The sequence below is a fragment of the Stomoxys calcitrans genome, chromosome 3 (assembly GCF_963082655.1).
Source record: "Stomoxys calcitrans chromosome 3, idStoCalc2.1, whole genome shotgun sequence".
Taxonomy (NCBI): Eukaryota; Metazoa; Arthropoda; class Insecta; order Diptera; family Muscidae; genus Stomoxys; species Stomoxys calcitrans.
In genome coordinates, this window is record NC_081554.1 from 139,740,525 (window position 1) to 139,811,071 (window position 70,547).

At 42.6% G+C, this 70,547-nt stretch overlaps 12 protein-coding genes across 12 annotated transcripts; 4 read left to right on the plus strand and 8 right to left on the minus strand.

The window, feature by feature from the left end:
- The first annotated feature begins 6,173 nt into the window (after positions 1-6,173).
- Positions 6,174-6,488, plus strand: LOC131996275 (histone H4). The gene has a single exon (XM_059365810.1). It carries the CDS (start codon positions 6,177-6,179, stop codon positions 6,486-6,488), a length of 312 nt encoding a protein of 103 aa, XP_059221793.1. The 5' UTR covers positions 6,174-6,176.
- A 2,975-nt stretch (positions 6,489-9,463) lies between these two features.
- On the minus strand, positions 9,464-10,132 carry LOC131996257 (histone H1-like; the record flags this gene model as incomplete). The annotated part of the gene is made up of 1 exon (XM_059365770.1): positions 9,464-10,132. A coding segment is annotated over exon 1 (669 nt), but the record flags the coding sequence as incomplete, so codon positions are not given.
- A 10,190-nt stretch (positions 10,133-20,322) lies between these two features.
- On the plus strand, positions 20,323-20,670 carry LOC131996266 (histone H4). Its single transcript, XM_059365792.1, has one exon. The coding sequence runs from the start codon at positions 20,326-20,328 to the stop codon at positions 20,635-20,637; it is 312 nt and encodes a 103-aa protein (XP_059221775.1). The 5' UTR covers positions 20,323-20,325; the 3' UTR covers positions 20,638-20,670.
- A 2,924-nt stretch (positions 20,671-23,594) lies between these two features.
- LOC131996259 (histone H1-like) lies at positions 23,595-24,263 on the minus strand (the record flags this gene model as incomplete). The annotated part of the gene is made up of 1 exon (XM_059365774.1): positions 23,595-24,263. A coding segment is annotated over exon 1 (669 nt), but the record flags the coding sequence as incomplete, so codon positions are not given.
- Positions 24,264-31,355: 7,092 nt separating this feature from the next.
- Positions 31,356-31,766, minus strand: LOC131995529 (histone H3-like). Its single transcript, XM_059364229.1, has one exon. It carries the CDS (start codon positions 31,764-31,766, stop codon positions 31,356-31,358), a length of 411 nt encoding a protein of 136 aa, XP_059220212.1.
- Positions 31,767-32,089: 323 nt separating this feature from the next.
- LOC131996254 (histone H4) lies at positions 32,090-32,472 on the plus strand. The gene has a single exon (XM_059365768.1). The coding sequence runs from the start codon at positions 32,093-32,095 to the stop codon at positions 32,402-32,404; it is 312 nt and encodes a 103-aa protein (XP_059221751.1). The 5' UTR covers positions 32,090-32,092; the 3' UTR covers positions 32,405-32,472.
- A 10,532-nt stretch (positions 32,473-43,004) lies between these two features.
- Positions 43,005-43,415, minus strand: LOC131995686 (histone H3-like). The gene has a single exon (XM_059364572.1). It carries the CDS (start codon positions 43,413-43,415, stop codon positions 43,005-43,007), a length of 411 nt encoding a protein of 136 aa, XP_059220555.1.
- Positions 43,416-49,166: 5,751 nt separating this feature from the next.
- On the plus strand, positions 49,167-49,502 carry LOC131996269 (histone H4). The gene has a single exon (XM_059365801.1). The coding sequence runs from the start codon at positions 49,191-49,193 to the stop codon at positions 49,500-49,502; it is 312 nt and encodes a 103-aa protein (XP_059221784.1). The 5' UTR covers positions 49,167-49,190.
- A 1,331-nt stretch (positions 49,503-50,833) lies between these two features.
- LOC131996164 (uncharacterized) lies at positions 50,834-56,173 on the minus strand. Its single transcript, XM_059365617.1, has 2 exons — positions 55,198-56,173; positions 50,834-50,883 (listed from the first exon to the last, which is right to left on the minus strand). Exons 1-2 carry the CDS (start codon positions 56,171-56,173, stop codon positions 50,861-50,863), a joined length of 999 nt encoding a protein of 332 aa, XP_059221600.1. The 3' UTR covers positions 50,834-50,860.
- Positions 56,174-61,802: 5,629 nt separating this feature from the next.
- On the minus strand, positions 61,803-63,906 carry LOC131996165 (histone H1-like). The gene is made up of 2 exons (XM_059365618.1): positions 63,238-63,906; positions 61,803-61,814 (listed from the first exon to the last, which is right to left on the minus strand). Exons 1-2 carry the CDS (start codon positions 63,904-63,906, stop codon positions 61,803-61,805), a joined length of 681 nt encoding a protein of 226 aa, XP_059221601.1.
- Positions 63,907-65,579: 1,673 nt separating this feature from the next.
- Positions 65,580-66,248, minus strand: LOC131996258 (histone H1-like; the record flags this gene model as incomplete). The annotated part of the gene is made up of 1 exon (XM_059365771.1): positions 65,580-66,248. A coding segment is annotated over exon 1 (669 nt), but the record flags the coding sequence as incomplete, so codon positions are not given.
- Positions 66,249-67,822: 1,574 nt separating this feature from the next.
- On the minus strand, positions 67,823-68,233 carry LOC131995687 (histone H3-like). Its single transcript, XM_059364574.1, has one exon. The coding sequence runs from the start codon at positions 68,231-68,233 to the stop codon at positions 67,823-67,825; it is 411 nt and encodes a 136-aa protein (XP_059220557.1).
- Positions 68,234-70,547: the final 2,314 nt, after the last annotated feature.

Genomic DNA, 70,547 nt, shown 5'->3' on the forward strand with positions numbered 1-70,547 from the left:
GTTGATGGAGTCCCGGATATTGCGCTCAAGAGAGCCGGCAATGTGATTTTCACTTTTCTGTGCGTCTTGTTTAACCACTGCCTGAATTTGGGGTATTTTCCTCCCGCCTGGAAGACCGCTGTAGTTGTTCCGATACCGAAACCGGGGTCTGATCGGCGAGATCGCTCTGGCTATAGGCCTGTTTCTCTTCTGTCGACGTTTGGGAGACTCTTTGAGTCGTTCATTTTGAGGAGGATTGCCAGGGTCGTTGAGGACAGAGGTATTCTGCCGGATGGTCAGTTTGGTTTCAGGCCGGACCATTCCACCACACACGCTTTAGGCGTTTTCACGAGCTACGTGACTAGGGGATTTGATAGGAAGTACGGGACGATTGCGGTAGGCCTTGATATTTCCAAGGCCTTTGATTCCGTTTGGCACGACGGCCTGCTTTTTAAGCTTAGGGGCCTTGGATTTGGCAGACAGGTGTGTAGGGTGGTCGCAAGCTTTCTCCACGGTCGGAGTTTTTGTGTAAGGGTAGGTGAGCAATCTTCTTCAGATCGGCCAGTTCGATCTGGCGTCCCCCAAGGCTCCATCCTCGGGCCGATGTTGTACAATTTGTTTGTCCATGACATTCCAGCCCCTCCTTCAGGTGGCATGCTGCTGGCGTACGCGGATGACGTCATGTTGGCCTTCTCTGGCCCCAGGGCTTCTATTGTTAACAGGAATGTTAACATGTTTTTGGGTGAGTTGTGTGGTTATTTCACTAGATGGAGGCTTAGGCTAAACCCGGCGAAATGCTCCGCTATGGTTTTTAGGGGCAGGACTGGCACCACTTACCCTAATTTTCGACGATACGTTCCCGTGGTCCGCATCGGGGTCGATAACGTGGCAGTTACTGGCACGATTAAGTATCTGGGGGTCGTTTTTGACTCCAGACTGGAATTCCGCAATCACGTTGATTACGCGCTGGACAGAGCGAGGAGGGTCTATTTCGGCTATCACCGCCTGTTTCGGATGAGAAGGGGTCTATCGTCGGCCGTGAAGCTCTTGATTTATCGTCAAGTGATCAGACCGGTGGTTTCATATGCCTTTCCGATATGGTTCGGCATATCTTCGGCGCAGATGGAGAGGGTCAGGGCTTGGGAGAGGCGGGCTTTGCGCTCGTGCTTGGGGCTGCGGACGATAGTTAGGAGGGATGGTTCGGTTAGTCGCCCTTCGTGCAGGGCGATATATGATGGAGCGGGGACTCCCCGTATCGACGTATGGATGGTGCGGGGCGCCATTGGATTTCTGGGACGATGCGGCGATGTGGGCAATGGGATGGTGTCTGACCATCTCTCCTCCAATGATGACAGGAATGTACTCCTAAACAGAACGTACTTTTCACCGGCTGCACTGCCTAGACTGAATGAGGAAAACCTCTTATATGATGGTGAAGTCCTTCTATTTTACCATAGAAGACATAACAGTTTTGATTTTCAGGACACAGTGTACGACACAACTCAGTGATCCCTGCCTTGTACATATTGTAAATAGTTATTTAGAATTACTCTAGAATTAAGATTATATTTATTCTTTCCGTATATAGTTATTTAGGTTTAAGATTTAGATTTAAGTAACACACCCCTATTTTTGGTTCTATGAAATATTTCTTTTTTGTAACTCGAGGTTAATTTTGATTTTGATTTTTGACGGAATTTGAAGTCACGGTCAAGAGCCGGCTACCGCATAATAACTTGAAGTTGTCGTACGAGGGAATTTTTTAAGTACTTTGTAAAATTTATAGATTCAATTAGATATTAGCAAAATCTCTGTAAATGAATTTGAATTTTGGAAAAAATAAACGGCTATATGAAACGCCATCAAACACACAAAATCGTGAACAGTGTTAAAAGTGTTTGTGTGACTTAAAAAAAAAAACCAAGTGAAAATGCCTCCAAAAGCCAGTGGTAAAGCAGCAAAGAAGGCCGGCAAAGCCCAAAAGAACATCACTAAGGGTGACAAGACCAAGAGACGCACCAAGCGTAAGGAGAGTTATGCTATCTACATTTACAAAGTGTTGAAGCAAGTCCATCCCGATACTGGTATCTCCTCAAAGGCCATGAGCATCATGAACAGTTTCGTCAACGATATCTTTGAACGTATCGCCGCCGAAGCCTCCCGTTTGGCTCACTACAACAAGCGTTCCACCATCACCAGTCGGGAAATCCAAACTGCCGTCCGTCTATTATTGCCCGGTGAGTTGGCTAAGCACGCTGTCAGTGAAGGTACCAAAGCCGTTACTAAGTACACCAGCTCCAAGTAAATGGCATACTTATTTCGTCGTACAATATTTTCCCTACAACATTAAAGGCCCTTTTCAGGGCCACAAAATAAATTAAAAAAGAGACTTAATTCGTTATTCAACTAACATTAATTTATATTTACAAATTTAAAGAAAAAATATATCTACCACTCACCCTCACATTGCCCTTATTACTTTTTTAAAATAAAATATGTATACTACCCATACTCTAATATTGCCCTCCTTGCTTAGCACCATCTACATCTACAGTAATATGATCAACACATATTGCTCTTATCCTCAAACACTCGGTATGCAACGTTGTATTGATGTTCGAGTATATGTGAGCGTGTGTGTTGATACTAAATTTTTTAGGGATGTATACTAGTATGTTAGCGTGAAATGGTGTAGAGATGTATATGTGGACTTATGCGTTTGTACGCGAGATCTATGGGTAGGTATGCTCGTAAAGAATGAAATAGGTATGCTAAGTGCGATTTTTGAAGGGAATATTGTACGCCACTCTCTTATTGGTTAGGTATGCTAAATGAGATTTTCTTTAACATTAAGTGATTTTCATAATTCTTAGTAATTGCTTTGGTTTATGACCCTAAGTGAAACAGTTAATCCAGTTGCGGAAAAAATCCCATTTAACATGTGATTACTTAAATTTCCTTAAAGGGTAATTTATTCCCATATTAGGTAACAATGGTATTAAAAGATTTCAACAGATGTTTTACAGCTACGAAAAGGGCTGTGATTAGCTTTTCCCTTAAAATTAACATAGTATTTATTAGGTAATTAAAAAATTGTTTGAGTTAAATTTGGTCTCTTTTTATTTAAAAAATTTTTTGTAGCCCTGAAAAGGGCTGTTAGATATACTGCTTTCGAATATCGAAAATAATCATTTTGACATGATAAGTAATTTTGCATGGAAAAATTACTTCTTAGCGGCGGTCTTCTTGGCAGCTGGCTTCTTTGCTGCGGCAGCCTTTTTGGGCTTGGCAGCGGTGGTTTTTGCCTTGGGTGCCTTTGGTTTAGTGGCTGATGCTTTGGCGGCTGTTTTTGCGGGTTTAGTTTTAACTGTACCTGTCTTTTTGGCAGTTTTAGCCTTGGCCTTTTCGGTCTTCTTCTTCTCGGCGGTCTTTTTAGCAGCGGAAGGCTTCTTTGCAGCGGCTTTCTTTTCACCGGCTGCCTTTTTGGGTGCTGCTGCCTTCTTTTTCTTATCACCGGCTGGGGCCTTCTTCTTCTTTTCAGCGCTCTTTGCTTTAGGTTCCTTCGAGGCAGATGGGGACAATTTGAATGAACCGGAGGCACCCTTATCTTTAGTTTGGATCAATTTTCCACTAGCAACAGCGCTCTTCAAGTACTTCTTGATGAATGGGGCCAATTTTACAGCATCAACTTTGTATGTGCTGGCCAAGTATTTCTTGATGGCAGGCAATGAGGAACCACCACGTTCTTTCAATGTTTTGATGGCAGCATCGACCATTTGTTGGGTTGGTGGATGGCTTGGGGCAGCAGAGGGTTTCTTTGCCTTGGCAGCGGCTTTCTTAGGTGCCTTTTTCTCAACAGCGGCGACTGGAGATGCGGTGGCTTCAACAACGGCGGCGTCAGACATGATTTCACTTATATTTTTCTTTTTAAACACACTTTAACACTTTGTAAATATACACTCACTACTGGTGTACGCTGATTGGTTGAAAATATGGTTTCAACCTTTAGACTAGTGATGGCTGGGTACATCGAAATTATGAGAAGTACATAGAAGTCAACTACGAAATTTTGCGAAACGTTGTGTGGAAGCGAATAAAAATTTTTACAAAAGTTTTCACAGAATTATTCGTTTTACGATGAGATAGTAACAATTTCATTTTATTTTTTATACAATTCTTCTAGTAGAGATATCCAGCTAATCATTAAAGAAAATCCGAGTTAATTATCTTTAAGCGTTACCGAGTTATAAGGGTTTGAGTTGAAAGTTTATAAAAATGTTATGATAAAATTGTAACTAAATTATAAAAATTTTCCAATTTTTATTGAAAATTGGTTTTTATAAAAATTTAGTATGGAATCTTGATATGTTTTCTTGAAAGAAGTGTAAAAAAAAGTGAAAATTTGGATGATTTTCATAGTGAAATAATCGATTTTATTATGTAGTCTATGACAGTTGAATTCACCATATTGGCGTATTTTCCATGAATAAAAGTTTTTCTGCAAATTAATTTGAAAGCTCTAATGTAAAAATGTTTTAGGAAAATTTTATCATAAAATATTATAGAAATGATAGATTTCTATTAAAATGTTACATAATTTGTAAAAAGTGTACGTTTGTTACGAAAAGTCTAAAATATTACGATGCTATGTTATACCAACGTCGTTGGCTATGCAAAATGTGCGGTGAGCTCTATTGCATTTATTATAAAATATTTTTTTCTATATAAAGTTGACTTGAAACTAAATAAAAAATTTAAAAATGTAAATTCTAAACAATGTATTGTTGCAATCACAAATTTAAAAAAATATATAATTTTTTTTTTGGAAATTAAACACAAATTCAAAAATGCCCTTGTCTAAGCAAGCAAATGTAGAACAGTTGCATACCGAACGAAATCTATTTCCCTTTAATAATTTAAAATATTAAAATACTATTTTATTCTTTTTAAAACAGTTTTTAGAATAGCAAAAAATATCATTTGTTTGAAAATAATAAAAAATACAGAAAAAATTTATATTCAATGTATCTAAATTATCTATTTAAAGTTAAAATTCTCTCGAATGTATTGGCCTGCCTGTTTTTATCTTCATTCATTCTTGTTATGTAGCTACTACGAAAAATCAAATTTTGCAAAAAGAATAACAGCAAATATACTGTTGCTAATAGAAAATAAAAATTTTCAATTTAACATAAAAAGTAAATTAAATAATTTTTTTTTAAAAAAAGTTTTTGATTTCGCTCCATGTTTTGAAACCCAATATTACCAAAAGTAAAACGCATAGAAAAGAAAAAAATTTTTTTAATATAAATAGTGTATTTTTCCATCCCCAAAAAAAGACTATATTTATTTATTTTAATAAAAATAAAAAGGTGTAAGTTTTGAATAAATTTTTTTCTGTAAAAAAAAATTGTTTTTGTAAAAAAAAGTTGGCTTTTAAAATGTCAATAATTTAAGCACGTTCTCCACGAATACGTCTGGCCAATTGGATATCCTTGGGCATGATGGTGACACGCTTGGCATGGATGGCACACAAGTTGGTATCTTCGAAGAGACCGACCAAGTAGGCTTCGCTAGCTTCTTGCAAGGCCATGACAGCAGAGCTCTGGAAACGCAAGTCAGTCTTGAAATCTTGGGCAATTTCACGAACCAAACGTTGGAAAGGCAATTTGCGGATCAACAACTCAGTACTCTTCTGGTAGCGACGGATTTCACGCAAAGCAACGGTACCAGGGCGGAAACGATGTGGCTTCTTAACACCACCGGTGGCTGGTGCGCTCTTACGAGCAGCTTTGGTAGCCAATTGCTTACGAGGGGCTTTGCCACCAGTAGATTTACGGGCAGTTTGCTTAGTACGAGCCATTTTTCACTAGAGGTTTTTAGTTCACTTCACGATATGCACACAAACACTGTTAACACTGTAATAGTTGCCTTACGGAGCGATTCCCGATATTTATAGAAAAAATTTGGCGGGCTACAGTTTCCAATAAGGGTGTGTGCTGCGTATATGCTTCAACATTTGTATCTGTACACACGAAGTGTATACGAACAACCCCGAAGATAGATCGAAGCGTATGTGTATGTAGTAAATTCAGAGCGGATTTTGTATAAATATGAGGTATCGCAGCATGGTAAGTATTAGTTCTTGTGCATAACTTGTGAAGTGAATTTAATTTAAAAAGTGAAAAAGTGAAAAAATGACTGGTCGTGGTAAAGGTGGCAAAGGCTTGGGAAAAGGTGGCGCTAAACGTCATCGTAAAGTGTTGCGTGATAACATCCAAGGTATCACCAAGCCTGCAATCAGACGTTTGGCTCGTCGTGGCGGTGTAAAGCGTATCTCTGGATTGATTTACGAAGAAACCCGTGGTGTCCTGAAGGTGTTTTTGGAAAACGTTATTCGTGATGCTGTCACCTACACTGAACACGCTAAGCGTAAAACCGTCACCGCTATGGATGTCGTCTACGCTTTGAAGAGACAAGGCCGCACTTTGTACGGTTTCGGCGGTTAAACATTATCTTGACGCTATTTTGGAGAAAATTTTAAGAACTTTAAAACTAAAACAATCGGTCCTTTTCAGGACCACAAAACATATTTAAAAAGAGATATATCTTGTTATAAATTTTTACTAAAAAAAAATACATAAAATTTATTTGAAAATAAATATTACCATTTTTCAATTTGCCGTCGGCCAAAATGTAGCTTCTATAATATACATACATACATGACGAAACTAAAACCGACGCCATTAGAACAATACGATGAAACGATGGTATACAACACTAAAAAGCATACATACACACAGATACCAAAATGCACGCATATACTACCATTAAATGTTTCCTTTGCTTGGAGCTGCTAACTTTGTCACAAATGTACAAAGAGGGACGATCGTAGATACTTCGTTTCGATGTTTTGTTATTACATATGCCAATTTTTTTCAGCATCAGAAAATGAACAATGATTACCATGTGATATTCAAATGTAAAATAAATAGTTTTTACAGTACCCTAATGGTAACATTGATCCTATTAAATGCCGATAATCTTGAGTAGGGTCGATAAAACTAAATTCTTATTATGTTAATGTATGCAAATAGGCGAAATGTTGATGCATGATAATTGATAACTGATAATTATGACATGTATATTAAAAGACCTGCAATAGTCGATAAGATGTAAACATATTTGAAAATGTTTACCTATAAACAATAGATGGCAGATTTTTTTGTATTTACGCCTAAAACAGGATTGTTTAAGGAAATTTCGAATAACGAAATTGCTAGCAAATTACCAAATCCACTGAAAAAAAAATCGACCAAAAAATATTTTTTTTTAAATTTAACTACAATTAAAATTTTATTTATTATTTAAAACTATTTTTTAAGTAAATTTTCTTGATAAAATAAGGGGTTTGATATAGTTTTTTCTCTTTTAAAAAAATTTTTGTCGTCCTGAAAAGGACGGATTGTTGTTGATTTATACGATGGCCTGTATTTACATTTTTTCTTTGATGCTCGTAGATAATTTAAGCCTTCTTTTCGGTCTTCTTGGGCAAGAGAACAGCTTGGATGTTTGGCAATACACCACCTTGAGCAATGGTGACACCGGACAGCAATTTGTTCAATTCTTCGTCATTACGGATAGCCAATTGCAAGTGACGGGGGATAATTCTTGTCTTCTTGTTGTCACGAGCAGCGTTGCCAGCCAATTCAAGAACTTCAGCGGCCAAATACTCCATGACAGCAGCCAAGTAAACTGGAGCTCCGGCACCAACACGTTCAGCATAGTTGCCTTTGCGCAACAAACGATGGATACGACCGACGGGGAATTGAAGACCAGCACGGTTGGAACGGGACTTTGCCTTTCCCTTAACTTTGCCACCTTTACCACGACCAGACATTTTTAGTTATTTTTTTTTTTTAATTCACTTCACTTAGCACTGAAACACAAATGATATTAGTTCGCAGCATGAACTGCAGTATTTATACTTTCGGATCCAACGTGTAGCTAATTTTAGAGGGTTGTTTTCGTAAACATAGCGACTGTTTTCGTCTACCTGAATATCTTGTGCATGAAATGGTTTAAATATTCCGAGTAATCAAATCAATATTCCATCAAACACACAAAATCGTGAACAGTGTTAAAAGTGTTTGTGTGACTTAAAAAAAAAAACCAAGTGAAAATGCCTCCAAAAGCCAGTGGTAAAGCAGCAAAGAAGGCCGGCAAAGCCCAAAAGAACATCACTAAGGGTGACAAGACCAAGAGACGCACCAAGCGTAAGGAGAGTTATGCTATCTACATTTACAAAGTGTTGAAGCAAGTCCATCCCGATACTGGTATCTCCTCAAAGGCCATGAGCATCATGAACAGTTTCGTCAACGATATCTTTGAACGTATCGCCGCCGAAGCCTCCCGTTTGGCTCACTACAACAAGCGTTCCACCATCACCAGTCGGGAAATCCAAACTGCCGTCCGTCTATTATTGCCCGGTGAGTTGGCTAAGCACGCTGTCAGTGAAGGTACCAAAGCCGTTACTAAGTACACCAGCTCCAAGTAAATGGCATACTTATTTCGTCGTACAATATTTTCCCTACAACATCAAAGGCCCTTTTCAGGGCCACAAAATAAATTAAAAAAGAGACTTAATTCGTTATTCAACTAACATTAATTTATATTTACAAATTTAAAGAAAAAATATATCTACCACTCACCCTCACATTGCCCTTATTACTTTTTTAAAATAAAATATGTATACTACCCATACTCTAATATTGCCCTCCTTGCTTAGCACCATCTACATCTACAGTAATATGATCAACACATATTGCTCTTATGCTCAAACACTCGGTATGCAACGTTGTATTGATGTTCGAGTATATGTGAGCGTGTGTGTTGATACTAAATTTTTTAGGGATGTATACTAGTATGTTAGCGTGAAATGGTGTAGAGATGTATATGTGGACTTATGCGTTTGTACGCGAGATCTATGGGTAGGTATGCTCGTAAAGAATGAAATAGGTATGCTAAGTGCGATTTTTGAAGGGAATATTGTACGCCACTCTCTTATTGGTTAGGTATGCTAAATGAGATTTTCTTTAACATTAAGTGATTTTCATAATTCTTAGTAATTGCTTTGGTTTATGACCCTAAGTGAAACAGTTAATCCAGTTGCGGAAAAAATCCCATTTAACATGTGATTACTTAAATTTCCTTAAAGGGTAATTTATTCCCATATTAGGTAACAATGGTATTAAAAGATTTCAACAGATGTTTTACAGCTACGAAAAGGGCTGTGATTAGCTTTTCCCTTAAAATTAACATAGTATTTATTAGGTAATTAAAAAATTGTTTGAGTTAAATTTGGTCTCTTTTTAAAAATTTTTTTGTAGCCCTGAAAAGGGCTGTTAGATATACTGCTTTCGAATATCGAAAATAATCATTTTGACATGATAAGTAATTTTGCATGGAAAAATTACTTCTTAGCGGCGGTCTTCTTGGCAGCTGGCTTCTTTGCTGCGGCAGCCTTTTTGGGCTTGGCAGCGGTGGTTTTTGCCTTGGGTGCCTTTGGTTTAGTGGCTGATGCTTTGGCGGCTGTTTTTGCGGGTTTAGCTTTAACTGTACCTGTCTTTTTGGCAGTTTTAGCCTTGGCCTTTTCGGTCTTCTTCTTCTCGGCGGTCTTTTTAGCAGCGGAAGGCTTCTTTGCAGCGGCTTTCTTTTCACCGGCTGCCTTTTTGGGTGCTGCTGCCTTCTTTTTCTTATCACCGGCTGGGGCCTTCTTCTTCTTTTCAGCGCTCTTTGCTTTAGGTTCCTTCGAGGCAGATGGGGACAATTTGAATGAACCGGAGGCACCCTTACCTTTAGTTTGGATCAATTTTCCACTAGCAACAGCGCTCTTCAAGTACTTCTTGATGAATGGGGCCAATTTTACAGCATCAACTTTGTATGTGCTGGCCAAGTATTTCTTGATGGCAGGCAATGAGGAACCACCACGTTCTTTCAATGTTTTGATGGCAGCATCGACCATTTGTTGGGTTGGTGGATGGCTTGGGGCAGCAGAGGGTTTCTTTGCCTTGGCAGCGGCTTTCTTAGGTGCCTTTTTCTCAACAGCGGCGACTGGAGATGCGGTGGCTTCAACAACGGCGGCGTCAGACATGATTTCACTTATATTTTTCTTTTTAAACACACTTTAACACTTTGTAAATATACACTCACTACTGGTGTACGCTGATTGGTTGAAAATATGGTTTCAACCTTTAGACTAGTGATGGCTGGGTACATCGAAATTATGAGAAGTACATAGTAGTCAACTACGAAATTTTGCGAAACGTTGTGTGGAAGCGAATAAAAATTTTTACAAAAGTTTTCACAGAATTATTCGTTTTACGATGAGATAGTAACAATTTCTTTTTATTTTTTATACAATTCTTCTAGTAGAGATATCCAGCTAATCATTAAAGAAAATCCGAGTTAATTATCTTTAAGCGTTACCGAGTTATAAGGGTTTGAGTTGAAAGTTTATAAAAATGTTATGATAAAATTGTAACTAAATTATAAAAATTTTCCAATTTTTATTGAAAATTGTTTTTTATAAAAATTTAGTATGGAATCTTGATATGTTTTCTTGAAAGAAGTGTAAAAAAAAGTGAAAATTTGGATGATTTTCATAGTGAAATAATCGATTTTATTATGTAGTCTATGACAGTTGAATTCACCATATTGGCGTATTTTCCATGAATAAAAGTTTTTCTGCAAATTAATTTGAAAGCTCTAATGTAAAAATGTTTTAGGAAAATTTTATCATAAAATATTATAGAAATGATAGATTTCTATTAAAATGTTACATAATTTGTAAAAAGTGTACGTTTGTTACGAAAAGTCTAAAATATTACGATGCTATGTTATACCAACGTCGTTGGCTATGCAAAATGTGCGGTGAGCTCTATTGCATTTATTATAAAATATTTTTTTCTATATAAAGTTGACTTGAAACTAAATAAAAAATTTAAAAATGTAAATTCTAAACAATGTATTGTTGCAATCACAAATTTAAAAAAATATATAATTTTTTTTTGGAAATTAAACACAAATTCAAAAATGCCCTTGTCTAAGCAAGCAAATGTAGAACAGTTGCATACCGAACGAAATCTATTTCCCTTTAATAATTTAAAATATTAAAATACTATTTTATTCTTTTTAAAACAGTTTTTAGAATAGCAAAAAATATCATTTGTTTGAAAATAATAAAAAATACAGAAAAAATTTATATTCAATGTATCTAAATTATCTATTTAAAGTTAAAATTCTCTCGAATGTATTGGCCTGCCTGTTTTTATCTTCATTCATTCTTGTTATGTAGCTACTACGAAAAATCAAATTTTGCAAAAAGAATAACAGCAAATATACTGTTGCTAATAGAAAATAAAAATTTTCAATTTAACATAAAAAGTAAATTAAATAATTTTTTTTTAAAAAAAGTTTTTGATTTCGCTCCATGTTTTGAAACCCAATATTACCAAAAGTAAAACGCATAGAAAAGAAATTTTTTTTTTTAATATAAATAGTGTATTTTTCCATCCCCAAAAAAAGACTATATTTATTTATTTTAATAAAAATAAAAAGGTGTAAGTTTTGAATAAATTTTTTTCTCTTTTTTATAAAAATATTGTGGTCCTGAAAAGGACCGATTGTTTTTGTAAAAAAAAGTTGGCTTTTAAAATGTCAATAATTTAAGCACGTTCTCCACGAATACGTCTGGCCAATTGGATATCCTTGGGCATGATGGTGACACGCTTGGCATGGATGGCACACAAGTTGGTATCTTCGAAGAGACCGACCAAGTAGGCTTCGCTAGCTTCTTGCAAGGCCATGACAGCAGAGCTCTGGAAACGCAAGTCAGTCTTGAAATCTTGGGCAATTTCACGAACCAAACGTTGGAAAGGCAATTTGCGGATCAACAACTCAGTACTCTTCTGGTAGCGACGGATTTCACGCAAAGCAACGGTACCAGGGCGGAAACGATGTGGCTTCTTAACACCACCGGTGGCTGGTGCGCTCTTACGAGCAGCTTTGGTAGCCAATTGCTTACGAGGGGCTTTGCCACCAGTAGATTTACGGGCAGTTTGCTTAGTACGAGCCATTTTTCACTAGAGGTTTTTAGTTCACTTCACGATATGCACACAAACACTGTTAACACTGTAATAGTTGCCTTACAATTTCAATTTTTCAATTTCAAAATAGCGTTTATTGTTTCTGATAAAATCTTCCTATATATGTACAGTTACGCTTACTGCTAAAATCTTACAGGCTACTATTCCAATGTATTACAATTATGGATACTCTTAAACATATAATATATGACTGCGCTACAAGGCAACAGCCGCTAATCCTTCAAAGAAAAAACAAACATCAACACAGAGGGTGGGTACAAAAAATACAGATTCAAAAAATACCAATTCATTATTTTATAAACTAAATAAAAATTCATTATGACTTAAACTAAGGAAATAAAAAGGAAATTAAAAAGTAAAAAGAAAATAAAAAGTACTATTTACACTATTTACAATATAAAAACCACAATGCTCACTGCGGCCATCATCAGACTACTGGCTGGTGTCGTACACCAGATGATTCAGGTCAAAAGAACCATTCAACCTATGATAGAATAGGAGTTGGCCGTCTATAAATACATGCCCAGCGGCAGTAAGCGCTGGAAGAGCGGCAAATGGGAGGTGTCTCCTATCCATGGCGGGTTCGAGGTCAACGTCCCTGCATAAAAGATCCGATACCAGGGCGTTGTCGAGGTTATGGCACCTTGTAGCAAACTCTAGGGCACCCCTCATCAAAAACACATCGAGTCTCTCAGAATCATACGTGTCATAAAGCTCCCTGCAGGTCGGTGAGCTAAAGGTCCCATCCCCATGGGAAAAAGGCCACATGCCAAAGCATGAGCGAAGAACACACCGCTCCCAGACCCTGAGCCTCTCCATATGTCGTGAGGAAATGTCAAACCAGGCAGGAAAGGCATGACAAACGACAGGCCTAATGACCTGTTTATAAATAAGCAGCCTAACCTCCCTGGTAAGGCCCCCCCTCATCCGAAGAAGCCCAGCGTAGGCGAAATACAAACGCCTAGCCTTATCCAGCACATGACGAACGTGTCCCGAGAAATCAAATCTAGTATCGAAGACAACACCTAGGTACCTCAATACAGTGGAGACCTCAATCCTGCCACCCCCGATAAACAAATCGGGAATGTAGCCCCTAAAGTTGGGGAAGACGACCCCTGGCCTACCACGGACCACCAAAGCGGAACACTTCCCCACATTCAACTCCAGCTTCCACCTAGAGTAGAATGCATAAAGCTCATCCAGAAATGAGTTCAACGCCCTCTCCACAGCAGACGCCCTAGCCCCAGAAAATACAACCAGCACGTCATCAGCATAGGCGAGTAGCAAGCCCCCCGAGGGCGGACTAGGGACATCATGGACAAATATGTTAAATAACATAGGCCCTAGCAGAGAGCCCTGAGGCACACCTGCTAGCACCTGTCTCTCAGAAGAGAGACATTCGCCCACTCTAACCCTATAAGTCCTTTCCCTCAGGAAATCCGCCACCATCCTATAAGTCTGGCGGGCAAGGCCCAACGACCGGAGCTTAAACAATAAGCCCTCATGCCAGACAGAGTCGAATGCCCTGGCGAAATCCAGACTGACCACAATTGCACCTCGCCCCCGGCCAAGGCCATCCACTACATAGTCCCTAAAGACTGCAAGCGCGTGGGTAGTGGAGTGCCCTGACCTAAAGCCAAACTGAAAATCAGCCAGAATTCGCCTATCCTCAACAAAAGCAGAGACCCTCGCCAGAACAAAGGACTCCAAGATCTTCCCGAACACCGACAGAAGAGAAATCGGCCTATATCCACCACAGCGAGTCAAGTCAGAGCCAGTCTTGGGAACCGGCACAACCACAGCCGTCTTCCATGCCCTTGGAAAATATCCCAAATTAAGGCAGTGATTGAAAAGCACCGCCAAAAATACAAAAACAACGTCGCCAGCCTTCTTAAGTGCCACCTCGGGGACACCGTCAATGCCGCAAGACCTCCTCGCAGGCCTACGGGAAATGGCCAAGGCCACATCATCCCGGTCAACAAAACAACCCTCCCTCCAAAGAGACCTGTCATCAACCACAGACCCGTCAGCCGTGAAGGACGGGGAAAACGAGACAACAGGGGCCCTGTCAGGAATCCTCTCAACAGTCTCTGTAACGAGGCGGTGGATAGGATCCCCGACAAGACCCACCGGAGGATGAGCAGAAGAGCCCATATGAGCGGCCAACAAATCCGCCTTACCAGCATCATCAACAACAGCAGCACCATCCGACCTAAGTAAAGACCCCACAGGCGAAGTAGCAGCAAGCCCGGCAGCCCTCTTAACACGGCCATACGTCCTGCAGTCCACCCTAATACGGCCGAGATATCCCCGCACCCGCCCCTCCTCAAATACGCGAATAAGGTCGCGAATAATACATCCAAGATTCCGGACATCAGCCCTAAGCACCAAGGCGCGATCAGGGTTCGGACACCTGCGCAAGGCGCAACGGAGCCTTTTCCGCTCCCGGATGAAGCGCATGATATTGGGCGGAAGTTCACCCATTATCCTGCGCCTCATCCGGACCCGGGGAACAGCCTCCTCTATTGCCTCGGAAAACGCAGAGCCCAGACCGTCAACACACAAATCAATCTCATTGACAGAGGCATTCCGGTCAGTGGGCAAAGCCAAGTGAACGAGACCGTCCCTAAGAACGCGCCTGAAACCACGGACATTAGTCCTATCGAAGTCCAGAAAAGAAGGACCCTCAATCATCGCCAAACCCCCCACAGCTAACTCAAGAAGAATCGCCCTGTGGTCAGACTCAAAGTCAAGCGCCCTACTATTGGAGGCACCTCCGGCCAAGGAAATCCCCGGAGTCCTCAGGAAGAAATCAATGAAAGAACCACCAGAACCATTGGGCCTAGTAGGCCTATCGGCAGCCACAGCGTCCAAGGACGCACCACAAGCCAAGAAATTAAAGAGAGAACGACCCCTAGAATCAATGACAGAATCACCCCAGAGGGGATGCCTTGCGTTGAGGTCACAGCCCACAACAAGCTCACCACCAAGCGCCAATCGAAATACAGGGTCCAGAGCAGAAATCGCAAAGCCAATGCCCGGGCGAAGATATAGCGACACAAAGGAAATTACCGACCCATCGTCCCTCCATACCTTTACCCCACATCCCTCCACAGCCCCCAGTTCGAGAGGAATCAACTCGGAGCGAAAATCCTCCCTGACAAGTACGCCAACACCGCCGCCTCTCCCCGTCATCCTATCACGCCTGTAAAAGACGTATCCCTCGTACTCAACCCTGTGATGGTCAGTCAGCTTGTGTTCTGCCAGAAGCAGAACATCAGGCCTGTGATCCCTAATAAACAACCTCAAGAAGTGTCTCTTGTCCAGGGAGACAAGAGAATTAACATTCAAGAAGATGCATATCAGGGACCTAACCATCACAGAGTCGATTCAAGAGGGCCGCAAAAGCAGCGTCCCTACCCTTCTCCAACTTCAACCTACGATAGGTTGGGCCAAACTCCTTGAGCACCCGGAAAATCCCAAGGAAATCATCCCCCAGAATCGCCCTACAATCCGCCGCCAAGCTCTCATCAGGAGAGCCCGTTACAGGGCGAGGGGCCGCTGGGGAAGCAGCAGCACCAACAGGACGCCCGCCAAGTGCGACAGCATACGACACCCCAGCACGAATGTCCGCCAACCTAGAGTAACGAGCGCGAGTCCTGTCCCTAGCCTCCTCCTTCCGCGCATTCAAACGGGCCAAGTTTGAATCCGTTTAGGACAAAGTGCACTGCCAGCCGTGTGACCAACAGCACTACAATTTACACAGGAAACTGGTTGTGTCGCCTTCCGAATAACCCCACCTGTCACAGGATCTACAACATCCTGAAGGACATCCTCAGCCTTGGAGCGAATTGAGCAATCAGCAGAAGCATGAGCCAGACCACACTTCACACACCTGAGGGGCATGCCACAATTGGATGCAACGTGCCCGAAGCGTTGACAACGAAAGCACTGAGTAACCCTGGCCAACCTATCCTTCCTGATGCGAACACGACAATGCAACATCCGAGTAATCGCATAAACCGCCCCTATGTCACAACCCCTCTCAATGCGGACAACCCATCTGTCACCAGCAACAGAAATTGCACCAGCGACTCTAGCGCCTAACTCCGCCCTATCAGCAAAGAATTGAGAGATCTCCTCCTGGGAGAACTCAGACGACAACCCCTCAATGACCACCGTGTGGGGAACGAGGGCCTTAGGTGTGTGGGTATGGAACTTGTACCCCCTCTCGGACAGAAGTGACCTAAACCTCTCAAAGCCCGCCAAGACCTTGACCCGCACAGACAAGACCGATTTGCGAACCATACTTATAACAAAATCGCCATGTTTAAATATAGTGTGTAGGAGACCACTCACCTCTTTAACACCAGCATCATAAATGGTGACCGCAGGTAATGAGCCGTCCTTCGTTTTATCCCCAGTAATATTATTAGTATTATTAGTATTAGCAGTAGCAGAATTAACAGCAGCAGCAGTAGTAGCAGCAGTAGCAGCAGCGGCAGCAGGTTGTGCAGTTTTCGTAGTCTCGCCTCGCACGATGGACACGGAAACTTTTCGCTTCCCCTTCTTCGGCTTCTTAGTTTTGGCTGCATTCAAAGCAAGAGCCGCAGCAGAAGTGCTTGCCACAGGCTCCAAGTCATCCTTCTCTGGGTTACCATGGCAACTGGTAACCGCAAGTGGGGCCGGCGTTGCCTCCACTTTCTTCATCTCCCCGGGCAACGGCATTTTGCTACCGGGCAGTGCCACCGGCGGTGTGGACACTGAATCAACATCCATGGACAGGGTAGTAGTGTCACCCTGTCCAGTAACAGCCACACATGCATGACCAGGCTTTGTTAACGTAGCCTGGTATTGGGCATTACTACGCTTGAGCTTCTCAACATCAAGCATTAGGCCTTCAATAACCCGCTGGAAACTGGTCTCACGTTTCTGGAGCTCTCGGATTTGTTGACCGAAAGCTTCCAGTAGCTCCTCCTTTTTGCGCAACAGATCGTTCTTGCGCTCCATCTCTTCACGAGTAATGACAACAAAGTCCTGGTTGGTTGTCATCTTCTTTTCGGGGCAATCCCTTTGAGGGACCCCTTCGCATAGGTCGTCGTGCGATCTCACTGGCATCTTTATTCCAGGCTGTGCAACCAATTAACTCAGGTTACACAGCCAAAAGAATGCCCTTTACAGGGACAATCGCAAAAAATTGCCTCCTTTGCGCTTCTCAAAATTAGAAGGCACCTCGATGGACAAAAGACCAAGTTCGTGTCTTAAGTCTTTCGACACTCAAATGCCGTCGGCAAATGCACAAGTTTGTGTCCTAAGTCACTGGATGCAGAATGCCGTCGGCAAAACAACAGACCAATGAGTAGCTGGCAAACAGGAACACACAACAGGGAGCAATGGAATATTCTTCCAGCTCTATAGGTCACTTCCAAAAGATCTATGTGGCCAAAGGACACACGCGTGAATAAAAGTCTTTTCTTTTTTCAATAAATCCTCTCAAAATCAAGCTTTTTTGCCACCAGTAGATTTACGGGCAGTTTGCTTAGTACGAGCCATTTTTCACTAGAGGTTTTTAGTTCACTTCACGATATGCACACAAACACTGTTAACACTGTAATAGTTGCCTTACGGAGCGATTCCCGATATTTATAGAAAAAATTTGGCGGGCTACAGTTTCCAATAAGGGTGTGTGCTGCGTATATGCTTCAACATTTGTATCTGTACACACGAAGTGTATACGAACAACCCCGAAGATAGATCGAAGCGTATGTGTATGTAGTAAATTCAGAGCGGATTTTGTATAAATATGAGGTATCGCAGCATGGTAAGTATTTGAAAGGGAATACTATCTAAGAACCCTCAACACGATTAAACCGGGGCCCGGTATGTTTAGGGACCTCAAGAACCTTTGCGGCGCAGCTGCGCGAAAGGACATAGGTGACCTTAGGGATGCCCAAGGGAGGGATATCACCAACATTGAGGAGAAGGCCGAATTAATCGCTTCACACCTTGCACTTATACAGAACCAGGCGCCGGTTAGCAACGGCATGGAGACCTATGAGCCGATGGTGAGGATAGATCATGCGAATACTGCTGATGGCTTATCCCGGACGGACAACAGCATCATGCTCCTGAAACCTGATGATATTGGCTATGTACTGCGAAAATTAAATAACAAGAAGAGTAGCGGAAACGATGGCATTCCCAACTATGTGCTGAGAAGGACAGACAGGAGGACTTGGTGTCACCTTGCTATAGTCTTTAACCACTGCCTTGTTTTGGGATATTACCCGAAGGCCTGGAAGTCATCAAAAGTGGTCCCTGTACTAAAACCCGGGAAAGATCCAACAGACCCAGCGAGCTATAGGCCGATTTCGCTCCTCTCGAGCATTGGGAAACTGCTTGAGATCTTCATCAATGAGCGGATCAATGCATACATTGAAGAGATGGATGTCCTCAAGGATTATCAGTTTGGTTTTAGAAAGGAAACGTCTACGACGCATGCCCTAATGACCTTCATGTGCAAGGTTACGGCCGGTTTCAATGCTCGTAGCCCAACCATATCGGTGAGCCTCGATTTTGAAAAGGCTTTTGATACCGTATGGCAGGAGGGGATATTAACCAAGATGAGAGCGTATGGATTTGACGATCCAATAATCCGGATGATTAAGGACTACCTAAGTCACAGATCTTTCACAGTCGTTATTAAGGACAATAGATCGAATCCAAGGACGGTGATGGCTGGAGTTCCACAGGGCTCTGTATTGGGCCCAGTCCTTTATAATATTTACTTGGCGGACTTACCAGCCCCGCCTGAAGGAGTTAGCCTTATGGTTTATGCAGACGACATCCTCGTTGCTGCTACGCACCCGAGAGCGAGAACAGCTGCCCGAAGATTGGGCGACTACCTTGAGGTCCTTAGTGGATACTTTACGAGATGGAAACTAAGACTTAATATAGACAAATGCCAGTCAATCATTCTCAGAGGAGATAAAAAGAGGCTGTACCCGAATGCCAGGAGTTATGTACCATCAATAAGAATACTGGGAGAGCCAATAAGGAACAAGGGTACCATGAAGTACCTAGGAGTCATCTTTGAGGAGAACATGAGCTTTATCAGGCATATGGACCATGCGATCGAGAAAGGAAGGGCGGCGTATCATGCCTTTGCCCGAGCGATGAGGCCGAAAAGGGGCTTGGGAAGCAGGCTCAAGATAGCTCTATACAAACAGGTAGTACGGCCGACAATGACTTATGGCTTTCCAGTATGGTGTGGGATATCATCCCATCAGATGGAGAGGCTCAGGAAATTTGAAAGGAGAATGATTAAGTACAGCCTGGATCTTAGGACGGAAAGGACTGAGGACGGACGATACATTAACCCCTCCTGTGGGAGACTTTATGATGAAAGTGGAATGGTCCGGATTGACCGCTACCTTATACAGACAGCCCTGAAGCACATCGCTAAGTACTCCACACATCCGAATAAGGCTGTAAGGGACAGCATTATCGCTAGAGAAGATTTTGATCGGACACGAACTATCGGAGGAGTTCTGTCCCCAATGTGCCTTCAACATATGGTAGACTGTGGTCTACTTTATGATGAAGAGGATAGACTGATATACTATCATAGGAGATACAGACCGCATGGCTCCAATGCTCTAGTGTACAACACCGCGCAATAGCCCCGGATGGGGAATAGGCGTTGTATATATGTATATATGTAAATATTGGTTTTGTTTTTGTTTTCACTTACTGTATATACGTTATTCCTTAGTGACTTGAATTACATATTTTATTTTTTTTTCTTTTGCTCTCTTTTGTAAATACCTTATATTGTAGTTATTTAATTTTCATTAGTTTTAAGGGATAAATCCTGGATTTTTCCATTTTGCCAGGCAAGAGATCTTTTTTTTAGATAACGCAAGTTGCGGATAGTTTTAGAGTCCATAGATAGGCTGGGCTGGCCTGCCAAATTATCTAATTATAATAACTACAAGAAATATGTTCTTTGAAAAAACTATTAGTTGCTAAGAATTAGAATTAAACAATTAGAAGTAAGAGTCTTACAAATGTAAATGAATTAAATTGGAAAATAAAACCAAATTAACCATGCATGGCATGGTAAGTATTAGTTCTTGTGCATAACTTGTGAAGTGAATTTAATTTAAAAAGTGAAAAAATGACTGGTCGTGGTAAAGGTGGCAAAGGCTTGGGAAAAGGTGGCGCTAAACGTCATCGTAAAGTGTTGCGTGATAACATCCAAGGTATCACCAAGCCTGCAATCAGACGTTTGGCTCGTCGTGGCGGTGTAAAGCGTATCTCTGGATTGATTTACGAAGAAACCCGTGGTGTCCTGAAGGTGTTTTTGGAAAACGTTATTCGTGATGCTGTCACCTACACTGAACACGCTAAGCGTAAAACCGTCACCGCTATGGATGTCGTCTACGCTTTGAAGAGACAAGGCCGCACTTTGTACGGTTTCGGCGGTTAAACATTATCTTGACGCTATTTTGGAGAAAATTTTAAAAACTAAAACAATCGGTCCTTTTCAGGACCACAAAACATATTTAAAAAGAGATATATCTTGTTATAAATTTTTACTAAAAAAAAATACATAAAATTTATTTGAAAATAAATATTACCATTTTTCAATTTGCCGTCGGCCAAAATGTAGCTTCTATAATATACATACATACATGACGAAACTAAAACCGACGCCATTAGAACAATACGATGAAACGATGGTATACAACACTAAAAAGCATACATACACACAGATACCAAAATGCACGCATATACTACCATTAAATGTTTCCTTTGCTTGGAGCTGCTAACTTTGTCACAAATGTACAAAGAGGGACGATCGTAGATACTTCGTTTCGATGTTTTGTTATTACATATGCCAATTTTTTTCAGCATCAGAAAATGAACAATGATTACCATGTGATATTCAAATGTAAAATAAATAGTTTTTACAGTACCCTAATGGTAACATTGATCCTATTAAATGCCGATAATCTTGAGTAGGGTCGATAAAACTAAATTCTTATTATGTTAATGTATGCAAATAGGCGAAATGTTGATGCATGATAATTGATAACTGATAATTATGACATGTATATTAAAAGACCTGCAATAGTCGATAAGATGTAAACATATTTGAAAATGTTTACCTATAAACAATAGATGGCAGATTTTTTTGTATTTACGCCTAAAACAGGATTGTTTAAGGAAATTTCGAATAACGAAATTGCTAGCAAATTACCAAATCCACTGAAAAAAAAAATCGACCAAAAAATATTTTTTTTTTAAATTTAACTACAATTAAAATTTTATTTATTATTTAAAACTATTTTTTAAGTAAATTTTCTTGATAAAATAAGGGGTTTGATATAGTTTTTTCTCTTTTAAAAAAATTTTTGTCGTCCTGAAAAGGACGGATTGTTGTTGATTTATACGATGGCCTGTATTTACATTTTTTCTTTGATGCTCGTAGATAATTTAAGCCTTCTTTTCGGTCTTCTTGGGCAAGAGAACAGCTTGGATGTTTGGCAATACACCACCTTGAGCAATGGTGACACCGGACAGCAATTTGTTCAATTCTTCGTCATTACGGATAGCCAATTGCAAGTGACGGGGGATAATTCTTGTCTTCTTGTTGTCACGAGCAGCGTTGCCAGCCAATTCAAGAACTTCAGCGGCCAAATACTCCATGACAGCAGCCAAGTAAACTGGAGCTCCGGCACCAACACGTTCAGCATAGTTGCCTTTGCGCAACAAACGATGGATACGACCGACGGGGAATTGAAGACCAGCACGGTTGGAACGGGACTTTGCCTTTCCCTTAACTTTGCCACCTTTACCACGACCAGACATTTTTAGTTATTTTTTTTTTTTAATTCACTTCACTTAGCACTGAAACACAAATGATATTAGTTCGCAGCATGAACTGCAGTATTTATACTTTCGGATCCAACGTGTAGCTAATTTTAGAGGGTTGTTTTCGTAAACATAGCGACTGTTTTCGTCTACCTGAATATCTTGTGCATGAAATGGTTTAAATATTCCGAGTAAGCCATCAAACACACAAAATCGTGAACAGTGTTAAAAGTGTTTGTGTGACTTAAAAAAAAAAACCAAGTGAAAATGCCTCCAAAAGCCAGTGGTAAAGCAGCAAAGAAGGCCGGCAAAGCCCAAAAGAACATCACTAAGGGTGACAAGACCAAGAGACGCACCAAGCGTAAGGAGAGTTATGCTATCTACATTTACAAAGTGTTGAAGCAAGTCCATCCCGATACTGGTATCTCCTCAAAGGCCATGAGCATCATGAACAGTTTCGTCAACGATATCTTTGAACGTATCGCCGCCGAAGCCTCCCGTTTGGCTCACTACAACAAGCGTTCCACCATCACCAGTCGGGAAATCCAAACTGCCGTCCGTCTATTATTGCCCGGTGAGTTGGCTAAGCACGCTGTCAGTGAAGGTACCAAAGCCGTTACTAAGTACACCAGCTCCAAGTAAATGGCATACTTATTTCGTCGTACAATATTTTCCCTACAACATCAAAGGCCCTTTTCAGGGCCACAAAATAAATTAAAAAAGAGACTTAATTCGTTATTCAACTAACATTAATTTATATTTACAAATTTAAAGAAAAAATATATCTACCACTCACCCTCACATTGCCCTTATTACTTTTTTAAAATAAAATATGTATACTACCCATACTCTAATATTGCCCTCCTTGCTTAGCACCATCTACATCTACAGTAATATGATCAACACATATTGCTCTTATCCTCAAACACTCGGTATGCAACGTTGTATTGATGTTCGAGTATATGTGAGCGTGTGTGTTGATACTAAATTTTTTAGGGATGTATACTAGTATGTTAGCGTGAAATGGTGTAGAGATGTATATGTGGACTTATGCGTTTGTACGCGAGATCTATGGGTAGGTATGCTCGTAAAGAATGAAATAGGTATGCTAAGTGCGATTTTTGAAGGGAATATTGTACGCCACTCTCTTATTGGTTAGGTATGCTAAATGAGATTTTCTTTAACATTAAGTGATTTTCATAATTCTTAGTAATTGCTTTGGTTTATGACCCTAAGTGAAACAGTTAATCCAGTTGCGGAAAAAATCCCATTTAACATGTGATTACTTAAATTTCCTTAAAGGGTAATTTATTCCCATATTAGGTAACAATGGTATTAAAAGATTTCAACAGATGTTTTACAGCTACGAAAAGGACTGTGATTAGCTTTTCCCTTAAAATTAACATAGTATTTATTAGGTAATTAAAAAATTGTTTGAGTTAAATTTGGTCTCTTTTTAAAAATTTTTTTGTAGCCCTGAAAAGGGCTGTTAGATATACTGCTTTCGAATATCGAAAATAATCATTTTGACATGATAAGTAATTTTGCATGGAAAAATTACTTCTTAGCGGCGGTCTTCTTGGCAGCTGGCTTCTTTGCTGCGGCAGCCTTTTTGGGCTTGGCAGCGGTGGTTTTTGCCTTGGGTGCCTTTGGTTTAGTGGCTGATGCTTTGGCGGCTGTTTTTGCGGGTTTAGCTTTAACTGTACCTGTCTTTTTGGCAGTTTTAGCCTTGGCCTTTTCGGTCTTCTTCTTCTCGGCGGTCTTTTTAGCAGCGGAAGGCTTCTTTGCAGCGGCTTTCTTTTCACCGGCTGCCTTTTTGGGTGCTGCTGCCTTCTTTTTCTTATCACCGGCTGGGGCCTTCTTCTTCTTTTCAGCGCTCTTTGCTTTAGGTTCCTTCGAGGCAGATGGGGACAATTTGAATGAACCGGAGGCACCCTTACCTTTAGTTTGGATCAATTTTCCACTAGCAACAGCGCTCTTCAAGTACTTCTTGATGAATGGGGCCAATTTTACAGCATCAACTTTGTATGTGCTGGCCAAGTATTTCTTGATGGCAGGCAATGAGGAACCACCACGTTCTTTCAATGTTTTGATGGCAGCATCGACCATTTGTTGGGTTGGTGGATGGCTTGGGGCAGCAGAGGGTTTCTTTGCCTTGGCAGCGGCTTTCTTAGGTGCCTTTTTCTCAACAGCGGCGACTGGAGATGCGGTGGCTTCAACAACGGCGGCGTCAGACATGATTTCACTTATATTTTTCTTTTTAAACACACTTTAACACTTTGTAAATATACACTCACTACTGGTGTACGCTGATTGGTTGAAAATATGGTTTCAACCTTTAGACGCCTTTGGCTGATTTATTAATTTTCAAAACACTTATCGTTAGGACAATTAGGAACATTCTTAAAGTTATGTTGTCTATATACGTATAAATTTAGCGTAAAATATTATTACTTATCTAAATATATTCTCTATTCGAAAGAGGTGCAGAGGCGCAGCCATAGCACATAACTATTACTTTATTCTTTTAACCATAGTACCTGGAAGGAAAGTTAATATCCAATAATACTTATAAACTAAGATAAAATAATGACACTTATAGACTAAATATTATATACTATATACACATTCAGGAGCCCAATGCCCCCGCAGAAGACTGCCTACTGGGCAGTGTTGTAGACCAGGTCCTCAATTCCGGTGGATCCGAACCTCCTATTATAGAACAGGAGTCTGCCATCCCTAGAAAGCAGGCCCTGTTCCTCCAAATCCGCAAGGCACACCGGCGGCCGGTGTGGCACTTCCAACAAACGTCCAGGACTTATGCCGCCCTGAAGACATCCCCTCACCAAACCATTGTCCACAGTGGACGCCTTCTCCAAGAAACCCAACGCGCACCTGACAAGGAACACATCGATCCTCTCAAGACCTGCCATGGAGTAGACCATCTCACAGGATGGCCGTCGCATCACCCCATCAGGGCCCATAGCAGGTCTGAGGCCCAGACAAGAGACGAGGATCCTCCTCTCCCAGATCCTCAACCTTTCCATTTGGTTGGACGTGATGTCGAACCATACCGGAAAGGCGTAGGCGGTGATAGGCCTGATGATCTGTTTATAGATCAGCAGCTTCACACGCCTACTGAGACCCCCTGAGGTTCTAAAGACCCTCAGGTAGGAGAAGAAGACCCCTTTGACCTTGTTGAGCAGATAATCAATGTGTCTAACAAAGGTGAACCTTTCCTGGAAGACAACGCCTAGATATTTAATGCTGTCGCGTGTGGCGATGGCCTGACCTCCAATGGCAAGAGCGGGTTCGTACGCCCGTGAACGGGGGTACAAGTTCCGCCTCTTTCCCTTGAAGATCATGCCCTCGCATTTGTCAACATTAAGCTTCAGCCTCCATCTGTCAAAATAGACAGAGAGCTCCTCCAAGTAATGGTTCACTCTGGCATCCACAACCGCAGCGTCTGGTCCCGATGCCGCAATGAGAATGTCATCGGCATAAGCAAGGAGCAGGTCGCCAGCGGGTGGTTCCGGAATGTCAGACACAAAGATGTTGTACAAAATCGGGCCCAGGAGAGACCCCTGGGGTACCCCGGTTCGCACGTCTCTACTACCCGACAAAGTCTCGCCTACCCGGATCCTGAAAGTTCTGCCACCAAGGAAATCTCTGACCAATCGGCAGAGGTTCGTGTCAAAACCCAGGATCCTCATCTTGTATATGATAGCATCATGCCATACGCTATCAAACGCCCTGGAGAAATCAAGGCTCACGGCAATCGTGACGTGTCGCCGGTTGAGCCCCCTAGAAACATGGTCCCCGAATACAGTCAGGGCATGAGAGGTGGAGAGACCCCGCCTGAAACCGAACTGGCAGTCAGGCAGGATCGCCCTGTCATCGAGAGTTTCCCTGATGCCCTCAAGCATGAAAAACTCAAAGAGCTTGCCCAACGAAGGGAGCAAGCTGATCGGTCTGTAAGCATCACCCCTGGATGGGTCCTTCCCCGGCTTAAGGATGGGGACCGTAATGGCCTCCTTCCAAGACGCCGGGAAATAACCCAAATTAAGGCAATGATTAAATAGGACCGCGATGACACCCCAGGCCCTCCTGTCCGTCCTCTTAAGGACGATGTCAGGAACGCCGTCCAAACCGCAGGATCTACGATTACGCCTAGCCCGAAGGGCATCTCCCACCGCGTCGGCTGAAACAAATCGGCCCCTGCGCCAGTCCACAGAGCCTCCTCCAGGGGAGCCATCAGCGGCCAGAGCTGCAGAAAATTCCACCAGAGGGACACCGCCGACCAGCGACGAAACCTCGTCTCTGACCAACCCGTCTATAGGAAGTCCCCTCCCGTCCATCTCCGACACGTCACCCTGGACATGATCCGCCAGTATGTCCGCCTTGAGACGGTCATCCGAGACGACAGACCCGTCCGCCCGGACAAGATCAGGGATCGGAACCCTTTTCTTAATGCCGGCAGCGGCCCTAACCTTAGAGTAAACCCTATCGTCCACCCTTACACTCGCCAGATGACGAGCTTGGCGCTCCTCATCGTACCGTCGTATCTCATCACGCAAGATACGGTCCAAATCCCGGATCTCCATCCTATACAAGTCGTACCGGAAAGGATCCGTGGTCCTATGAAGAGCGCGCCTAAGCCTTTTCTTCGTCCGGAACAGTTCCACAACCTCCGGGGAAAGTCTCCGAGAGTCACCACGCCTAGGGCGTACCCTTGGTGTGGAGGACTCCATGGCATCACGAAGTGCCCCACTCAGGGAATCAATGCACGCATCGATCTCCTCGCATGTGACATTTCGGTCCACCGGCAGAGAACATTCACCCAGATTGTTGGCAAGAACCCTGTGGAACCTGTGTCGGTCCATCCTAGCGTAGTCATAGACCAAAGCAGGCTCCCTCGTATCCGGGCGAACACCGGAGACAAGGATCTCCAAGGCCCTATGATCAGACTCATAGTCCAGAGTGCCGATCATCCTACCACGCGTACCGGACACTGCAACGCCGGGCGATGCCAAACAGATATCGATGTAGGAGGCTGACCCCCTACCGAACCTGGTTGGTCCGTCCGTCGGAACAACGTCCAGATCGGGACACCGGAGCAAAAACTCGCGTACCAATCTCCCTCTGCCGCAAGTAGAGCCGCCGCCCCACTCGACGTGCCTGGCATTCAGGTCAGCGCCGACCAGGACCTCACAGCCCGCAGCCAATGACCCCAGCGCATCTAGGGAAGATACATCAAAGTCATTGGCCGGTGCGCAGTAGAGGGAAACCACACAGAGCGGCCTTCCGCCCTCTCTGTGTATCCTGACACAGGTCCCCTCGAGAACCCCTAAGTCCAACTGGACCCTATCACACCTGATATTGTCCCTGACCAACACAGCCGTTCCGCCACCCACGCGGTCCCGTCTGTACTGGGCAAAGACAATATACCCTTCCATCTCAAAGCGATGCCCCGCGTTCAGCTTATGCTCGGCCACAAGCATGACGTCAGGGCTGTGTCTATCCAAGAATAGTCTAAGACAATGTCTCTTCAGCCTAGAAACGACTGAATTGGCATTAACAAATACTACTCTCAGATCTCTAGACATCGCAGAGAGAGTCAACTACCGACATCATGGCTCCACAAATGTCGCCTACCTCTACCATCGTCCTGATGTCAGCAGATCGCTGACGCAGGACGGCTGCGCAGGTAAGGAAGTCCTTACCGAAAGCATCCCTGCACTTCGCGTCAAACGAGGCGAATAGACCAGCAGCGGATGCGGCGGCAGAACCAGCCCCATTCGGCACCGCAGCAAGTGCGGGACGAACAGGGGCCGGTGCCACAACAGGCGCAGTGCGAACCGTGGCCACAGCAGCATAGGAGACACCCCGTTGGGCGTAGCGTCCAACCGGAGCCGCCGAAGCAGCCGTTGCAGCAGGCGTAGATGAAGCACCAGACTTCATCAGTGCCCGCTGGGCCAGAAGAGCCTGCCTCTTAGGGCAGTTCTTCGCGCTCGCAGCGTGGCCGTCAACACCACAATTGACGCACCTCAACGCAAACTCAGGACGCACCGTCACAACTCCAGTGGTAGGGTCCTGCACCTTTATCGAACGGGGTTGTGAGACCCCCTTCGGAATGGCGCACTTCCCAGGGCCATGTTCGCCACCACATTTGACGCACCGGAATGGCATGCCGCAGTTGGTGGAAACATGGCCGAACCTCTGGCAGTTGAAACACTGCGAGACCCCGACCTTCACGTCCTTCCTAAACAAGACCCTACAGCTGAGAAACCTTCTAACCTCGAAGAGTCCGTCAACGTCGGGTCCTCTGGCCAAGTGGATAAGCCACTTATTCCCCCCTAACCTCACAACTCGTCTGATGTCCAGGCTTAGTGGCAGACCACGTAGCCCAGCCCGGACATCTTCCTCATCATAAGACGACGACAGACCCTCGAGCACGACGGAGCGTGCGGTCTGTCCCTTGGGAGAGTAGGTGAACGAAGCGATCCCCTTTTCCCTAATCATGGAGAGAACCTTCGCATGCTCGTCCATGGACAAGATCCGAAGGTTCACCCCATTCCTGCCAACCAGCGACAACGTATACTTGTCGTGTCCCAGCAAGGCCCTAACGTCATCTGCGAACCCCTTGACATTCACCCCTACCACAGAGATCACCGGAATTGAGGACTTACCTGGTCTCTGATCCGTTGGAGCGGGTGGGGTTGGAGCGGGTGGGGTAGGTGGGGCTGGTGCAGATGCTGATGCTGATTTGAGGGGAATGGACCGATTGCCCGAGTAAACGGCCACAACCCTTGCCCTTGCCCTCTTTGTTTTTTTCTTCGTCTTGCCATCCGGTTGGGTAGCAATCTTCTTATCCACAGTAGATGCGGCCTTTGCTGCTGCTGCTGCTGATGTAGATGGCAGGTCATCTGCCATTGTTGTTTTAAACGATGATGCTGCAGCTGATGATGTTGATGGAACTGCAGTTGTTGATGGTGCTGCCACAGCTGGGGTGCTAGGAGGTCCATCGCTCAATATCGTCTTGGCCGGCTTCTTCGGTACCACCACGTGTGAGGCCGGCGCTGCACTCACAACATTGATCTTCCCGGGCATCGGCTTTATGACCACGGGCTGCTGCACTGGCGGTGTGTCAGCAGGCTCCATATCCATGGCATCCATTGTGCCATTGTTGGCATTAGGTCCCTTGACCTCTGCCAGCTGTTTCTGCAAGGAGCCCAGCAAGCGTTTATAGCTGAACTCCTTGTTCCCGAGCTCTTGGACTTGGTGGCCAAGCTCTTTAACAAGCGCCAATAGACGTTGTTGCTCTTGGCGCTGACTTTCGACCAAATCTACCAGGGACTGGTATTCGGTCCTATTGATAGTAACGACGTCCAGCATTGTCGTTGCTTTTTTATCTGGCGCGCTCTTCGACGGTCCGTCGGAATCTTCATCGGAAGTAATTTTCCTTCGAACTGACATGGCACCATAGGCTTTGCGCACTCAGTCACAATATCTGCTGTTGTTGTTGACGGCTGCCAAACTGACCGCAGGTATCCAATTCGCTAATCGTTGGGAAAGCCCACGGTAAAACCTAATAGCGATGTTATTACCGTGGCTTGCTGTTGTTGTTGTTGTAGTCTTGGCAAAGGGTTGATGCCTTGACTCTTTTCTTCCGCTGCATCCAGGCTACGCCAGGCCAAAGATGAATCGATGTTACCTGCCCTCGGCACGTGAATAACGAAAAGCCGCTGGCAGGTATAACTTCACTTATATTTTTCTTTTTAAACACACTTTAACACTTTGTAAATATACACTCACTACTGGAGTACGCTGATTGGTTGAAAATATGGTTTCAACCTTTAGACTAGTGATGGCTGGGTACATCGAAATTATGAGAAGTACATAGTAGTCAACTACGAAATTTTGCGAAACGTTGTGTGGAAGCGAATAAAAATTTTTACAAAAGTTTTCACAGAATTATTCATTTTACGATGAGATAGTAACAATTTCTTTTTATTTTTTATACAATTCTTCTAGTAGAGATATCCAGCTAATCATTAAAGAAAATCCGAGTTAATTATCTTTAAGCGTTACCGAGTTATAAGGGTTTGAGTTGAAAGTTTATAAAAATGTTATGATAAAATTGTAACTAAATTATAAAAATTTTCCAATTTTTATTGAAAATTGGTTTTTATAAAAATTTAGTATGGAATCTTGATATGTTTTCTTGAAAGAAGTGTAAAAAAAAGTGAAAATTTGGATGATTTTCATAGTGAAATAATCGATTTTATTATGTAGTCTATGACAGTTGAATTCACCATATTGGCGTATTTTCCATGAATAAAAGTTTTTCTGCAAATTAATTTGAAAGCTCTAATGTAAAAATGTTTTAGGAAAATTTTATCATAAAATATTATAGAAATGATAGATTTCTATTAAAATGTTACATAATTTGTAAAAAGTGTACGTTTGTTACGAAAAGTCTAAAATATTACGATGCTATGTTATACCAACGTCGTTGGCTATGCAAAATGTGCGGTGAGCTCTATTGCATTTATTATAAAATATTTTTTTCTATATAAAGTTGACTTGAAACTAAATAAAAAATTTAAAAATGTAAATTCTAAACAATGTATTGTTGCAATCACAAATTTAAAAAAATATATAATTTTTTTTTGGAAATTAAACACAAATTCAAAAATGCCCTTGTCTAAGCAAGCAAATGTAGAACAGTTGCATACCGAACGAAATCTATTTCCCTTTAATAATTTAAAATATTAAAATACTATTTTATTCTTTTTAAAACAGTTTTTAGAATAGCAAAAAATATCATTTGTTTGAAAATAATAAAAAATACAAAAAAAATTTATATTCAATGTATCTAAATTATCTATTTAAAGTTAAAATTCTCTCGAATGTATTGGCCTGCCTGTTTTTATCTTCATTCATTCTTGTTATGTAGCTACTACGAAAAATCAAATTTTGCAAAAAGAATAACAGCAAATATACTGTTGCTAATAGAAAATAAAAATTTTCAATTTAACATAAAAAGTAAATTAAATAATTTTTTTTTAAAAAAAGTTTTTGATTTCGCTCCATGTTTTGAAACCCAATATTACCAAAAGTAAAACGCATAGAAAAGAAATTTTTTTTTTTTAATATAAATAGTGTATTTTTCCATCCCCAAAAAAAGACTATATTTATTTATTTTAATAAAAATAAAAAGGTGTAAGTTTTGAATAAATTTTTTTCTCTTTTTTATAAAAATATTGTGGTCCTGAAAAGGACCGATTGTTTTTGTAAAAAAAAGTTGGCTTTTAAAATGTCAATAATTTAAGCACGTTCTCCACGAATACGTCTGGCCAATTGGATATCCCTGGGCATGATGGTGACACGCTTGGCATGGATGGCACACAAGTTGGTATCTTCGAAGAGACCGACCAAGTAGGCTTCGCTAGCTTCTTGCAAGGCCATGACAGCAGAGCTCTGGAAACGCAAGTCAGTCTTGAAATCTTGGGCAATTTCACGAACCAAACGTTGGAAAGGCAATTTGCGGATCAACAACTCAGTACTCTTCTGGTAGCGACGGATTTCACGCAAAGCAACGGTACCAGGGCGGAAACGATGTGGCTTCTTAACACCACCGGTGGCTGGTGCGCTCTTACGAGCAGCTTTGGTAGCCAATTGCTTACGAGGGGCTTTGCCACCAGTAGATTTACGGGCAGTTTGCTTAGTACGAGCCATTTTTCACTAGAGGTTTTTAGTTCACTTCACGATATGCACACAAACACTGTTAACACTGTAATAGTTGCCTTACGGAGCGATTCCCGATATTTATAGAAAAAATTTGGCGGGCTACAGTTTCCAATAAGGGTGTGTGCTGCGTATATGCTTCAACATTTGTATCTGTACACACGAAGTGTATACGAACAACCCCGAAGATAGATCGAAGCGTATGTGTATGTAGTAAATTCAGAGCGGATTTTGTATAAATATGAGGTATCGCAGCATGGTAAGTATTAGTTCTTGTGCATAACTTGTGAAGTGAATTTAATTTAAAAAGTGAAAAAATGACTGGTCGTGGTAAAGGTGGCAAAGGCTTGGGAAAAGGTGGCGCTAAACGTCATCGTAAAGTGTTGCGTGATAACATCCAAGGTATCACCAAGCCTGCAATCAGACGTTTGGCTCGTCGTGGCGGTGTAAAGCGTATCTCTGGATTGATTTACGAAGAAACCCGTGGTGTCCTGAAGGTGTTTTTGGAAAACGTTATTCGTGATGCTGTCACCTACACTGAACACGCTAAGCGTAAAACCGTCACCGCTATGGATGTCGTCTACGCTTTGAAGAGACAAGGCCGCACTTTGTACGGTTTCGGCGGTTAAACATTATCTTGACGCTATTTTGGAGAAAATTTTAAAAACTTTAAAACTAAAACAATCGGTCCTTTTCAGGACCACAAAACATATTTAAAAAGAGATATATCTTGTTATAAATTTTTACTAAAAAAAAATACATAAAATTTATTTGAAAATAAATATTACCATTTTTCAATTTGCCGTCGGCCAAAATGTAGCTTCTATAATATACATACATACATGACGAAACTAAAACCGACGCCATTAGAACAATACGATGAAACGATGGTATACAACACTAAAAAGCATACATACACACAGATACCAAAATGCACGCATATACTACCATTAAATGTTTCCTTTGCTTGGAGCTGCTAACTTTGTCACAAATGTACAAAGAGGGACGATCGTAGATACTTCGTTTCGATGTTTTGTTATTACATATGCCAATTTTTTTCAGCATCAGAAAATGAACAATGATTACCATGTGATATTCAAATGTAAAATAAATAGTTTTTACAGTACCCTAATGGTAACATTGATCCTATTAAATGCCGATAATCTTGAGTAGGGTCGATAAAACTAAATTCTTATTATGTTAATGTATGCAAATAGGCGAAATGTTGATGCATGATAATTGATAACTGATAATTATGACATGTATATTAAAAGACCTGCAATAGTCGATAAGATGTAAACATATTTGAAAATGTTTACCTATAAACAATAGATGGCAGATTTTTTTGTATTTACGCCTAAAACAGGATTGTTTAAGGAAATTTCGAATAACGAAATTGCTAGCAAATTACCAAATCCACTGAAAAAAAAAATCGACCAAAAAATATTTTTTTTTTAAATTTAACTACAATTAAAATTTTATTTATTATTTAAAACTATTTTTTAAGTAAATTTTCTTGATAAAATAAGGGGTTTGATATAGTTTTTTCTCTTTTAAAAAAATTTTTGTCGTCCTGAAAAGGACGGATTGTTGTTGATTTATACGATGGCCTGTATTTACATTTTTTCTTTGATGCTCGTAGATAATTTAAGCCTTCTTTTCGGTCTTCTTGGGCAAGAGAACAGCTTGGATGTTTGGCAATACACCACCTTGAGCAATGGTGACACCGGACAGCAATTTGTTCAATTCTTCGTCATTACGGATAGCCAATTGCAAGTGACGGGGGATAATTCTTGTCTTCTTGTTGTCACGAGCAGCGTTGCCAGCCAATTCAAGAACTTCAGCGGCCAAATACTCCATGACAGCAGCCAAGTAAACTGGAGCTCCGGCACCAACACGTTCAGCATAGTTGCCTTTGCGCAACAAACGATGGATACGACCGACGGGGAATTGAAGACCAGCACGGTTGGAACGGGACTTTGCCTTTCCCTTAACTTTGCCACCTTTACCACGACCAGACATTTTTAGTTATTTTTTTTTTTTTAATTCACTTCACTTAGCACTGAAACACAAATGATATTAGTTCGCAAGTTTTAAGTTTTGATTTATTCCCATGTTATTTCAAATTTCTTTTACAAGTTGTGTCTTATAACTATCTTATTTCTAATACAATTTCTCTTAGCACTTATATCTATCTAAGAATATTCCTTCCATAAGAACTTAAATGTTTATACTGAAGTCCAGCCCATTTCCAACTTTCAATCCGAAGGTTTCCAAAACCCTAACTCAATATTCCAAAACCCAGGAAAGGGACAAAACCTAGGTCCATGAAAACTAAAGCTACTTAATACTATAGTAAACAAAAATCACAAAAGGTATTTACAAAAACAAAATAAAAGTAAAAACAAACCAAATACTTCACACAAAAGGTATATACAAAAACTAAACAAAACAATAATAACCCAGAGCATACTATGTACAACTATTTACAAGTCCCTGTCTACTGATCGGTGGCGTAGACCGTATCTCCAATGTCAAGACTCCCAAACCTTCTGTGGTAAAACAAAAGTTTACCATCACCATCATATAACATGCCGCTATCGGCCATAAGAGGAAGACATGTGGGGGGAAGGGCTTTCCCATCAACCTTTAATCGTTCAAATCTTTCCCCAGTGGGAAATAACTCTCGGACATGTCCGTTCGGGTGAGTTGGATAGCGCTGTAGGTGGCAGATAGATGATCCAACCATGAAGGCATCAATTCTGGGCATGCCGCCTTCTCTATAAACCCGACGATTCGAAGGCATCCTCATTTCCCCGCTCGCCGTCATATACCATCTCATATCGAGGGCGTATCGCAGCATATGGCGCTCAAAACGCCTCACACGTTCCATTTGCGCCGATGATATAAACGCCCATACAGGATGTGCGTACGAAAGGACCGGTCTAACAACCTGCTTATACATTATGAGCTTCACCCGGCTGCTCAATCCCCTTCTTCCTCTAAAGAGGGACCCATATGCATGAAAAGCAGCCCTTGCCTTCTCCAATGTGTAGTCTATGTGGCGAGTGAAAGTAAATTCCTCCTGAAAGACCACTCCGAGGTATTTCATTGTCTTCTCGTTCCTTATGAGCTGACCGTTCATTCTTATCTCAGGGACATAGCCACGAGCATTCTTGTAAAGATTCTTCCTCTTCCCTCTAAAAACGATCGAAGAGCATTTCTCAATATTAAGCCTAAGCCTCCATTCCCTGAAATACACTTCCAGTTTCCCAAGGTACAGTGACAAATTCCTGGCGGCCATCTTCGCCCTGGGATGGCAGGATGTCACTAATATATCATCCGCATATATGACCAGAGTTTCCCCTGTCTCAGGCTCCGGAATATCTGCCAGGTACAAATTATACAATACCGGTCCCAGTACCGAACCCTGAGGGACTCCAGCCACAATCGCCCTATCCCTCGATGTCGCCTGCCCAATAAACACCGAAAAAGATCTCCTCTTGAGATAGCTGGAAATCATTACGCAAAGATGTTCAACGAAGCCGTAGGAATGTCTCATTTTCCTAACAATACCCTCCTGCCATACCGTATCGAACGCTTTCTCAAAGTCCAATCCTACTGCTATAGTCGCACAACGGGCATTAAAACCATCCGTGACCTTGCTCGCGAGGGACAGGAGGGCATGTGTAGTCGAAGTCGCTCTTCTAAAACCAAATTGCGCGTCCTTAAGGATGGCATTATCCTCTATATGGTCATTCAACCTCTCCAGAATCACATTCTCGAGCAGTTTCGATACGTTGGACAGCAACGATATGGGCCTGTAACTGGCAGCAGCTGTCGGATCCTTACCCGGTTTAAGGACTGGGACAACCTTTGATTTCTTCCATAACCCTGGGAAATATCCCAGGTTAAGACAATGGTTGAAAAGGATGGTCAGGAACTCCCAGGTTGCCGCGTCCACCTTCCTCAGAATGAAGTTCGGAATACCATCAGTGCCCGAGCTTTTCTTGTTGTTCAGCCGTCTGATTATAGAACCTACCTCATTCGTCTTTAGTAGTTTCAATTGCCTTGGGACTCCCAGGGAGCCATCAGCTCTGATTTCCTCGCTGAACTCGACTATAGGTGTATGTGACGTCAAGTCTATGAATCCCTCCTCATCATCGGTGGACCCTGCACGCTGCTGAATCTCCGAGAGCTTATCGGCCAAAGTCTCCGCCTTGGACTCCTCCGAGATCTGTAGTTCGCCGTTCGGCCCCATGAGATCTCCAATCTTTGTCCTTCTCTTGGCCGCACAAAGTCCCTTCAGCTTCTGAAACATATTACAACCTGGCCTGATGGCTCCTAATATCTCCAGTTTGGCCTCCTCTTCAAAAATGGCAATTCTTTGAGCAATTATATTGCCTAAGTTCCGAATAATCGCTCCCAGGGTATTAGCCTCCTGACGGTCAAGCAGCCGGTGTCGTCTTCTCCTGAGAGACTTCTTCTGTCTGATCAACTCCAGTATATCCTCTGGAAGGTCCCTCATTACTCCTCGGCAAGGTCTGAATCGCTTGATCGACTGGCTCATGGCCTCCTCAAAGGCTGAATTCATCCCGGCAATTGCGCCATCCACCTCCTCTATAGTGCAATTCCTATTTACAGGAAGTCTGTATCTATCTAGTCCCTGTGCCAGAACGCTATTAAGTCTCCTGATCTTGACAGACCTATAATCAAAAGCCTCTATTGGAGGGAGGGTCTGCAATCTGTCCAGTTCCACGTTCATCAATACTGCCTCGTGATCTGAATCGTAGTCTAAGGTTGCCAAAAGGGTTGCCCCAGCTGGTCTAAGTCCGCTTGTAGTCATAAAAATGTCAATATATGACTCACAGGTCGCGCTACACCTTGTAGGTTCCGCCGTTGGCCAGATCTTAATCGTGGGACTTAACCTCATCCACTCCTTAAGTGTCCTACCGCTTCGATTGATGTCATTGCCACCCCAATCCGTGTGTTTGGCATTCAGGTCCCCTGCTAGCACCGCCTCACTCGGTCCTATAATGTCTAGCAGCCTATCGAGATCTCCAGTCCCCAGGGCAACATGCGGTGCACAATATAAAGATGCGAAGTAGACGAATCCACCATCTGTCCATACCTTAACGATAGTCGCCTCTAGCTCACCTAGGTCCGCAACACAGCACTCAGACCTTATATTTTCCTTTATAAATATCGCCGTCCCTCTTTTCCTATCAGACTTGTCCGTCCTGTAGCACCTATAACCTCTTAGTTCCAGCCGATTACATCTCCTCATCCCATGTTCCGCCACCATCAGAACATCCGGTCTATGTGTATCCACGAAAATCTTCAAGTAGTGTCTTCTGTGCAAGGACACTATGGAATTCACATTTATGAATATACACTTATATCTAGACATCAAGCTTCATAGACAACAAAAGCCCGTACAGCGCACGGGTCCTCTCTTCATCCGTCTGCAGCCTCCGGTAGGTCTCAGCATAGCTGCCGATCTTATTCAGACAAGTTATAAGGTTTCCGCCTAGAAGCCGTCTGCATTCCTCATCAAACATGTCCACGGCCCGATTGACTCCTGATCCTCCTTGTTGAGTCATTCCAGGCCCATTCGCCCGGGTTCCCCTTATAGCCTCCGCAAATGTCCTACCATCCGTGACCGAATGCGGATTTGTCCTATTCACTGAAACCGCGATAGGTGGTGCAATCGTACGTCTTGATCTCTTCTGAAGAATCTCCAGTCGTCTCGGGCAGTCTTTGGCACTCGCCACATGTCCATTGATCTTGCAGTTAATGCAATATACGGGAACTCCAATAGCGCGCACTATCTGCCCAGTCGTCGGATCCGCTGTTATCACCTCTTCGGTGTTGTTCTCTCTATCGGGGATTTGGCATTTCTCTGGTCCATGCGAGCCACCACACTTCACACACCGGTACGTCATCTGACAGTTCGAGGATACATGTCCATATCGTTGGCAATTACGGCATTGGGTGAGACCCTTCATCTTATTCCTCTTGATCTCAACGCGGCAGTGAAGAATATAGCGTATACCCATAAAGGCCCTGATGTCCGAGTCATTTCCTAGTTGGACGATCCATCTGCCTCCCGCTAGTTTAATTATTTTCTTCAAGTCCAGTTCAATGTCAAGACTCTCGAGAAAAGCCTTCAAATCATCCTCCTCGTATGTTTCCGATAGCCCACGTATCAGATGTGTACTGGGTTTGGACTCTTTTGGAGTGTAAGTATAATAATTCAAATTCATATCCTTTAACAAAACCAAAGTTCTCTCATGATCCTCCACCTTAGACAGCTGGAGACCTACCACATTCCTATTAATCAGTCTAAGACCAAACAAACCATGACCCAGGTGCCTAGACAATCTGTCAGTCAATTCCTTCGGATTGCTCCCATATATCTTAATAACTGGTGGGCTGGACTTACCTTTGACCTTATTCTGCATGCTGCCCCGAGGGTTTCTTCCAGCTGCTCCGTTTGTAGGATTGCGTATGCTCGGTTGAGCGCCTGTAGCAACTTTCTGCATCAATTTTGGAATGGCTCCAGTCGAACTGCCGGTGGACCCCTTGGGTACTGTTCCTGTGCCGGCACCGGTTGCTGCTGTTTTCATGCACGCATTCAACGCTGTGTCAAGGTTTGCAGCTACCTTGACCGACTTGAGACTTAAACCTGGCATTTCTTCAGTCTCCATTTGTTGGACCTGACCGGTATTAACGTTAATAGTCGAGGTTCCAGTTGATGGTAGTTGGTTGGTGTCTGTTGTGACGAAACTATTGCTTTCTTTTGATGCTGCTGCCCTTAATACGGCAATTTGCTGTTCAAGGTTTTTAATTGTTTTATAACAATCATCGTCGGTGAGCTGAAGCCTGAGGATTTGATATGCAGCATCACCCTCATCTTCACTGCCACTGCTAGATTTATTTTTCTTCCTCTTTTTCTTCGTTTTTGCCTCAGTAAGTTGGCTTCCATCAGTCGAATATTGATCCAAATTAACCTTTCCATCAATAGCTACAGACCAATCATCCTTAGTCTCTGGTCTAACATGGGCGCCCGTCTTATGACGCCCCATATTTACATTGTCTTCGTTCGGTTCAGCCATTGCCAAAACGCCAAATCTATTGTTGTCACCAGTCGAACTCATTCCGCCAGTGGGTAAATCATAATTCAATTGCAAAAATTTATGCGTATTCTCGCCATCTATTCGATTCTCATGTCCCAGAGGGACATGCGTATTTCGCTGACTTGAGTGTGCCAGCACTGGCGACTACTCCCGCTTCTCAAAATTCGATATACCAAAAGTCTATTTGCGCAACACTTGCGACTACTATTAATTCTCAAAGTTAGTACTTATAGACACGTAAAGTCACTTAAAATTGAGATTGGATATGTTATCAAACACTTTTTTTTCACTTTCCGCTTTCGTTGTTGTCACTTCGAGCACCAAACACAGAATTAATATTCCTTCATATTAGTTCGCAGCATGAACTGCAGTATTTATACTTTCGGATCCAACGTGTAGCTAATTTTAGAGGGTTGTTTTCGTAAACATAGCGACTGTTTTCGTCTACCTGAATATCTTGTGCATGAAATGGTTTAAATATTCCGAGTAAGCCATCAAACACACAAAATCGTGAACAGTGTTAAAAGTGTTTGTGTGACTTAAAAAAAAAAACCAAGTGAAAATGCCTCCAAAAGCCAGTGGTAAAGCAGCAAAGAAGGCCGGCAAAGCCCAAAAGAACATCACTAAGGGTGACAAGACCAAGAGACGCACCAAGCGTAAGGAGAGTTATGCTATCTACATTTACAAAGTGTTGAAGCAAGTCCATCCCGATACTGGTATCTCCTCAAAGGCCATGAGCATCATGAACAGTTTCGTCAACGATATCTTTGAACGTATCGCCGCCGAAGCCTCCCGTTTGGCTCACTACAACAAGCGTTCCACCATCACCAGTCGGGAAATCCAAACTGCCGTCCGTCTATTATTGCCCGGTGAGTTGGCTAAGCACGCTGTCAGTGAAGGTACCAAAGCCGTTACTAAGTACACCAGCTCCAAGTAAATGGCATACTTATTTCGTCGTACAATATTTTCCCTACAACATCAAAGTCCCTTTTCAGGGCCACAAAATAAATTAAAAAAGAGACTTAATTCGTTATTCAACTAACATTAATTTATATTTACAAATTTAAAGAAAAAATATATCTACCACTCACCCTCACATTGCCCTTATTACTTTTTTAAAATAAAATATGTATACTACCCATACTCTAATATTGCCCTCCTTGCTTAGCACCATCTACATCTACAGTAATATGATCAACACATATTGCTCTTATGCTCAAACACTCGGTATGCAACGTTGTATTGATGTTCGAGTATATGTGAGCGTGTGTGTTGATACTAAATTTTTTAGGGATGTATACTAGTATGTTAGCGTGAAATGGTGTAGAGATGTATATGTGGACTTATGCGTTTGTACGCGAGATCTATGGGTAGGTATGCTCGTAAAGAATGAAATAGGTATGCTAAGTGCGATTTTTGAAGGGAATATTGTACGCCACTCTCTTATTGGTTAGGTATGCTAAATGAGATTTTCTTTAACATTAAGTGATTTTCATAATTCTTAGTAATTGCTTTGGTTTATGACCCTAAGTGAAACAGTTAATCCAGTTGCGGAAAAAATCCCATTTAACATGTGATTACTTAAATTTCCTTAAAGGGTAATTTATTCCCATATTAGGTAACAATGGTATTAAAAGATTTCAACAGATGTTTTACAGCTACGAAAAGGGCTGTGATTAGCTTTTCCCTTAAAATTAACATAGTATTTATTAGGTAATTAAAAAATTGTTTGAGTTAAATTTGGTCTCTTTTTAAAAATTTTTTTGTAGCCCTGAAAAGGGCTGTTAGATATACTGCTTTCGAATATCGAAAATAATCATTTTGACATGATAAGTAATTTTGCATGGAAAAATTACTTCTTAGCGGCGGTCTTCTTTGCTGCGGCAGCCTTTTTGGGCTTGGCAGCGGTGGTTTTTGCCTTGGGTGCCTTTGGTTTAGTGGCTGATGCTTTGGCGGCTGTTTTTGCGGGTTTAGCTTTAACTGTACCTGTCTTTTTGGCAGTTTTAGCCTTGGCCTTTTCGGTCTTCTTCTTCTCGGCGGTCTTTTTAGCAGCGGAAGGCTTCTTTGCAGCGGCTTTCTTTTCACCGGCTGCCTTTTTGGGTGCTGCTGCCTTCTTTTTCTTATCACCGGCTGGGGCCTTCTTCTTCTTTTCAGCGCTCTTTGCTTTAGGTTCCTTCGAGGCAGATGGGGACAATTTGAATGAACCGGAGGCACCCTTACCTTTAGTTTGGATCAATTTTCCACTAGCAACAGCGCTCTTCAAGTACTTCTTGATGAATGGGGCCAATTTTACAGCATCAACTTTGTATGTGCTGGCCAAGTATTTCTTGATGGCAGGCAATGAGGAACCACCACGTTCTTTCAATGTTTTGATGGCAGCATCGACCATTTGTTGGGTTGGTGGATGGCTTGGGGCAGCAGAGGGTTTCTTTGCCTTGGCAGCGGCTTTCTTAGGTGCCTTTTTCTCAACAGCGGCGACTGGAGATGCGGTGGCTTCAACAACGGCGGCGTCAGACATGATTTCACTTATATTTTTCTTTTTAAACACACTTTAACACTTTGTAAATATACACTCACTACTGGTGTACGCTGATTGGTTGAAAATATGGTTTCAACCTTTAGACTAGTGATGGCTGGGTACATCGAAATTATGAGAAGTACATAGTAGTCAACTACGAAATTTTGCGAAACGTTGTGTGGAAGCGAATAAAAATTTTTACAAAAGTTTTCACAGAATTATTCGTTTTACGATGAGATAGTAACAATTTCTTTTTATTTTTTATACAATTCTTCTAGTAGAGATATCCAGCTAATCATTAAAGAAAATCCGAGTTAATTATCTTTAAGCGTTACCGAGTTATAAGGGTTTGAGTTGAAAGTTTATAAAAATGTTATGATAAAATTGTAACTAAATTATAAAAATTTTCCAATTTTTATTGAAAATTGTTTTTGATAAAAATTTAGTATGGAATCTTGATATGTTTTCTTGAAAGAAGTGTAAAAAAAAGTGAAAATTTGGATGATTTTCATAGTGAAATAATCGATTTTATTATGTAGTCTATGACAGTTGAATTCACCATATTGGCGTATTTTCCATGAATAAAAGTTTTTCTGCAAATTAATTTGAAAGCTCTAATGTAAAAATGTTTTAGGAAAATTTTATCATAAAATATTATAGAAATGATAGATTTCTATTAAAATGTTACATAATTTGTAAAAAGTGTACGTTTGTTACGAAAAGTCTAAAATATTACGATGCTATGTTATACCAACGTCGTTGGCTATGCAAAATGTGCGGTGAGCTCTATTGCATTTATTATAAAATATTTTTTTCTATATAAAGTTGACTTGAAACTAAATAAAAAATTTAAAAATGTAAATTCTAAACAATGTATTGTTGCAATCACAAATTTAAAAAAATATATAATTTTTTTTTGGAAATTAAACACAAATTCAAAAATGCCCTTGTCTAAGCAAGCAAATGTAGAACAGTTGCATACCGAACGAAATCTATTTCCCTTTAATAATTTAAAATATTAAAATACTATTTTATTCTTTTTAAAACAGTTTTTGGAATAGCAAAAAATATCATTTGTTTAAAAATAATAAAAAATACAGAAAAAATGTATATTCAATGTATCTAAATTATCTATTTAAAGTTAAAATTCTCTCGAATGTATTGGCCTGCCTGTTTTTATCTTCATTCATTCTTGTTATGTAGCTACTACGAAAAATCAAATTTTGCAAAAAGAATAACAGCAAATATACTGTTGCTAATAGAAAATAAAAATTTTCAATTTAACATAAAAAGTAAATTAAATAATTTTTTTTTAAAAAAAGTTTTTGATTTCGCTCCATGTTTTGAAACCCAATATTACCAAAAGTAAAACGCATAGAAAAGAAAAAAATTTTTTAATATAAATAGTGTATTTTTCCATCCCCAAAAAAAGACTATATTTATTTATTTTAATAAAAATAAAAAGGTGTAAGTTTTGAATAAATTTTTTTCTCTTTTTTATAAAAATATTGTGGTCCTGAAAAGGACCGATTGTTTTTGTAAAAAAAAGTTGGCTTTTAAAATGTCAATAATTTAAGCACGTTCTCCACGAATACGTCTGGCCAATTGGATATCCTTGGGCATGATGGTGACACGCTTGGCATGGATGGCACACAAGTTGGTATCTTCGAAGAGACCGACCAAGTAGGCTTCGCTAGCTTCTTGCAAGGCCATGACAGCAGAGCTCTGGAAACGCAAGTCAGTCTTGAAATCTTGGGCAATTTCACGAACCAAACGTTGGAAAGGCAATTTGCGGATCAACAACTCAGTACTCTTCTGGTAGCGACGGATTTCACGCAAAGCAACGGTACCAGGGCGGAAACGATGTGGCTTCTTAACACCACCGGTGGCTGGTGCGCTCTTAGGAGCAGCTTTGGTAGCCAATTGCTTACGAGGGGCTTTGCCACCAGTAGATTTACGGGCAGTTTGCTTAGTACGAGCCATTTTTCACTAGAGGTTTTTAGTTCACTTCACGATATGCACACAAACACTGTTAACACTGTAATAGTTGCCTTACGGAGCGATTCCCGATATTTATAGAAAAAATTTGGCGGGCTACAGTTTCCAATAAGGGTGTGTGCTGCGTATATGCTTCAACATTTGTATCTGTACACACGAAGTGTATACGAACAACCCCGAAGATAGATCGAAGCGTATGTGTATGTAGTAAATTCAGAGCGGATTTTGTATAAATATGAGGTATCGCAGCATGGTAAGTATTATTATTATTATTATTGGCTGAGCAGCCGTGGTGACAACACCAAGTGAAGTGCAGTGAACAGTAAATAATTAAACAAGTGAAGTGAGATAAAGCAATTGCTTTAAGATAGAGGAGAAGGTGGAAACGATTAAAGTGTCGGCCGAGAATTTCTCTTATGAGATAAATATTCCGGCCAATTTATCGAATGTGACACTGGAAGGCAGTGCCAATAACATGTCTGGCAACCACAATGATGACATTGGCGGTCGACGACCCAATGAGAACGACTGTCGGCGACAGCAAAATACTGATTTTAACGGCCACCCCATGGATTTGGCTAAATCGTCAATTGAATCTGACAAGGAAGATTCAAAAATGCGGAAGCGGAAGAAGGGCCATGGTTCTGATGGCGATTCCAGCTATAACGCCATGAAATTGCAACTTGCCGTTGAGAGGCTTGAGACAGCGAATAGAAATCTTGAAGCGCGGAATCAGGACTTGATTGCTAGAATGGAAGCACAGTGTGCTCTTGTGGAGACGCTGCGCTGTAAAATTGAACAGCTTGAAGGCACACGATCTGGTTTCGTTGCTGCTGCTAACATCACTACTGAGGCTACTGTACACCAATCGCAGTCAGCAAGAAACAACAATGATATTACTACCACCACTACATCTGGTAGTACATTTACGACAAACTGGCTTGCTGCCAGCACCACCACTAAAGCTGCCATGCACCAATTGCAGCCAACAGCAACCAACTATGACAGCACTACCATAGCTACATCTGGTAGTAAGGCTATAACCGAATGGTCCACCGAGGTAGCCGAAAACCTCGGTGCAGCGTTGATGGAAGAGGATGATGTCGCACCGCCGGCGACTGTAGACATGTCAAAAGGGGCTATTCGCAAGACCACACAGAAGCAGCCACAAACGACCCAAGCTAATAATGGAAAGTCATCAACAACTATGACAACAACAACCTTGAATCACCAGAGGACCACTACCAGGAACAGAGGCGCTGACTCGAACACGGATGCGGGAAGGACCGTTGGATCAGGTAAGGTCAGCCCACCTATAGTGAAGATTTATGGGGTAAATGTTAAGACATTCATGTCAGGTCTTAAGGGGCTTTTAGGACATGATCTCTTTAATATTGATATAAAGAATAGGAACATGATTGTTCTTAAATTAGTGAGACTGGAAGATCACGCTAGGGTCAAGCAATATTTGATAGGAGAGGGTACGTCCTTCTACACCTTCACACCGAGGAATATGAGGCCATATACGATAATGCTTTCTGGTTTGTCTAGCACCTATGACGTAGAGGATTTAAAGGCCTTCCTGGACGCGACTGGCATCAAGATCTGCGATATGGTCATAAAGAAACTCATGTACGACAGATGGATCGTACAATTAGGCCAGGATTCCGATGTGAAGGCTTTCCGTAGGCAAAGATACATACTGGGCTGCAGAATAGACATGGTGAAGAACAAAGCAGGAGGGGTTACCCAATGCCATAACTGCCAGAGGTTCGGGCACGTTGCGGCCAATTGCAGCATGGAGCACAGATGCGTGCGATGCGCATCTCCACACGGACCAGGAGAGTGCAGTGTGCCATCGGCCGAGGCCGGGGGAGAAGGGACCTTATCCAAGGATCCGGCTACAGGGGAGATTGTCAGGGCGGCTGTTGCCCCTCTATATTGCGCTAATTGTAAGGCTAGCGGACACATGGCCAGCGACAAGAATTGCCCGAAGCGCCTGGAAGTACTCCAGCGCATGCAAGAGAGGAAAGTGACCATGGCGCCTCCAAAGAGGGCCCAGGTGCTGGCTCCGGCGCCACCACCACCAAGGATGACCGCGGGCTCTTATGCCAACGTTGCCAGGCATGTGAATTCTCCAACGATCACCCCAGTTGGAATGAGGAATGAGACGGCGCAGAGGGCGGCTCAGGCAATGGGCTTCTTCAATGCGGAGTGTAGACGGCTGTTCGGACAGGACTTCCATGTATACATGGCCAAGATTGCTGGGTTCGCTGAGACCTTCAGGGGACTGAACTCTGATGCTGAGAAAAGGCAGGCGCTGTTCGGCCTTGGTTTGAGCATGGCTCCTGATGGGAATTAAATGCATTTTTGTGAATTTACACTCGGTAGTATCTCGACACAAGAGACACTACTTACAACTTTTCGTGGAGGAGCATAAACCGGACGTTTTGATGCTGGCGGAGCACTGCTTGTCGGCGCGTCATAATTTTGTTTTGAAGGGGTACTCGATTCATAGACAGGACCGGACTAGTGGTGCTGGTGGTGGGACGGCGATCTGTTTGAGGGGAAATGTCCGTGGTGAAAGGGTTGATGCAAGCCTTGGGAGAATGGAGGGTACTGTTGTTGCGATAAATAGGCCTGATATGGGCAGGATACTTCTGGTATCTTTGTATCTTAGACCCCAGGATACCCTGGGTGTGTCTGATCTGGACGCTTTGGAGAGGGTTATTGGGACAGAAGAGGCTATAATTGGAGCGGACCTCAATGCGAGGCATCGCGTTTGGGGGGATTCTACTGTTAACACTTCCGGGAGGAGATTAAAGGAATGGCTTGATATGAGCCCAACGGTCGTGATGAGACCAACCGATGGACCAACGAGGATACAGGGGAGGAGTCGGTCTTTTATAGACGTTATAATGACTACGACGGGATTAAGACTGACTGACGGACCTAATGGTAGACAGACGGTGCACGGTCTACGGACGCTAGACTATGAATCGGACCATAGGGCGGTGGAGATTTCTGTCTCAGTTGACAGCATTGAGGAGGTTACTCCAAGAGTAATATACGACTACAAGAGGATGCGGACCGGTGTCCTGAACGATGAACTGGCAGAGAGGCTTCAAGGGTGTGCACCACCTATATATTGGAACGCCGACACATCGGAGATTGATATGGCAGTAGGGGCTCTTGCTGGGGGCCTGGCACATGCAATGGAGAAGGCAATTCCGAAAGTAAGGCCCAGGGGGAATTGTCTGACACAACTTCCTCCGGATATTCTGGCACTTATCTCCCAGAAAAGGACCCTCCGCAGGAGATTGCACAGGCTGCATGACACACGCGATGCAAATGAAGTACGGGCCATCATGAAGAACCTGGATAAAATAATACAACAACGGATTCGTTTATTTGAGGACGACAATTTCATTAGGACACTGGAGGGGATCACTCCCGGAAACGACATGTTTCGAAAAGTGAAGCGATACACAGCCAGGAAGGTAGGAGGTGAAATGGCTGATCTGGCAACTCCCAACAACGAAAGGGTAACCTCGACGAGGGCAAAGGCAGACCTGCTGGCATCGACATTTGCACTGGCCCAGTGCGATGGTCCCATGCCTGACACGAATGTGGTAGAACGGACACCGATGATCATATTTGGCCAGGATTGCACGGCTGATGGAATAATGATGGAGGGATCCTCACCCCCCCCTGTGGCACTAGTGAGACCCTCGGAGGTCGGCTCTATCCTACGCCGACTCAATAATAAGAAGAGCTGTGGGGAAGACGGCATTCCGAATTTCGTTCTTAGGAGGCTGGACCAGCGGGCCTGGGCCTATATGGCAGCGATTTTCAACCACTGCCTGAATTTGGGGTATTTTCCCGTAGCGTGGAAGAAATCGAAGGTGATACCCATCCTGAAGAAGGGTAAGGAACCAAGCGATCCGTCTTCATACAGGCCCATATCACTCCTTTCCAGCCTTGGAAAGGCATTTGAGGTTGTGATCAATCATAGGGTGGACGATCATCTGGAGGACTCAGGGACACTGGGTGATTTCCAATTCGGCTTCCGCAAGGAGACGACCACGACGCACGCGTTGATGACCTTATCAGACAGGATAGCGAGGGGATTCCAGGCTAGGAGTCCGACAATCGCGGTCAGCCTCGATTTTGAGAAGGCGTTCGATACCGTCTGGCAAGACGGTATCACGCAGAAAATGGATACATTCCATGATTTCGACCCCCATCTCACGAGACTCATTGGGGACTACCTCAAAGGTCGGAGCTTTTCAGTGTCTGTTGGAGACACAGTGTCCTCCACACATAGGACCAGATCAGGAGTACCACAAGGATCGGTGCTTGGACCTGTACTTTATAATATATACCTATCGGACATACCGAGGCCTGAGAGGGACTGCCTCATTATCACGTATGCCGATGACATCTTGGTGGCTGCCACGCACCCTCGGGCCAGTATTGCGGAAAGAAACCTGACGCGATATCTCGCTAGACTGGAGGAATACTTCCGGCAGTGGAAACTTAATCTCAATGTGGACAAATGCAAGACCATCATTTTCAAGGGCAGGAGCAGGAACCTCTACCGGAACGCCAGGGGCTATATCCCCAGTGTAAGGATCGGCGACACGGTTATACAAAACTCCAATACCCTGAAGTACCTGGGTGTTGTGTATGAAGAGGATATGTCGTTTATCAGACACATTGATGAGGCGATCGGAAAGGGAAGGGCGGCGTACCACGCCTTCCGTACGATGTTGGCCCGTAGAAGAGGATTGAGCCAGAGGGTCAAACTGGCGATTTATAAGCAGGTGGTGAGACCGACGGTTGCATATGCCTTCCCGATTTGGTACACGGTGTCCTCGCACCAGATGGAGAGATTGAGGGTGCTCGAGAGAAAAATGTTAGTCCAATGTCTCGGACTGAGAGGAAGGAGATCGGAGCAAGGGTACTGGATTGGGCCCTCCTGCCGGAAAATCTACGAGGAGTCTCGGATGTGTCGTATAGATGCCTTTATGGTCCGTTTGGGCATTGAACATCTTGAGAGGGCCATTTCACATTGGAACCCCATGGTACAACGGTGCCAAACGTCCAGGGGGGACTACCTACGCGTGAGGGAGATGGGTGGCCACCTTTCTCCCATGTGCCTTTTGCATCTTAACGATGATGGCTTGGTGTACGACTCGGAGGGACGTACCCTTTTCTACCACAGGAGATTCCGCCAATATGGCATGGATGATATGGTATACGCCACGGCACAGTGGGTGCCTGTGGTCTGATTGTAAATAGTGTAGATAGTTGTGGAGATGTATATAGCTTTATGATTTTGTTCATTTTATTTTATTTTATTTTGCTTTTATTGCGATGGACGCATTTCTTTCTTTCTTTTATTCGTTTTGGTTTTATTAGATTTAGTTAGTGATAGTTTAGCTTAGGTTTTATATAGTAGGTTTTACATTCCCTGTTTTTCCATTTTTTCGGGGAGGATTTAATGTATCCGTGCATTCGGGAATAGATACTTATGGTAAATCGGCTGGGCTGGCCTTGCTAGAATTTATTTGGAATTATTATAGACTCAGAGAAATGTAGAACAAGCATGTTGAGTATTATATGTATATAGGACTACAATGGAAATGTAAAATAATTTTAAGTGAATTGGAAAATAAATATGAATCCATGAATCCATGGTAAGTATTAGTTCTTGTGCATAACTTGTGAAGTGAATTTAATTTAAAAAGTGAAAAAATGACTGGTCGTGGTAAAGGTGGCAAAGGCTTGGGAAAAGGTGGCGCTAAACGTCATCGTAAAGTGTTGCGTGATAACATCCAAGGTATCACCAAGCCTGCAATCAGACGTTTGGCTCGTCGTGGCGGTGTAAAGCGTATCTCTGGATTGATTTACGAAGAAACCCGTGGTGTCCTGAAGGTGTTTTTGGAAAACGTTATTCGTGATGCTGTCACCTACACTGAACACGCTAAGCGTAAAACCGTCACCGCTATGGATGTCGTCTACGCTTTGAAGAGACAAGGCCGCACTTTGTACGGTTTCGGCGGTTAAACATTATCTTGACGCTATTTTGGAGAAAATTTCAAAAACTTTAAAACTAAAACAATCGGTCCTTTTCAGGACCACAAAACATATTTAAAAAGAGATATATACATACACACAGATACCAAAATGCACGCATATACTACCATTAAATGTTTCCTTTGCTTGGAGCTGCTAACTTTGTCACAAATGTACAAAGAGGGACGATCGTAGATACTTCGTTTCGATGTTTTGTTATTACATATGCCAATTTTTTTCAGCATCAGAAAATGAACAATGATTACCATGTGATATTCAAATGTAAAATAAATAGTTTTTACAGTACCCTAATGGTAACATTGATCCTATTAAATGCCGATAATCTTGAGTAGGGTCGATAAAACTAAATTCTTATTATGTTAATGTATGCAAATAGGCGAAATGTTGATGCATGATAATTGATAACTGATAATTATGACATGTATATTAAAAGACCTGCAATAGTCGATAAGATGTAAACATATTTGAAAATGTTTACCTATAAACAATAGATGGCAGATTTTTTTGTATTTACGCCTAAAACAGGATTGTTTAAGGAAATTTCGAATAACGAAATTGCTAGCAAATTACCAAATCCACTGAAAAAAAAATCGACCAAAAAATATTTTTTTTTAAATTTAACTACAATTAAAATTTTATTTATTATTTAAAACTATTTTTTAAGTAAATTTTCTTGATAAAATAAGGGGTTTGATATAGTTTTTTCTCTTTTAAAAAAATTTTTGTCGTCCTGAAAAGGACGGATTGTTGTTGATTTATACGATGGCCTGTATTTACATTTTTTCTTTGATGCTCGTAGATAATTTAAGCCTTCTTTTCGGTCTTCTTGGGCAAGAGAACAGCTTGGATGTTTGGCAATACACCACCTTGAGCAATGGTGACACCGGACAGCAATTTGTTCAATTCTTCGTCATTACGGATAGCCAATTGCAAGTGACGGGGGATAATTCTTGTCTTCTTGTTGTCACGAGCAGCGTTGCCAGCCAATTCAAGAACTTCAGCGGCCAAATACTCCATGACAGCAGCCAAGTAAACTGGAGCTCCGGCACCAACACGTTCAGCATAGTTGCCTTTGCGCAACAAACGATGGATACGACCGACGGGGAATTGAAGACCAGCACGGTTGGAACGGGACTTTGCCTTTCCCTTAACTTTGCCACCTTTACCACGACCAGACATTTTTAGTTATTTTTTTTTTTTAATTCACTTCACTTAGCACTGAAACACAAATGATATTAGTTCGCAGATTTGATTTGATTTGATTTTTATTTCCATTTCTATCCATATATACATTACATTTCATGTCTTCCATCTTAAAATAATTTCTTTTAGCATGTATTTAAACATATTTCTAAAAATATAACTATATCTAATTAAAATTAGGTTTCATAGGTCAGCCCACCTATTATATCAAATATTTAAGTTGTATCATTCAATATTAATTTCCCGGGAAAATTAGGTAAAACCGAGATCCTCTCACTTAGCCTAGGACTTATATTAAAATTAACCTAAATAAAAATTATATACACTATTTACAAAAAACTAAACAAAACATATAATCCAATTACAATAAGATATTTACATAAAAACAAAATTATAATAACAAAACAAAACAGAAAACAAAAACATATATCCACACATATAAACATCCAAAGACAAAGTCCGTAAGGTTCACTCAAATCACTGGGCCATATTGTAAACTGGGTCGTCAGCACCATATGTCCCATACCTCCTATGGAAGAAAACAGTACGTCCGTCATCATCAAAGACAACCCCCTCACCAATCAGATGAAGGAGGCCCATCGGAGGCATGTGACCATCAGTTTCCCTTATCCTGGTATATTGTTCCCTTGAAAGACAACACCTTCTCACCCTCCCATTCGAATGAGACCCGCAGCCACGGAGAAACCCAATCGTCAAGCCAACCATATATGCATCTATCCGTGCAATCCCACTCTTCGCATAAACCTTTCTGTTCGATGGCCTGGAAAACCGACCATCCTCCAGCATCCTTCCCTTCAATCCCAGGCAGTGTATCAGTACCCTCCTCTCGTACCGCCTTAACCGTTCCATTTGGTGCGAAGACACCATACTCCATACCGGAAATGCGTATGACATAGTCGGCCTTACTACCTGTGAATAAATCATCATCCTAACCTTCTCGCTCAGGCCCCCTCTCATTCTCATCACCCGAAATAGAACGGCATACGCCACCTTACCCTTTCTTATAACCTCATCCACATGTCTCACGAATGTCAAATTCTCCTGCAATGATACTCCCAGGTACTTAACGTCCTCCGCATTCCTAAGCACAGTGCCGCCAACTCTGACCGATGGGGAGAAGCGGAGCACATTCCTAAAGAGTCCCAACCCCTTCCCCCTAAATAAGATGGATCGGCATTTGTCCAGATTAAGCCTTAGCCTCCAGCGCTCGAAGTATGGGACCAAAAGCGCGAGGTACTCCTCCATCCTCCTCTGAGCAGTTGTCGCTCGTGGATGAGTGACGGCTATCAAAATGTCATCAGCATATGCCAATACCAGATCGTCGCCCTGCGGCATAGGCATATCAGCAAGGTAAAGGTTATACAGTGCCGGACCCAACACCGAACCCTGGGGAACGCCAGCCGTGACTTCCCTCAATCCAGAAGAAGACTCCCCTATCGCAACCGCAAAGCTCCTTCCCGTCAAATAGCCTCCAATCATCATCGTAAGGGCGGACGGAAATCCATATCGTTCCAGTTTAGTAAGGAGACCCCGATGCCACACCGTGTCAAATGCCTTTTGGAAGTCCAGACTGACAGCCAAAGTCCCGTTGCGTCTTCTGAAACCTTCCGAGATCTTCGATGTCAAAACCATAAGTGCATGGGTCGTAGAAGTGCCGCCTCTAAACCCGAATTGGAACTCCCCTAGGAGATTCCTATCCTCTATCACATCACGGGCGCGTTCCAATATAAAGACCTCAAACAGCTTTCCCATGTTTGACAACATCGAGATGGGCCTGTACGAGGAAGGGTCGGTCGGGTCCTTTCCAGGCTTTAGTATAGGAATCACAGTAGATCTTTTCCACGCCATCGGGAAGTATCCAATATTCAGACAGTGATTAAATAGTATGGTCAAAAATCTCCACATCCTCCTGTCCATTTTCTTAACCACATAATTTGGTATACCATCAGCACCGCTACTTCTTTTACAATTCAGCCTCTTAAGCACCGCTCCAACATCAGTATCCTTGACCAACCCAATTGGCGGTCTCCGCACTCCTCTTCTTATCACACCATCCGCTGTCACTCCTTGCCCAAACTCAACCATCGGCACCACAGATTCCAATCTCATATCCAGACCATCGCCACCTCTTGCATCATTCTGAGCTGCTGTGAAAGCATCCGCCAGGGCCCACGCTTTCCTTTCATCAGTGTAAATGGGCGTTCCATGTGAGTCCTTCAACTCACCCATCCTCCTTCCCGCCTTAGTCCCTGTAAACCGCCTGAGATTGCGGTAAAGATCCCTCCCCGCAACAATCCCGCTCAGAAGTCTAGTACACCTTCCCTCTTCAAACAGTGTTATCCTCTCTCTTATAATCCTATCGAGGAGTCTGACCATCACCCTAATGGCCTGCACCTCCTGCAAGTCATGCAGCCTATGTAGTCTCCTTCTTAGGCCCTTCTTCTGCGCTATCAGTGATAAAATATCCGCCGGCAACCCAGGCATCCCTCCATTCTCCGTATTCGCGACCGGAATACTCTTATTCATCGCCTCAACAATGGACGAAGTCATCCTCTCAACGCCAGCATCTATCTCATCAACGGTACAATTCCTATCTATTGGCAGCATGGCCCCCTCCATCAGACACGAGAGCTCATCATTAAATTTCCTAATCTTCATCTTATCAAACCTGAAGTAACGCGCAGGTTCTCCCTCCTCGACATCTCCAATCGCAAGCTCTATACCGACAGCCCTGTGATCGGAATCGTAATCGAATGTCCTCAATCCCTCCACAGCCTGCCTCCCGTTCAGACCATCTAGTAGCTCCAAGCCCATCGACGTGATAAAAAAATCTATAAAAGACACACTAGTTGTGGGCCCCCGTGTTGGCCTCAACACCAGAGCCGGGCTCATATCGATCCACTCCTTCAAAGTCCTCCCACTTGCGTTAGTATAGCCCCCTCCCCATTGTGGGTGCCTCGCATTGAAGTCCCCCCCAATCACCACCTCATCGGAGCCAACCACTGCCTCTATACGATCCAGAACCTCATTGCCCAGCTCCACAGTCGGCCTACAATATATGGCAATAAAAATGACATCCCTGTCAGATCTCCTCTTCACCCTAACCGCAGTCCCTTCCACATCCCCAAAATTCACCTCCAACCTATTCCCCTTCATACCACTCCTGAGACATATCGCCGTCCCTCCTCCTCTCTGACCAATTCTATTCTGTACGAACACCGTATACCCCTCCAACTTAAAAACGTGCCTGGCACTGAGCTTGTGCTCCGCAATCAGCAGCACATCAGGTCTGTGCTCATCCACAAATAGCTGTAGATAGTGTCTTCAACTCCTCGACACTATCGAATTCACATTAATAAAAATACATCTAAGCGCGTCCATCATCCCCTAAACTAAGTAAAAATCCCATCATAGCATGCATCTTCTCCTCATCATTCCTTAACTTAAGATACTCGCCCCTGAAAGCATCAACCCTCCGCATACAACTGAGGAAACCCTGTCCAAAGAGTCTCTTACATTCAGCATCAAAACCACTCATCGCCGAACTAGCCTTGCCCATCTCCTGTCCACCCGAGGGCGTTCCCATCGAAAAACCTCTAGCCGCACCTGCATAAGTGGTACCCCCATTCCGCACCCTCGGGGCCGCCACATTCAGTCCCAAACTATTCGCCACGCGGACCTGGCCCACGCCCCTATCGGCCTCCTTCCTATCCCGCATCCTCCTTACTATCTCCATCCTCTTAGGGCATTCCTTATCACTGGCAACATGACCCTCCACATCGCAGTTCGCACACCTTACTGGCCCGTTAATCCTCTTAACAATCCGTCCAGTACCCGGATCAGCCGTAATCGTCTCCTGCACGTCAGCACCCTTCCTCGGCAGGGGACAATTCCCTGGGCCATGAGCCCCACTACACTTCACACATCTATACTTCAGACCACAGTTGGGAGAAGTGTGGCCAAACCTCTGGCAATTCCAGCATTGCACTATCCCCTCCCTCTTATAATCAGAAATCCTCACCCTACAATTCAAGATATATTGGAGTCTCCGAAACGCCCTTACATCTGACTCCAAACCCAGCTTCACAATCCATCTGTCCCCTCTCAACCTGACAACCCTCTCCACACGGAGGTCCATCTCCCTTCCATCCAAATAGGTCTTTACATCATCCTCCTCATAGGTCTCTGACAACCCAGTCACCAAAACCGTATATGGCTTTCTGTCTCTTGGGGTATAAGTGAAATACCTATACTTCCTCTCATCCAACATCTTACGGACCTTATCAAAATCATCCAAAGAGACCATCTTTAGGTTCAACATATTCCTATTAGCAATACTAATAACGAAAAGTGCATGTCCTAACAATATCCTAACAAATCCTCTCTCTTAATTCCCTGATATTTGCATTATAAATCTTAATCATGGGTGGGCTGACCTTACCTTTCTCTTTTCCTACAGAAGTCGGCACATTCGTCCCTCTTGTTGAAGATTGACCTTCGCTGGTCACATTCGGTCTCGTTGGGTACTTCGGAATCGCTCCTTTGCTTGTAGTAGGTGCAGCTGTCCTTATCCTCTGATTGTACAAGTCGGGAAACTCCAGACTAGCAGTCCTCATGGGTTCACTGGGTTGCTGAGTTGCCGGCGGTGCGAACTCATCCCTCATCAACTTGGCAAATCTCATACACTCCCTGGGTTGTTGAGTCGCCGGCGGTGCGATCTCATCCGTCATCATGGTATTTTCTTCATCTGCCCAATTTCTATCAGTGGTTGTCGACGTCATCGGTGTATCATTCGCTGTTTTGGCAAGTGTCGGTTGGCTATTTGACGTAGTTGTCGACGTCATCGGTGTGTCATTTGCTGTTTTAGCAAGTATCGGTTGGCTATTTGAAATACCCCTTAGAAGTGCGTTCTCGGCCATCAACGCTTGAACTTGATTTTGTAGTTGCTCAATCTTATCTTCCAATCGCGAAAGATTAAGCTGATGCTTCAAATTTTCATATGGCGAGTCGTCATCTACTCCATCTTTCTTTTTCTTTCGTTTGCGATGTTTCTTGCCAGTCACAGCCTGAAAGCCATCTGATGTATTGCCAGTCGCATCAGTAATATCAGTGTCATCAATTCTTCCTTCTGATAAGATATTTGTTGACTTTTCCAAAAGTGAATCAGCAGTTTCTGTCACAGTTTTCTGTAGTGTCTTTCCTACAGCAGCTAAAATTTTACGTCCTTTAACGGAGCTAATTGCAGTTGCACCATCAGTGTGTATGTCAGTGGATTCAGCAACTCCACCATTTATATTTCTTCCATCAGCATGCTGTAATGTAGCATCTAGTTCAGCAAATCTGTTGGTAGTTCGCCCAGAGCCACCAAACGCATTCAAATTTGAGGCTGCTGCCACAACCTCTTTCAAATTTTCCATTTTGTTAATTTCACCGCCTACCACGCGGTTCTCATTTTTCCAAGGGATGTCAGCCAGTCCGTCAAAAAGGGGGTTATTTAGTGCCAGCACTGCAGCCTTCTCTTAATTCTCAAAATTATGAGTGATGATGTTGGCAAAATTCAAAATTTGCGCAACACAGACGCCTACTATCGATTCTCAAAATCGCAGTTAAGAGTTCAAAAAATCACTTGACACAGAGATTAAAATTCAAGTCAAACTTCACTATCCGCTATGGTATGATCACCTTGAGCACAAAACACAGAATATTAGTTCGCAGCATGAACTGCAGTATTTATACTTTCGGATCCAACGTGTAGCTAATTTTAGAGGGTTGTTTTCGTAAACATAGCGACTGTTTTCGTCTACCTGAATATCTTGTGCATGAAATGGTTTAAATATTCCGAGTAAGCCATCAAACACACAAAATCGTGAACAGTGTTAAAAGTGTTTGTGTGACTTAAAAAAAAAAAACAAGTGAAAATGCCTCCAAAAGCCAGTGGTAAAGCAGCAAAGAAGCAATAGCCGTTGAGTGACAGATCATAGACTCAAGATACGAACTTGATTTGGCAAAAAGTGATTTTTGAAAATAAACATAAAAGAAATATTAAAAACCTACAGTGGTTGGCAGATTTGAACATTTTTGTGGGCCACTGGCCAGTGATTGTGGTGTTAAAATGGAAGGTCAGCCTGAGAAAAGGGATGACGAAGAAGAAGAAGAAGAAATTGAAGAGGCAGAGGATGCAGAGAAGCCAAAGAATGAGACGGTCAACGAGGTCATCCAAAAAATGGATGAGGCTAGTCGCAAGCGAAGAAAGAAGAAGTCTGATAGCGACATTTACGAGAGCCTAAAGATGGGATGCTTGGTGGATGAACTCAAGGCAACGATTGCACGCCTTGAGGAGAATGCCCGCAGAGATGGGGCTGTAATTTTGGCCCTACGAACGAAAATGGCCGAAATGGAAATGGCAATGATGGCCAGTGCAAAGCAAAATTTTAGTAATGCTTCTGATGGTCGAGTGATTGTTGCCCAAGCTACAAAGGGCATGAACTCACATAATGCTTCAGCTAGTGCCCACACCACAAAGGGCATAGCTGCTGGCAATTCAGCTGATGATGGCGTCCATATCTCAGTCGAGGATATGGATACGAATGATTTGTCGGCCGGGGTAGCCGAAAACCCCGGCACTGCGTTGAACGATGGAGCCTTCTCCCTGGTAAAGGCCAAGCGAATTCCGAAAGAGAAGAAGAATGAAGAAACGCTCCCGTTAAGAGATGTTGCGCACCCCGCAAAGACTGGTGCTGTACCGAAGATACCGGCAGTGAAGAAGAATGCTGTCCCCCCAGCTGTGAAGACCCCTGCTACGGGCCAACCGGCCACAGCGGATAGAGAAGACAATGGAACCATGCCTGCGTTTATGGTTTATGATGTAGGTGTAAGAGAGTTATGCACGATTGTGTCAAGATCCCTGAACACGAAGGACTTCACCATCAGATTGGTAAGAAAAAGTTGCATAAGTTTGAGGGTAAGGGGTATAAATTCCTTTGAGAAGATTAAGAGTATGTTGAAGGAGAGGCGGTATAAGTTCACCACCCATACGCCTAAGGATTTGTTGCCCTATTCCGTTGTTATTGAGGGGCTTTCTGGCGAGTTTTCTAAGGAAGAGGTCGAGGAGTGTTTGGGCGGCCTTGGGTTCCCGGTCGATGTGCGGGGTTTGGTTAACCTTTCAGGGAACTTGTGGCTTCTTAGGGTGGGAAGGTCCACCGATTTGGGTCTCCTCTATGGGGTGAAAAGGATGTTGCATTGCAGGGTCACTTTCCGTAGGGACAGGGCCCGTGATCCCGTCCAATGTTATAATTGCCAAAGGTATGGCCATGTGTCCGACAACTGCGGTTTGCCATTTCGCTGCTGTAAATGCAGCCAGCCACATGAACGCGGGGCGTGTCCGGTTCCGCCCAAGGATTTGGAAGGGAAGGAGGTTACCGATCCGGAGACGGGAAGGGTTACGAGGTATGAGGTGGTGCCAGTGAGTTGCGTGAATTGTGGTGTTGAGGGCCATACTGCTGGCTCGAGGGGATGTCCCATTCGTGTAAGAATGGTTGCCAGGATGGCAGAGAAGAGAGAGGAGATCAGGAATAGGGATATGTCTAGGTCGAATAGGGTGAGAGGACTTTCCTACGCGTCCGCTGCACGGCCAAGCGCGCGCTCGGCACCGTCTGGTGCCCCCACATCCGCCGGCGGTGCGGATATCTTTGCGGACTGTCAGCGAATATTGGGCGGCGACTTCGTTTCAGTTTTCGCTAGGATGAGGGAATTTGCACCAAGGTATGCAGGCCTTGTTAGGGAGCATGGTGAGTCGGGGGCCATTACGGCCTTCTTGCGCTTCCTCTGCGATGTGTAGTTTATTTAAGTGTGTTTTTCTGAACATCAACTCTTGTGTGTCCTTACGCAGGAGACATTTTTTGAAGATTTTTGTTGACGACCATGGACCTGATGTGATTTTGTTGGCGGAACATAAGCTTTCCAGTAGGCACCGCTTTGAATTGGAGGGATATGATGTTTTCAGACAGGATAGACAGTCACGCGGCGGTGGCACTGCGGTACTTGTGCGGAGTTCTTTTCGCAGTGAGAGGATACATATTCGGACAGGAGGCATAGAATCCTGCGCTGCGAGGGTTTTTACGAGGGATGGCGGTTCAGTTGCCTTTGTTTCGCTTTATCTTCGTCCTGGTGAACCCTTGATACCATCGGATTTGGAGTCGATTATGGAGCTGCACGAGTCTGGCGAGGTTGTGGTTGGAGCAGACCTCAATGCTAAACACCCGTCCTGGGGTGGCACGGAGGTGGACCCCAGGGGAAGGCGGCTGGCCAGGTTTTTACTTGACTACCCTGATTTTGCGACGAGCCGGTGCGATAGACCGACGAGACCGAATGCATCCGGGGGGACTTACATAGACTTCTTTTTGTTGACTCCTGGTGTTCCACTCACGGGCGATGGGGGATTGTCGAGAGCATTTGATTTCGAGTCAGATCATAGGGCGATCCAGGTGACTCTAGGTATAGGGCGACTTGAGATAAGGAATCCCAGGACTTTCCTCGATTTTAGCAGAATGCATGTCCGTCGCTACAGGGCTCGTCTGGGTGAGGGGCTGTCGCCTATTTCTCTTCCGGTAGACAGGAACGTGACTACACAGGAGATTGATGATTGTGTTGAGGGACTTGGAATGGTATTTCGCTCCGCGATCGAGGCTTCGGTCCCTAGGGTTCCCGTGGAGAGGACAAGGATGTTCTTACCGGGCTGGATTCTCAGGCTCATTTATGAGCGTAGGGCCCTATGTCGGGCGCTGCGCGCATCGGCTGATCCAGAGCGCCGCGGGCTTTTGCGCACTGACATCAGACACCTGTCTAGGGTGATTCGCGAGTCCATTGACTCCTTCGAACGGGACCGCATGAGCCGCCGACTTGGACGTATTAGGATCGTCGATAGGTCGATCATACTCTCAGGTCAAGAGGGCCGCGGGCCTATCCAATAGGGAACCTATTGGAGACCTGACGTCCTCTGACGGGAGTGTATTGACTGATGATCTTTCCAAGGCGGAGGCTCTTGCGGACCATGTTCAAGTCGATTTGGTGACGGGCTTTCCCCCGTCTGACGGCGAGTTCGGAAGACAGGTCCATGAGGTTGCAGATGATCTTGTTGATGCGTCTCCCCTGGTTGAATTTTCTGGTTCGTTCCCTGCTAACGGCACTGCTGTGGCCGATAGGTCCTTGTGGGAAGATGGTCTTTTTGTAAAACCATCTTGCATTGGTTCGGCCCTTTCCTCTTGGTCGTCCAAGAGGTCCTCCAGTGTTGATGGAGTCCCGGATATTGCGCTCAAGAGAGCCGGCAATGTGATTTTCACTTTTCTGTGCGTCTTGTTTAACCACTGCCTGAATTTGGGGTATTTTCCTCCCGCCTGGAAGACCGCTGTAGTTGTTCCGATACCGAAACCGGGATCTGATCGGCGAGATCGCTCTGGCTATAGGCCTGTTTCTCTTTTGTCGACGTTTGGGAGACTCTTTGAGTCGTTCATTTTGAGGAGGATTGCCAGGGTCGTTGAAGACAGAGGTATTCTGCCGGATGGTCAGTTTGGTTTCAGGCCGGACCATTCCACCACACACGCTTTAGGCGTTTTCACGAGCTACGTGACTAGGGGATTTGATAGGAAGTACGGGACGATTGCGGTAGGCCTTGATATTTCCAAGGCCTTTGATTCCGTTTGGCACGACGGCCTGCTTTTTAAGCTTAGGGGCCTTGGATTTGGCAGACAGGTGTGTAGGGTGGTCGCAAGCTTTCTCCACGGTCGGAGTTTTTGTGTAAGGGTAGGTGAGCAATCTTCTTCAGATCGGCCAGTTCGATCTGGCGTCCCCCAAGGCTCCATCCTCGGGCCGATGTTGTACAATTTGTTTGTCCATGACATTCCAGCCCCTCCTTCAGGTGGCATGCTGCTGGCGTACGCGGATGACGTCATGTTGGCCTTCTCTGGCCCCAGGGCTTCTATTGTTAACAGGAATGTTAACATGTTTTTGGGTGAGTTGTGTGGTTATTTCACTAGATGGAGGCTTAGGCTAAACCCGGCGAAATGCTCCGCTATGGTTTTTAGGGGCAGGACTGGCACCACTTACCCTAATTTTCGACGATACGTTCCCGTGGTCCGCATCGGGGTCGATAACGTGGCAGTTACTGGCACGATTAAGTATCTGGGGGTCGTTTTTGACTCCAGACTGGAATTCCGCAATCACGTTGATTACGCGCTGGACAGGGCGAGGAGGGTCTATTTCGGCTATCACCGCCTGTTTCGGATGAGAAGGGGTCTATCGTCGGCCGTGAAGCTCTTGATTTATCGTCAAGTGATCAGACCGGTGGTTTCATATGCCTTTCCGATATGGTTCGGCATATCTTCGGCGCGGATGGAGAGGGTCAGGGCTTGGGAGAGGCGGGCTTTGCGCTCGTGCTTGGGGCTGCGGACGATAGTTAGGAGGGATGGTTCGGTTAGTCGCCCTTCGTGTAGGGCGATATATGATGGAGCGGGGACTCCCCGTATCGACGTATGGATGATGCGGGGCGCCATTGAATTTCTGGAACGATGCGGCGATGTGGGCAATGGGATGGTGTCTGACCATTTCTCCTCCAATGATGACAGGAATGTACTTCTAAACAGAACGTACTTTTCACCAGCTGCACTGCCTAGACTGAATGAGGAAAACCTCTTATATGATGGTGAAGTCCTTCTATTTTACCATAGAAGACATAACAGTTTTGATTTTCAGGACACAGTGTACGACACAACTCAGTGATCCCTGCCTTGTACATATTGTAAATAGTTATTTAGAATTACTCTAGAATTAAGATTATATTTATTCTTTCCGTATATAGTTATTTAGGTTTAAGATTTAGATTTAAGTATCACACCCCTATTTTTGGTTCTATGAAATATTTCTTTTTTGTAACTCGAGGTTAATTTTGATTTTGTAGTCACGGTCAAGAGCCGGCTACCGCATAATAACTTGAAGTTGTCGTACGAGGGAATTTTTTAAGTACTTTGTAAAATTTATAGATTCAATTAGATATTAGCAAAATCTCTGTAAATGAATTTGAATTTTGGAAAAAATAAACGGCTATATGAAACGCCACCATCAAACACACAAAATCGTGAACAGTGTTAAAAGTGTTTGTGTGACTTAAAAAAAAAACCAAGTGAAAATGCCTCCAAAAGCCAGTGGTAAAGCAGCAAAGAAGGCCGGCAAAGCCCAAAAGAACATCACTAAGGGTGACAAGACCAAGAGACGCACCAAGCGTAAGGAGAGTTATGCTATCTACATTTACAAAGTGTTGAAGCAAGTCCATCCCGATACTGGTATCTCCTCAAAGGCCATGAGCATCATGAACAGTTTCGTCAACGATATCTTTGAACGTATCGCCGCCGAAGCCTCCCGTTTGGCTCACTACAACAAGCGTTCCACCATCACCAGTCGGGAAATCCAAACTGCCGTCCGTCTATTATTGCCCGGTGAGTTGGCTAAGCACGCTGTCAGTGAAGGTACCAAAGCCGTTACTAAGTACACCAGCTCCAAGTAAATGGCATACTTATTTCGTCGTACAATATTTTCCCTACAACATCAAAGGCCCTTTTCAGGGCCACAAAATAAATTAAAAAAGAGACTTAATTCGTTATTCAACTAAAATTAATTTATATTTACAAATTTAAAGAAAAAATATATCTACCACTCACCCTCACATTGCCCTTATTACTTTTTTAAAATAAAATATGTATACTACCCATACTCTAATATTGCCCTCCTTGCTTAGCACCATCTACATCTACAGTAGTATGATCAACACATATTGCTCTTATGCTCAAACACTCGGTATGCAACGTTGTATTGATGTTCGAGTATATGTGAGCGTGTGTGTTGATACTAAATTTTTTAGGGATGTATACTAGTATGTTAGCGTGAAATGGTGTAGAGATGTATATGTGGACTTATGCGTTTGTACGCGAGATCTATGGGTAGGTATGCTCGTAAAGAATGAAATAGGTATGCTAAGTGCGATTTTTGAAGGGAATATTGTACGCCACTCTCTTATTGGTTAGGTATGCTAAATGAGATTTTCTTTAACATTAAGTGATTTTCATAATTCTTAGTAATTGCTTTGGTTTATGACCCTAAGTGAAACAGTTAATCCAGTTGCGGAAAAAATCCCATTTAACATGTGATTACTTAAATTTCCTTAAAGGGTAATTTATTCCCATATTAGGTAACAATGGTATTAAAAGATTTCAACAGATGTTTTACAGCTACGAAAAGGGCTGTGATTAGCTTTTCCCTTAAAATTAACATAGTATTTATTAGGTAATTAAAAAATTGTTTGAGTTCAATTTGGTCTCTTTTTAAAAATTTTTTTGTAGCCCTGAAAAGGGCTGTTAGATATACTGCTTTCGAATATCGAAAATAATCATTTTGACATGATAAGTAATTTTGCATGGAAAAATTACTTCTTAGCGGCGGTCTTCTTGGCAGCTGGCTTCTTTGCTGCGGCAGCCTTTTTGGGCTTGGCAGCGGTGGTTTTTGCCTTGGGTGCCTTTGGTTTAGTGGCTGATGCTTTGGCGGCTGTTTTTGCGGGTTTAGCTTTAACTGTACCTGTCTTTTTGGCAGTTTTAGCCTTGGCCTTTTCGGTCTTCTTCTTCTCGGCGGTCTTTTTAGCAGCGGAAGGCTTCTTTGCAGCGGCTTTCTTTTCACCGGCTGCCTTTTTGGGTGCTGCTGCCTTCTTTTTCTTATCACCGGCTGGGGCCTTCTTCTTCTTTTCAGCGCTCTTTGCTTTAGGTTCCTTCGAGGCAGATGGGGACAATTTGAATGAACCGGAGGCACCCTTACCTTTAGTTTGGATCAATTTTCCACTAGCAACAGCGCTCTTCAAGTACTTCTTGATGAATGGGGCCAATTTTACAGCATCAACTTTGTATGTGCTGGCCAAGTATTTCTTGATGGCAGGCAATGAGGAACCACCACGTTCTTTCAATGTTTTGATGGCAGCATCGACCATTTGTTGGGTTGGTGGATGGCTTGGGGCAGCAGAGGGTTTCTTTGCCTTGGCAGCGGCTTTCTTAGGTGCCTTTTTCTCAACAGCGGCGACTGGAGATGCGGTGGCTTCAACAACGGCGGCGTCAGACATGATTTCACTTATATTTTTCTTTTTAAACACACTTTAACACTTTGTAAGTATACACTCACTACTGGTGTACGCTGATTGGTTGAAAATATGGTTTCAACCTTTAGACTAGTGATGGCTGGGTACATCGAAATTATGAGAAGTACATAGTAGTCAACTACGAAATTTTGCGAAACGTTGTGTGGAAGCGAATAAAAATTTTTACAAAAGTTTTAACAGAATTATTCATTTTACGATGAGATAGTAACAATTTCTTTTTATTTTTTATACAATTCTTCTAGTAGAGATATCCAGCTAATCATTAAAGAAAATCCGAGTTAATTATCTTTAAGCGTTACCGAGTTATAAGGGTTTGAGTTGAAAGTTTATAAAAATGTTATGATAAAATTGTAACTAAATTATAAAAATTTTCCAATTTTTATTGAAAATTGTTTTTGATAAAAATTTAGTATGGAATCTTGATATGTTTTCTTGAAAGAAGTGTAAAAAAAAGTGAAAATTTGGATGATTTTCATAGTGAAATAATCGATTTTATTATGTAGTCTATGACAGTTGAATTCACCATATTGGCGTATTTTCCATGAATAAAAGTTTTTCTGCAAATTAATTTGAAAGCTCTAATGTACAAATGTTTTAGGAAAATTTTATCATAAAATATTATAGAAATGATAGATTTCTATTAAAATGTTACATAATTTGTAAAAAGTGTACGTTTGTTACGAAAAGTCTAAAATATTACGATGCTATGTTATACCAACGTCGTTGGCTATGCAAAATGTGCGGTGAGCTCTATTGCATTTATTATAAAATATTTTTTTCTATATAAAGTGGACTTGAAACTAAATAAAAAATTTAAAAATGTAAATTCTAAACAATGTATTGTTGCAATCACAAATTTAAAAAAATATATATATTGTTTTTTTTTTTTGGAAATTAAGCACAAATTGAAAAATGCCCTTGTCTAAGCAAGCAAATGTAGAACAGTTGCATACCGAACGAAATCTATTTCCCTTTAATAATTTAAAATATTAAAATACTATTTTATTCTTTTTAAAACAGTTTTTAGAATGAGCGTGTGTGTTGATACTAAATTTTTTAGGGATGTATACTAGTATGTTAGCGTGAAATGGTGTAGAGATGTATATGTGGACTTATGCGTTTGTACGCGAGATCTATGGGTAGGTATGCTCGTAAAGAATGAAATAGGTATGCTAAGTGCGATTTTTGAAGGGAATATTGTACGCCACTCTCTTATTGGTTAGGTATGCTAAATGAGATTTTCTTTAACATTAAGTGATTTTCATAATTCTTAGTAATTGCTTTGGTTTATGACCCTAAGTGAAACAGTTAATCCAGTTGCGGAAAAAATCCCATTTAACATGTGATTACTTAAATTTCCTTAAAGGGTAATTTATTCCCATATTAGGTAACAATGGTATTAAAAGATTTCAACAGATGTTTTACAGCTACGAAAAGGGCTGTGATTAGCTTTTCCCTTAAAATTAACATAGTATTTATTAGGTAATTAAAAAATTGTTTGAGTTAAATTTGGTCTCTTTTTATTTAAAAAATTTTTTGTAGCCCTGAAAAGGGCTGTTAGATATACTGCTTTCGAATATCGAAAATAATCATTTTGACATGATAAGTAATTTTGCATGGAAAAATTACTTCTTAGCGGCGGTCTTCTTGGCAGCTGGCTTCTTTGCTGCGGCAGCCTTTTTGGGCTTGGCAGCGGTGGTTTTTGCCTTGGGTGCCTTTGGTTTAGTGGCTGATGCTTTGGCGGCTGTTTTTGCGGGTTTAGCTTTAACTGTACCTGTCTTTTTGGCAGTTTTAGCCTTGGCCTTTTCGGTCTTCTTCTTCTCGGCGGTCTTTTTAGCAGCGGAAGGCTTCTTTGCAGCGGCTTTCTTTTCACCGGCTGCCTTTTTGGGTGCTGCTGCCTTCTTTTTCTTATCACCGGCTGGGGCCTTCTTCTTCTTTTCAGCGCTCTTTGCTTTAGGTTCCTTCGAGGCAGATGGGGACAATTTGAATGAACCGGAGGCACCCTTACCTTTAGTTTGGATCAATTTTCCACTAGCAACAGCGCTCTTCAAGTACTTCTTGATGAATGGGGCCAATTTTACAGCATCAACTTTGTATGTGCTGGCCAAGTATTTCTTGATGGCAGGCAATGAGGAACCACCACGTTCTTTCAATGTTTTGATGGCAGCATCGACCATTTGTTGGGTTGGTGGATGGCTTGGGGCAGCAGAGGGTTTCTTTGCCTTGGCAGCGGCTTTCTTAGGTGCCTTTTTCTCAACAGCGGCGACTGGAGATGCGGTGGCTTCAACAACGGCGGCGTCAGACATGATTTCACTTATATTTTTCTTTTTAAACACACTTTAACACTTTGTAAATATACACTCACTACTGGTGTACGCTGATTGGTTGAAAATATGGTTTCAACCTTTAGACTAGTGATGGCTGGGTACATCGAAATTATGAGAAGTACATAGTAGTCAACTACGAAATTTTGCGAAACGTTGTGTGGAAGCGAATAAAAATTTTTACAAAAGTTTTAACAGAATTATTCATTTTACGATGAGATAGTAACAATTTCTTTTTATTTTTTATACAATTCTTCTAGTAGAGATATCCAGCTAATCATTAAAGAAAATCCGAGTTAATTATCTTTAAGCGTTACCGAGTTATAAGGGTTTGAGTTGAAAGTTTATAAAAATGTTATGATAAAATTGTAACTAAATTATAAAAATTTTCCAATTTTTATTGAAAATTGGTTTTTATAAAAATTTAGTATGGAATCTTGATATGTTTTCTTGAAAGAAGTGTAAAAAAAAGTGAAAATTTGGATGATTTTCATAGTGAAACAATCGATTTTATTATGTAGTCTATGACAGTTGAATTCACCATATTGGCGTATTTTCCATGAATAAAAGTTTTTCTGCAAATTAATTTGAAAGCTCTAATGTAAAAATGTTTTAGGAAAATTTTATCATAAAATATTATAGAAATGATAGATTTCTATTAAAATGTTACATAATTTGTAAAAAGTGTACGTTTGTTACGAAAAGTCTAAAATATTACGATGCTATGTTATACCAACGTCGTTGGCTATGCAAAATGTGCGGTGAGCTCTATTGCATTTATTATAAAATATTTTTTTCTATATAAAGTGGACTTGAAACTAAATAAAAAATTTAAAAATGTAAATTCTAAACAATGTATTGTTGCAATCACAAATTTAAAAAAAAATATATTTTTTTTTTTTGGAAATTAAACACAAATTGAAAAATGCCCTTGTCTAAGCAAGCAAATGTAGAACAGTTGCATACCGAACGAAATCTATTTCCCTTTAATAATTTAAAATATTAAAATACTATTTTATTCTTTTTAAAACAGTTTTTGGAATAGCAAAAAATATCATTTGTTTAAAAATAATAAAAAATACAGAAAAAATGTATATTCAATGTATCTAAATTATCTATTTAAAGTTAAAATTCTCTCGAATGTATTGGCCTGCCTGTTTTTATCTTCATTCATTCTTGTTATGTAGCTACTACGAAAAATCAAATTTTGCAAAAAGAATAACAGCAAATATACTGTTGCTAATAGAAAATAAAAATTTTCAATTTAACATAAAAAGTAAATTAAATAATTTTTTTTTAAAAAAAGTTTTTGATTTCGCTCCATGTTTTGAAACCCAATATTACCAAAAGTAAAACGCATAGAAAAGAAAAAAATTTTTTAATATAAATAGTGTATTTTTCCATCCCCAAAAAAAGACTATATTTATTTATTTTAATAAAAATAAAAAGGTGTAAGTTTTGAATAAATTTTTTTCTCTTTTTTATAAAAATATTGTGGTCCTGAAAAGGACCGATTGTTTTTGTAAAAAAAAGTTGGCTTTTAAAATGTCAATAATTTAAGCACGTTCTCCACGAATACGTCTGGCCAATTGGATATCCTTGGGCATGATGGTGACACGCTTGGCATGGATGGCACACAAGTTGGTATCTTCGAAGAGACCGACCAAGTAGGCTTCGCTAGCTTCTTGCAAGGCCATGACAGCAGAGCTCTGGAAACGCAAGTCAGTCTTGAAATCTTGGGCAATTTCACGAACCAAACGTTGGAAAGGCAATTTGCGGATCAACAACTCAGTACTCTTCTGGTAGCGACGGATTTCACGCAAAGCAACGGTACCAGGGCGGAAACGATGTGGCTTCTTAACACCACCGGTGGCTGGTGCGCTCTTAGGAGCAGCTTTGGTAGCCAATTGCTTACGAGGGGCTTTGCCACCAGTAGATTTACGGGCAGTTTGCTTAGTACGAGCCATTTTTCACTAGAGGTTTTTAGTTCACTTCACGATATGCACACAAACACTGTTAACACTGTAATAGTTGCCTTACGGAGCGATTCCCGATATTTATAGAAAAAATTTGGCGGGCTACAGTTTCCAATAAGGGTGTGTGCTGCGTATATGCTTCAACATTTGTATCTGTACACACGAAGTGTATACGAACAACCCCGAAGATAGATCGAAGCGTATGTGTATGTAGTAAATTCAGAGCGGATTTTGTATAAATATGAGGTATCGCAGCATGGTAAGTATTATTATTATTATTATTGGCTGAGCAGCCGTGGTGACAACACCAAGTGAAGTGCAGTGAACAGTAAATAATTAAACAAGTGAAGTGAGATAAAGCAATTGCTTTAAGATAGAGGAGAAGGTGGAAACGATTAAAGTGTCGGCCGAGAATTTCTCTTATGAGATAAATATTCCGGCCAATTTATCGAATGTGACACTGGAAGGCAGTGCCAATAACATGTCTGGCAACCACAATGATGACATTGGCGGTCGACGACCCAATGAGAACGACTGTCGGCGACAGCAAAATACTGATTTTAACGGCCACCCCATGGATTTGGCTAAATCGTCAATTGAATCTGACAAGGAAGATTCAAAAATGCGGAAGCGGAAGAAGGGCCATGGTTCTGATGGCGATTCCAGCTATAACGCCATGAAATTGCAACTTGCCGTTGAGAGGCTTGAGACAGCGAATAGAAATCTTGAAGCGCGGAATCAGGACTTGATTGCTAGAATGGAAGCACAGTGTGCTCTTGTGGAGACGCTGCGCTGTAAAATTGAACAGCTTGAAGGCACACGATCTGGTTTCGTTGCTGCTGCTAACATCACTACTGAGGCTACTGTACACCAATCGCAGTCAGCAAGAAACAACAATGATATTACTACCACCACTACATCTGGTAGTACATTTACGACAAACTGGCTTGCTGCCAGCACCACCACTAAAGCTGCCATGCACCAATTGCAGCCAACAGCAACCAACTATGACAGCACTACCATAGCTACATCTGGTAGTAAGGCTATAACCGAATGGTCCACCGAGGTAGCCGAAAACCTCGGTGCAGCGTTGATGGAAGAGGATGATGTCGCACCGCCGGCGACTGTAGACATGTCAAAAGGGGCTATTCGCAAGACCACACAGAAGCAGCCACAAACGACCCAAGCTAATAATGGAAAGTCATCAACAACTATGACAACAACAACCTTGAATCACCAGAGGACCACTACCAGGAACAGAGGCGCTGACTCGAACACGGATGCGGGAAGGACCGTTGGATCAGGTAAGGTCAGCCCACCTATAGTGAAGGTTTATGGGGTAAATGTTAAGACATTCATGTCAGGTCTTAAGGGGCTTTTGGGACATGATCTCTTTAATATTGATATAAAGAATAGGAACATGATTGTTCTTAAATTAGTGAGACTGGAAGATCACGCTAGGGTCAAGCAATATTTGATAGGAGAGGGTACGTCCTTCTACACCTTCACACCGAGGAATATGAGGCCATATACGATAATGCTTTCTGGTTTGTCTAGCACCTATGACGTAGAGGATTTAAAGGCCTTCCTGGACGCGACTGGCATCAAGATCTGCGATATGGTCATAAAGAAACTCATGTACGACAGATGGATCGTACAATTAGGCCAGGATTCCGATGTGAAGGCTTTCCGTAGGCAAAGATACATACTGGGCTGCAGAATAGACATGGTGAAGAACAAAGCAGGAGGGGTTACCCAATGCCATAACTGCCAGAGGTTCGGGCACGTTGCGGCCAATTGCAGCATGGAGCACAGATGCGTGCGATGCGCATCTCCACACGGACCAGGAGAGTGCAGTGTGCCATCGGCCGAGGCCGGGGGAGAAGGGACCTTATCCAAGGATCCGGCTACAGGGGAGATTGTCAGGGCGGCTGTTGCCCCTCTATATTGCGCTAATTGTAAGGCTAGCGGACACATGGCCAGCGACAAGAATTGCCCGAAGCGCCTGGAAGTACTCCAGCGCATGCAAGAGAGGAAAGTGACCATGGCGCCTCCAAAGAGGGCCCAGGTGCTGGCTCCGGCGCCACCACCACCAAGGATGACCGCGGGCTCTTATGCCAACGTTGCCAGGCATGTGAATTCTCCAACGATCACCCCAGTTGGAATGAGGAATGAGACGGCGCAGAGGGCGGCTCAGGCAATGGGCTTCTTCAATGCGGAGTGTAGACGGCTGTTCGGACAGGACTTCCATGTATACATGGCCAAGATTGCTGGGTTCGCTGAGACCTTCAGGGGACTGAACTCT

Excerpts from the sequence above, each read along its gene's own strand:
- LOC131996275 (XM_059365810.1), top strand. The coding sequence starts at position 6,177 with ATGACTGGTCGTGGTAAAGGTGGCAAAGGCTTGGGAAAAGGTGGCGCT.
- LOC131996266 (XM_059365792.1), top strand. The coding sequence starts at position 20,326 with ATGACTGGTCGTGGTAAAGGTGGCAAAGGCTTGGGAAAAGGTGGCGCT.
- LOC131995529 (XM_059364229.1), bottom strand. The coding sequence starts at position 31,766 with ATGGCTCGTACTAAGCAAACTGCCCGTAAATCTACTGGTGGCAAAGCC.
- LOC131996254 (XM_059365768.1), top strand. The coding sequence starts at position 32,093 with ATGACTGGTCGTGGTAAAGGTGGCAAAGGCTTGGGAAAAGGTGGCGCT.
- LOC131995686 (XM_059364572.1), bottom strand. The coding sequence starts at position 43,415 with ATGGCTCGTACTAAGCAAACTGCCCGTAAATCTACTGGTGGCAAAGCC.
- LOC131996269 (XM_059365801.1), top strand. The coding sequence starts at position 49,191 with ATGACTGGTCGTGGTAAAGGTGGCAAAGGCTTGGGAAAAGGTGGCGCT.
- LOC131996164 (XM_059365617.1), bottom strand. The coding sequence starts at position 56,173 with ATGGAAAATTTGAAAGAGGTTGTGGCAGCAGCCTCAAATTTGAATGCG. Across the intron at positions 50,884-55,197 it reads TTCTGTAGGAAAAGAGAAAG|AAATATGTTTAAATACATGC; the intron begins GTAAGGTCAGCC and ends TTATATTTTTAG.
- LOC131996165 (XM_059365618.1), bottom strand. The coding sequence starts at position 63,906 with ATGTCTGACGCCGCCGTTGTTGAAGCCACCGCATCTCCAGTCGCCGCT.
- LOC131995687 (XM_059364574.1), bottom strand. The coding sequence starts at position 68,233 with ATGGCTCGTACTAAGCAAACTGCCCGTAAATCTACTGGTGGCAAAGCC.